The 60948-nt window shown below is 47.0% G+C and overlaps 1 pseudogene; it reads right to left on the reverse strand.

Moving 5' to 3' along the window:
- Positions 1–6888: 6888 nt before the first annotated feature.
- Positions 6889–60407, reverse strand: LOC115308676 (annotated as a pseudogene).
- Positions 60408–60948: the final 541 nt, after the last annotated feature.

A 60948-nucleotide genomic window follows, 5' to 3' on the forward strand; every position in this document is an offset into this window, starting at 1 on the left:
CACACCAGCAACCACACTCTCTTCCATAGTCATTCTTCAAAGTGAAACCTGCGAAGCCCTTGCCTGTGTCAACTCCTCTCAACGCCCTGGACAAGACAGCCTCCACCCTACATTGCTTAAATCCTTGCTGGCCGTATCTCCCCCGTCCTCACTTGCCTCTTCAATGATTTTCTCTCCCACAGCTCTGTTCCTAAATCCTGGAAAGTTGCGTCAGTAACGCCTCTCAAAAAGGGACACGGTGCCCCTCAAGTCTAACATACACTCATACTGACCAATCTTTATAACCTCCATCTTATGCCAAACAACGGAGCCCCACCAATATGGTTTCCGCCCGGCAGGAGCTGCGAATTGGCTTTGGCAGTTTTTACCCATGCACTTAGCACCAGCCCCGACAACCGAACTCAGTGCGAAATCGTCCAGTTAGACTTCAGAAAGGCTTTTAACAGCGCAGACCACAGCTTGCTCCCATCCAAACTCCAAAATATGAGAATCTCTGGAATGAGAAATTAAAAATTTACTTTTTCACAACACTACCTTATGCTTCAAGGGCTCTTTTCGTGATTTAGCACGAACTGGAAACACTACTAACAGGTAGGGTGTCCAGTGAGATAGGTTATCTGTGCCATTGCGAGTCAAATGGGCTTCGAGAAAACTAATTGAAGAACACTTTGTCCAAGCTCAAGAGAAAAAATATTGTCCTTGACCACTGGCTAACACAACATGATGGCAGCAACTGGTTACTGTTGTTTTCTTCCGGTGACTTCAGAACGAGGTCTACAGGCACGACAACCAGCTGTGGTTGTGCTGATGGGAACAGTTCCAGTAGTCAGGAGCTTGAAGTTCCAATTGCCAGAACTGCTCCACAGCTTGCATGCCAAATGCTGAGACCACTCGTACAAAGCAGGACTTGATCTAAGTCGTCCTCACAGTTTGCAACCTGGTTCGCAACTTGCAACTCCATAAGGTTTTCCTTCTCAAGTGTCTCGTAGATGCCGGAAACTACTATGCGTCAGCGGTATCCCAGAAACTCCCCTTTCAGACTAATGACTTGAAAGGGGTTTTCAAGACAGCCCTCCCTAAGACAGATCGTGATGAGAAGAGCTAGAGCCCTCCCAGCCACTGTTTTTTCCCAGATATGCAGAACTGCCATTACTGCACTTACCCAACCATTTACGCAGTTTGTAATATGACGAGTTGCAGATTATTGTCAAGTGATCACTTGTGGCTGCGACATTCATAACTGCATAAGAGATCACAGAATAGATGCCAGAACCCTCATGAGGAATGTTATGCCGCAATGTCAATTTCGGTGGCCACATTACAGCTATAATCTGCTTCAGCCTAATTTTACAAAGAAAAAACACTGCCGCCCTTTGGAGCTAATCAGAACAACGAAGCAAGTTTTGTGAGAGCTTTCCATAGGAGGAGTATACTCCCACAATATGTTGTCCCGTCCCTCAGCGAAATGTTCCGGTTGTCTCCTTGGTGCCGTAGCTTTGATAACCCCTGTAAGCTGCAGAAGGATGAGTCAACCTAGTTCCAGTAACAGTTCACCTCAAGTACGAATATGAACAGAAAATGTTCATGCCACCCAAGGACGAGGGTCGACAAATTTCCCAGCGTACGGCCTCCGACTTTCTTCTTATGGCCCAGATGATGAGCTGCCTCTTGAGTTTTCTCACTTCATCCCCCTGGTTACTGATGGTCCTTGTCTCTGGTGTCCGGCCCCTGCAGCTTGCCTCCACACGTTTGTCGCCCTCGTGGTATTCTCTTTGATTCTCCGAGAAACCATCGTACTGGAACAAGAAAGTAACAGCACAGTGAATGGACGAAGTGAGACACACCTTATACTCAGGAGCAGATCCAGAACTCCGTTTGGGGGGGAGGGGGGGGGGGGCAGAAACTTTGTAAGGATACTATTCTTTCCTTCTTTCGTGTGCACCGGGGGGTCCAACCATGTCAAATTGCCCTCCGAGAAGGGGGAGGGGGGGGGGGGGTCGACTTTGTTTGGGGGGGCGGCCGCCCCCGTCGCCCCCCTTGGATCTCCCCCTTGGATCCGTCCCTGCTTATACTTCTAAATTAGATAAGCACTGTGGGTCTTACTGCATGACGTACCGAGCGGAGATAAATGATGTCTGGAGCTTGACGGGGGGAGGGGGTCTTGACGCATGCTGAACGGCAGGTGCCAGATGCTGCCATACCCACAGGGTATCCTGAGGAGAGAGAGAAGACGGGTGTGAGTCCAGGAAATTTGCATGTTTGAGCAACACTTTTTAGAGGTGCCTTCCCGTTAATTCCCTTCAAGGGACATCCATCTGACTAGTTAATTCAGAATTATGTTCAATGTACCCCGTCAACTTGCTTAGCCTGTTTGCAAATATATAACAACTGGTAAATTCACTTTTTATAATGTTGCGTGTTTTTTTTTTCTTTTTATATCTTATGCTATGATGCCAACTTCTTTTTTATGATTTTACAGATTAGAAAATCCCAGGTTCGGTCCTGATCCGCGTCATTTGCCACGATATTTATATTTTTCCAGTAAAGTGGTGTGAAAGTTTCGATACGTGGAGGTTGCGCGTGAACAAGCAATTCATTACGTTCGACCGTTTTACAAGTCACGTCCGACGGACATACGACTAAGAAATTAACCGAGTCACATACACTGGAGAAAAGACGGGCCTGACGCGAAGGACAGCACGAGCACTTTAAAATGTTTGCACTCACCAGCAACGAACTTGAAGCGGAATCCCGGAATCTCGACCGGCGAAGTGAGTCCCCGGCTTTTTGGCTTCTTGCCTGAGCAGGCCCATTTAGAACACATTCATAGCGTGATTCGGTAACTCACGTGACATTAAAACGCCAAGCGAGGATCCAACCGAAAGGGAAATGTACTAGGAAGGAGAAATTCGCAGAACAGCAACACCGACAACGCGACCGGCGACGTTTAATAACATGGCTTCGGCAGGCTTCGGTAGGGCAATGAACTTTTTAAAGCTAACGGTAACTGCTCGATTTTTTCTTTCCATATTGGTTTATCATTATCACCTAGCTTATGATGTTCTCTAAAAATATTAACATTAAACCACTCACTTTAGTTAATTGCGATTCTTTTTGACCCTGTTTTTTTGTTTGTTTTTGCTTTACACCTTCAGTTGTCGCCATCCGGCTTGAGGAGCGCTGTGTATGCGCGATTACCGGAAGTGGCCTTGAGTGGGACCACTGGTTATGATTTCACTGTGCTGGCAACAACGGGCAACAACGCACGTTAATCATGGCGCCGGGTATTGTTTTGGTTTGGTGGTGCACGAGAAGCTGGGAGGTTTACGAGCACATAGTGAAGACGTGACCGGAGAGGTGCCCCTGTGATGTTCCCGGAAGACAAAAAGTATCATTCATAATCGTCGTGTGTGCTTTGAAAGCGAAGAGAGTCACAGGTTCCACGAGTGTGCAACCACAAGCCAACGTTCACGACACTACGTTGACTTCTGCGATCTCGTTCTGTGTGGTGCAACACGGTGATGCGACGAAGAACTGAAACGTCCGTGGTGTGTGTGGTGCAGCGCTTGGAAGTAGACTGACACGGAGCGCAAATTGGCTGTTGTGAGGTTGCGGTCATGGCGGATTCAGTCAAACTGGTCCGAGAGGACGCAGCGCGCGTTTTTAAAAGTAAATCTTCCTTTGTTCCGTTTCAAAATGTGGAAGATTCCCGACGCATACCGTGAGTAAAAAGCTGCGGGCGTTTTCAACAAAATTACGTCGTTTTAATTGAACAATGAACTCCGAATTGTTGTCCTAAATATGCCGTTTTTATGCTTCGTGTTGGACTGCGTTTGCAGAGCGACGTGTTGCGCTCATCGTGCGGTGTGAATAAATTTGTGCAAGATTTCCTACCTGCCCACAGATGCATGAACTGAGACCATTTTTTACGTAGTGAACATAGTGCTTCTTTTTTTTTTTTGGGGGGGGGGGGGGGGGTGGGGGAGGGGAAGAGGAGTTGTGCATTTATTACGGTATAATCACTTGAAACTTCAGAAATTGGGGAGGGCGAACAAGCTTTCCAAACTTTGTCTCTTTGCTCTCTGGCACTGCCCCTAGTTTCAAGTTTCAGTTAACATACCTACTAGCAGGTACAAACCCCTCTAAAGCAAGTAAAAGACTGGGAAGTCGGGATGGTGCGGACTCCGTGTTTCGCAAGGTGACTGGGGAAGTGCTTTTGCAAGGTATGCGGAATATGCAACCGATTTTGTTATGCCCGTCGTTTGCGTCTCTCCAGCAAGACGAATAAGATAATCTACAAAGCCGCGATCACAAGCCAAGATTTACGATAACAGTACACATTCATTCAAATAACTTTACGTAAAATGGTTCGAAAGCCGAGAGAAAAAAAATCTCTCGGCTAACGCAGAAGTCGGACGTCCGAGGGCTTCTGCGGACAGCTATTACGTATAATCACCTGGCTGTGCCAGGTTTTTTACGCAACAGCTGTGTCTGGTCGCGGACGTTCGATGCACCCGGTGCGAATCTCGACGGCCTCCGTAGCGATATGACAAGAACGTAACTGGACACGTTTGTCGCTACGCGAACGCCCGATTACCTCCGGCCAAATAGCATTCCTTTCAGGGCGACATGGCTGCTAGAAGGCTCACTGTCGGGATCGCGTATTTGACATCTCCGAAAAGTCAGCAATTTCACGCGAAAAAAAAAAAAAAAAGAAAAAAAAAAGCACGCTAAGCAAGCAAAGAGGAAAACTAAAGAACCGCGCTATGAAAGCCAAAACCCCGCGTCGCTTCCCATCACATAACACCTGCGACAGCTGCTAAACACACACTACTTCACTTCAAGAAGTCTCACTCAAGCACCTGGGTCAGCACGAAACACTGATCACTTCGCCGAAACGATTAGTCGAGAGGCGGGAGCCACTGGCGGGAGTAGATCACTATATAGCTCCTACGGAGCAGAGTAGCGCAATCCTTTGAACCCCGTGTTTTGCCGACAAAATGGCCGACAGAGCGGCTCGGCGCGAGTCACGTGGTACTCAGGGTTCCAGGAGGCGGCCCGCCCTATGGGAGAATACATGGAGATCGACATAACACGGCTGATTAAAAAACTAACGGCGAGTTCACATTTTTCAAAACTAGCCTGTCGTGAAGTTAGTAAAGCGCTAAACACTTTATCAAAGTTTTAATAATATCGGATGCGTGTGCAAATTTTGGGAAGGCAATTTCTAAGGCAATGACTTTTGAAGCAGACGATTTTTGCTCGCAGCGGAGATGGGCTTTTCGGGTTGGCCGGAGCGGGTCACGTGAATGGTGTGACGTCGCCGTGTCGTCTGCTGCATGATGCCGCTCAGGCAATTTTTTAAAAAAAAGTTACGTCCTTGTGTGGCACAAAACTTATCGCATATTATTCTAAAATGTTTCAATATTATGTCAAAAATGATTTCCATTCCGCACATCCCCACAAAACTGAAGAAACAACGATTTTCTCACGTTCTTCATGCATTTCTGACCGCAGTTGGAACCTCCGGGCGTTCGCCGCCAGTCGCCGACAGACGGCGTTCTAGAATGCGCTACTCTGCTCCGAAGGAGCTATATAGTGCTCTAGGCGGGAGCAGAGACTTCGGCGGCCATGAAAGAATGGCGAAGCTTTTGTTTGTTATGGTATGAATCCAAACGGAAGTGCCCGTCTTGTAAACCTTTTGTAAAGAATAATTACTCTCATCACATGGGTTATTCTTTAAACTTAAAAACATGCTAATCTTTGTTATATCTTGCTAATTGCAAGATATAACAAAGGTTTAACAACCAAGATCTAAGCTGTCAATCAAACTCTTAGCCAATGAGAGCCGATTGGGATTGACGTCACGGAATCCCAACTTCGTGGCGCGCGATTTAAAACGGGCGAAATAGCCGCAAACTAAAATCAGTTTCGCGCAATAAATATTGCTGTAAAAAAAAAAAAAAACTTTTTCTCGCGGAAAAAAATTTTTTTTGACATGCTTGTCCCAGTTAGGCTGTTTAAAAAAAAGCTTCTTTTTAAACGAGCAAATAGTTATTGCCGCATTTCTGCTGGTGCACTTTAAAATTTCCTTTTAAAAACTGTTCAATATTTTTACGCGCAGTCTCGTTCACGCTAGAACTTAAGCTGTCGCATATATATCGAAAAAAAAAAAGAAAATCTAAAGACCCGCTCGCCCAGTTTGGTCAAATTCGAATGAAAACTCCCCAAAATATATTCAACTCCAAATGCGGCAAGTGGAAGCCGTATAACGTGACACCTGTTGAATAAAGAATTTCCTTGTCCGGTTGCCACAAAGCTGAATCTTAGTTAGTTTGGATCGCCTTCACGATTTGGGGAGCTTGCGCATTTCTGTAGAACAAGGGTGCACAACATGCGGCCCGCCTGCACTTGTGTGCAGGCCCGCGCACATGACACTGCGAGATGTGCTCAGGACGGCAACCAGTATGGTGATGCCAGATATTGAAAACCTATCCGCTAAATATTCAAAACTCGCGCAGTTTCCAATAAACATTTTTTTTTTACCCACGTCATTTTTGAGTTGTGCGCCATTGTAGAACATGGCTCAACAGTACGTAGTCTTCTTACCAATACCATTCAAGAGGTTCTCAACACTGATTCAAGCTCAATCAAAGACGGCCATCCGGTACGTCCCAGTGAAAGACTAAGGATTAATTTCGACCGCCTGAGGATCTTCTGATACGCAACCGAAATCTAGGCCTTCCCCGCAATAAGCCTCCACCACATTCCGGGTCACCTCGGCCAGGATTCGAACCCGCCCCACGGGGGTCCGTAGGCCGGTGCCTTGCCCCAGAGCCACCAAGGCGGCTGTTTTCAACGGCGAAAGGAAGCGACAGTGCACGCAAGAACAGTTGTATAAGGCAAACTTTTAATAAGGTTCATAAGGCACGGCAGAAGACAATCAATGCATGCATGCAATTCTTATCGCAATCTCATCAAGGTGAAAAATACAATGAGTGAACTAGAACAAGAGGAGAGACTTAACATGAAGGTCACAACGGTAAATCCTGGTTCACACATTTGCGACGGTTGCGTTCACAACCAAAACAACCGTGACTTGCTTCCCGATGCTACCTCTTGCACCGCTTGCCACGTAGCTACGACCAACACATCTCCCGGTGAACTTGTCGTTGGTGTCGTTTCGGTTGCTGCGGACGCAACAGACACAACTGCGTAAACCGGCCTTGTGACTCAAAAATACTTAATTGGATTACAATCTGAGCCGATCACACATTACCTTTAGAAATTTGGTATGTTGAGTATCAAAATACGATTTAGCGAAAAGGCGAACGATCATATTGAAAAAGTTCAGAGATGAGGGAACAAACTTGTCCTTTCATTTGAAATAGTGTCGTGATTATTCTAGGGTTACTTTGAACTTTTCAATGATGTTTCGGCATTAAAAAACACGGACAAAGACCGTCTGCTTCCAGTGTCCGTGCTCTTCGCCGGATTTGTTCAGCATGATGTCAAGTGCATTTTTTTCGCCCCGTCTTTTGAAAAAGCAAAGTCGCTTCAACTTTGAGACGACAACGCGCATCCTTTTGAAGAATGTGAAAATACGAAAATGTTGTTCAGGTCGCTCCTTCCTTTAGCGGTACAGGCTCGCAAGGTGCAAAAGTTGCTTTATACAAAATTATGTTGCACGCATTTAGGGGAATGGAGAGAGAGCTGGTAGCGGGACAGAACCCCAAAGAAAGCCTGGCCAGTGCCCTGCGGGGAGCTTCTTCAGCAACACTGCGCCCGTCAACTCCACAGGCTTTGTCAGTGCCGCGTCATCATTGCAGAAGGCACCGCCAAGCCACTTGTTGTCTGCTCCGCTCCCAGCGAAAAGGCGGGAAATGAACCGACGCGCCAACCACCCACTTGCACTCGAAGGTTCACCTGTATGTCCCAGGTAACACCGTAATAATATAACCGGTCTATGCGGTGGCCTGTGTGTGCGAAGCAATTTTTACCTACACCCGCTGAATAAGGCCTCTCTGTACAAACTGTCAAAAAAGAAACTCCACAAGTGTGACTAAACGGATGTTGGGGAGATTCCAATATATACTCGAGTCCACATCAAGAAACGTAGTAAAAAAAGTTTTGCATCACGCAGAGCAGTACTCATTTCTCCCTCTATGTGGTGAATTGAAATACCCTAAACGTCTAAAATCAGTTATTCGTTCAAAACATAGATGTCTCAAACATAAATAGCATTGTTTCTGTTTCTAACATCAATCTGCTTTGCACAGCAGATGAACTATGCCCAAAACTTGGCTATTCTCCCTGAAATTATGAGTATATGCAGCGGCAGACATGACGTTACACTTCAATTTCAAGAAATGGTTTACCAACACCATTTGGCAGACAACAAAATTGCAGCGAAAATTAAACATGGAGGTGGGGTCAAGTTGCTTTAGTGCGCAAGACCTTTTGTCCTGATGATTGGTAACTGATCTGGAATATGGTATGAAAAAAAGCCAAGTTAACTAGATAGTATAATGCCTTCATGCAGTAGCTAATCTTCATCCCATCTTTTTTTGTACCATATAGGCCGGGTGTTTCAGCAAAGGCTTTCCAAAATTCATACCAACAAAGCGGTTAAGAAAAAAAATTTTTTTTTCGTGAATAAATTATCAGCCCTGGCGGACATCAATGACTGCAAAAAGAATCATAAAAGATAGCACGATTCGATCAAAAACTTAAAAATCCTTAAATTTTATTATTTATTTGGGAATAGTACTACCAACTCCCTTCAATGAGCACTTGTAGGAGTGGTTAATAGCAAAAAGGAGTGGGGCACCAACAAAAGAATCAGTCCATGTTTGGAATAAGTAAGGGGCAGTGCAACGATTTTCTGGCTTTTGCTACTAAGCTGCGGGGATTATTTTTTTGTTTTGTTTTTATTTTAAAAAGTACAGCTGACTATAAACCTCCACTCGTTCCCAAACCATATAAGCGTATCTGGAAGACCTTTATAAAGACAAACAAAAGTCGGTAGCGTCTCTGCCTCGCAACCGAAGAGTCGTGGATTCGATCCCGCTCCGCCTAAAATTCTTCGCATTTTTTTCTTTAAGGCAAATGAATTACTCATAGACCAATCAGAATTTTCCCGTCCCACCGACGCCGGCTTTCCTGTGAGCTCCTTAAAGCTCTGGTGGTTTTAAAAGCGCAAAGGACTCAGGAGAGAAGGAGGGGACAGGACAGAGCGCTTGAGCTCTGTCCTGTCCCCTGCTTCTCTTCTTAGTCCTTTGCGCTTTTAAAACCACCGTCTAGATGTTCAACCAACTAGCCCCCCAATTAATTATGATGCAATTTCCTTTTCCTTAAAGCTCTCGCTTTAAAAATGATACAAATCGAAGGTGAAAGTGCACCTCAACTCTCTCGCCGCCTGTCGAGGGACATGTCAGGGGGACCGCCTGGGTTTCCCATTGGGTTCTGTCTTCGGGGACCCCGGCCGCTTCCTCCACAATCGTCGACCTTTTAAAGGATTAGCATCGCCGAAGGTCGCGGCGAGCGATCGACACAAACGACGATTCGCTACGGGGCTGATGGCCAGTGTAGCAGCGAAGGGGGACAGGTTTTGTTGCCTTCCACGTGTACCCCAGTGACGTGCCACCGTGGTTCCCGTAACCGCCACACGCGTTTACAGGTCGGCACATAACGGGAGAAGGTGCGCGTTTCCCCCCTCCCCCCCCCCCCCCTTTGTGCCTTACATAAATATAAAAATACAAACTGCGAAATCTTCCAACGTTGAAATCGTCGCACTGCCCCTTTAAAGCACGCCTGAAGCGCGGGGGTACGCTAAAGTTACCATTTGTGCAGCAGCACAAATGGTAACTTTAGCACTTTAGCAGCACAAATGGTAATGAAGAAACGCGGATGATAAAAATATAATCTGCGCTTTCTCACTGCTAGCCTTGTGCTTGCTGCCAGAGTGATAAAGCATGCGCCACGCACTAGCCACCACATTCTGAATGAGTGAAACTTGGCAAAATAGCAAAGTATAGGTTTAGTTTACCACATCTTTGAAATCGTGAACCTCCTTTCTGAGAAGCAGAACTTTAAAAGTGGGTCAATCTTGACCGGTCCATTGAGTTCCAGGTGACCTTATTTCTAGGAACGCGCACACGTTTAGTACCCTAGGGTATGCAGAGAACAGAATACTTCAACCCAGAAAGGAGATTTCAACTGACAAGGAGTTTAAAAGTATAACCTACACAGGCACACATATCACATAATCTAATTTATGGGACAGATCTGGAACATGTCATGAAATGACTTACACGGCACAATGCTTGAACTCTCATCGTGCCTTATTGGACAGCAGTACGCACATTTGAGATTCACAGTGAAAACATTTTTATACATTGCTACAATATAGATACTGCACATAATTTTAAATGGTTGATAGTCCTCATTCCCCTGCTTTCTAAGCAAAAGTTAATTGTCATCTTTGACATAACCATCCATCTCACCTAAACACCAGTGCGTCTTCATTTGCATCATCGTCTCGGCCAATCCGAAGATTGTTAGCATCTACGTCGATCGGTCTATCCAGTGAATCCCTAACGGATCCCTCCCCCACAACTGTCAAAACCTACCTCCTGATCTGTATTTTATGCACCAGATTACAGAGGTAGGGAGTTTAAGATGGACATTCTTGAAGAAAATCCTACCACGCACCCAAAGTGAACTTATGATTCTGAGGACATTCAGAGGATGCCTAAGGGGCAGAATACGGTGATCTCCTACGAGTTTGTTCTGGAACAGAAGTTACTTCTATTCCCCCGCAACAAAAGGGACTCCAAAACAAACAAGTGCAGGATGGCAGGCTTTGGTAGACTGCAAACCAGGCGTAGAGTTACAAACAAAAGAAACTGGAACATATGAGACTGGGTGTTTGTGTGTAAAACAAATTTTTCAAATAAACAAAAATAGCTCCTAAAACTATCAGGTGGGACAAGCGCGTCGGCACATTCCACTTCGTTAGCAGCGGTACATCCGTCACTGGTTTACGGCACCGAGGGGTCACTCAATAGACCCTTTTCGAAACTCAGTGCCACCTGATAGCTCAGAAAACAGTTTCACTTTCTACAACTAATGATGGTCATAACTGTTATTTTATCGGGCACCCTCACTTTCGAACCTCAATGGCAGATAAGAATTGGTTCCTGGATTACCTCATAAATCTTTTTCGATTTGCTTCAGTTTCGGTGTTGTGAACACAAGAACTGACCAGTACAAAGCGGCGACCCATAAGCGCCTCAATTAAATTTCCGCCATCAAGAGGTTTAGAGCCAAACTTGTGCCAAGAAATTGATAGGACCATACTCAAAAATAAACACTCAGGGAGTATCTAATTCGTGCGTCATGTCGTACCAATATCTCAAACGTACAGGCCTCAGTATCCTCCGCTTGGTAGTATGTCTTCAACTTCTTCCTTCATCTGCCTCAAGAATGCCGCCATTAGTTTGGCACAGATGCCATTCACCGAGATCATCGTGATCACAGTTGCCAGACTAAATTTTGAAAAGGGTCCATTCGCGCATCGAAGAAATCATCATTCAAAGGTATGTTTTCGAAAGCCCCGGTATGCCACAAGTACAGCACCTAAAGCAAAGCGGATGGAAGCTAGATAGCGCCTGCAGCTGTAGAGCCTAGCTGGGGTCCCGCAAAGGCTGCAGAGGGCGGTGGTGGCCGCTACACGAGGCTGCACCAGTAGCGGAGTCCCACCGGCTTGGGCGTCTGGTCCAGGGCCGGACCGTCTTCACCTCCGGTCGAAGCCCCGTCTGAAGCGAAAGGAGCTTGATTCGTCGGATACTCGTTGTAAACAGCAGAGGCCGAGAAAGAAGCGGCGGAGCAGTAACCAGCGAAGCGACAGAGATAGCCAAAAACATGTCGACAACAGCAGCAGACGGCGGAACAGGGTCCTCGTGACTATAGCCCGAACAAAGGTCTGTCCAAACAGTATATTGTAGAAATTGTGAGGCGACACGACTCCGACATAAGTCAAACGGCAGTCCGCTTCCGTCCGTATACTTTTTTTGACGGAGGGAAATATGTTTTGGCGAATTTCGCCCGAGTTTTCTACTGGGGCCTTGACCAGGCTCATCGCGTGCGTCCGGACAGCCACTTACAAGTTCTGTTGGTTGTCGGTCAATCGCTCAAGGCCTCCGCTGCTCTCCAGGTCCCGAAAACGGGAAAGGGAAGGGCTGTGCTCGAAATCTTACCCAAAGAGATCAGAGCTACTCCGGCAGGTCGTGTCATGTGATAACGCAGATAGAGCGACGCTGGACGCGGGTAGGTTTTCGAACGCAACGGTACAGAACCCTTACCCTGGACTGGAGTAACATAGAGTAAATTTTGGAACACGGCAAGGATACGAAGGCCCGGAAGAACAGATGGACAGCATTGGCAGGTGGCGCGTGACGTCACGTCTGACGAGTTAAGATGTCACAGAAAAGCGGAGGAAGCGATGAAGTCGTGATGTTTGCTTGGTGGTGTTGACAAACAGACATCGGACTGCCAGACAGCCGAAAGCTTCAAGTTCCACTATTTTTGATGGAGTCGTGTCGCCTCACGATTTCTGAAGTGTCCTGTTTGGACATGCCTTGAGCCGTCGGCAGTCGCTCGCATTCCGCTTTGCAGCACTTCTAATTTCACCCGTGGTCATCTGCTGGTAGAAACACGTTTCGTGGCAACTCCAGTTATGCAAGGCAAGGCCGTTTGCAAGGAACTGACTTGACACGGTCCGAAGGAAACAAACGACTATCAACGATGTCACGTAAGTTGAACTAGAGAGACTAGTCTCCGGACACTACTCACATGCGGGCGTCCTGTAGACTACAAAAAAAAATACTACCGGCTCTGCTGCGACTTCGAAGCACTCCTCTAGTCTGAAAACTTTGTGGGTGACGTTGAGGTCGTTTATAAAAAGATAGGACAACCGGCCTGCAGAGAAAATAATTTACCAACCTTGTTCGGTGCAGCACTTCAGCATCTTCTATATTTCGGCATTTCACACTCTGCACGCCACAGAGCCTTTCTACATTTCAAACTCCACAAGCCACAAAGCACGCACCTGCGGACGCAGGCGCGTGCTCTGCGGCCTATTTGCTGGGACTAGGGCACGGGACTAGGGCCGGCCGCGCCAGGGAGGCACGCACGGCTAGACCGAGCACGTTACGAGCAGAGAGTTTGGTCAATGGGAGGAGAGGGTAGAGCCAGGGCGTGCACTAGACGCAGATAGAAGGCTTGACGTGCTCTCTTAGCCAACCAGAAGCCGAAAAAAATCCCCTAGCGGTGGCAGTGAGAAATACTTTTAATAAGCGCGTAAGAGTTAAATGGAGAAACTCTTCATGGTTGAAAATATGGTGCGTGATGCTTCGGTTATAATCATGTAAGAATCTAATGTGCCGCTCGAACTCTGTTTTGCTCGGTCAGAGTCTGACCGCTCGGACGGCATCTTCCCGGCCCTCGGCGCCTGGCGTACAGATCACGTCTACCGTTCTCCTAGATTTTGATTTTGCATGACCGTGATAAAAAAAATCAGGTGCACCATATTTTCGGTCACCGAGAGTTATTCTGAGGCACTTATTAATTCTATTTCTCGCGACCACCGCCAGGGTATTACTAGCGGCTTCTGGCTGGCCACATTCGAATCTGTAAAGACGCCTTGGAATACGCCCAGCCCGCTCTCGGCCAATGGCACCTCCTCATTTGCCGTCTATACTTTTCAAGTGTGGGGGACAATGAGCCGCACAGCACGTGAAGGGACGGCGCCGTGAGCCGAGAAAAAAAAAAGGAGGCTCCTGGCGGGCGAGGTGCATGAGGCAGTTCCAAGGCGGAGGCAGACAGAAGAACCGGTGCCGGGCAGCCACTCCAACGAGAGACTCGGACCACACAGCAGCCTTGGCCCTCCTCACCATCGGACTCTAACCTTGAGTATAGATAAAACCTTTCTTGATGATAGCGCTCCCTCGTGTGACTTCCTCGGGGCGAATGGAACTCGGCTTGATCGAGCGATACTGACAGGCGACCCACATAATGAATGGCCACACTCTCTATAAGACCCTTCCAGGCAACATTTCATGGGCGCCGCCATCTTGACGTCACGTGACCCTGCCGCCATAGCCGCCCTTCAGTTACTCGCCGTTCCTCCGCGTTGTGTGCTGCGCCGGCCACTACCGGAGCGTTGTTTTTGCGTTCTTTCACGTTCCGCGTTGAAATAGTGTGTTTTCTTTAGGTATTTTAGATATTTCGGGCTTTCATTTAATCATTTGATATCTATATTTCAACAGAGCTCTTGCATTTTCTTATTTATAAAATGGAATCGGACAGCGAATGGTTCGACGATACAAGATTATGGCTGCAGAGACCATTTAAGTTCATCCCACTCTAACGTTCTTCTCGCTAATAAATGGCAGTCAACACCATTGCGACATTAGCGAATTTCAACTGAGGCAGCAATTAGCCTCTCACAGTCGTGCTTCTCGCTGCATGTGCGCGCTCGTTTCCGTAAAGCCGACCCGCATGCAAGCGATATAGCGTTCGACAAGACGAGCGACGGCGACAACGACGAGAGTCAGCAATGAAGATTTCTCACTGTCGCCTGTTACATCGCTCGGTTTTTTGGATTTCTAGAAAACGTCGCTCAACGTCTTGGTCGCTTGCTCCCGTCGCTTCCATGCGGTTTGCCTCGTCGCGCGACTGCCCGAGCGACAGCGAAGCGGGCCACCGTCGCTTGTCTCGTTGCTCGCCGAATCGCTTGCATGCGGTTTATACTTAATATCGAGGCGCCAATGGTTCAATGGTGTGTGCATGGAAATTAATTGAGCATAAACCGCATGTAAGCGATTTAGCGAGCGACCAGATAAGCGACGGCGACCCGCTTCGCTGTCGCAGTCAGTCGCGCGACGAGGCGCACCGCATGGAAGCGACGGAGCAAGCGACCAAGACAGTGAGCGACGTTTTCTAGAAATCCCAAAACCGAGCGATGCGACGGGCGACAGTGAGAAATCGCCGTCGCTCGTCTAGTCGCACGCTAAATCGCTTACATGCGGGTCGGCTTTAAGGAAACGAGCACGCACATGCAGCGAGAAGCAAGACTGTGATAGCCTTACTGCGTCAGTTGAAATTTACATATGTCGCAATAGTGGTGACTGCCCTTTATTAGCTACAAAAACGTAAGAATGGGATAAACTTACGCGGTCATTGAAGCCTCATAATCTTGTATCGTCGACCCATTCGCTGTCCATTTCCATTCCATAAATAAGAAAATGCAAGAGCTATGTCGAAATATAAATATCAAATGATTAAATGAAAGTCCTAAATATCGAAAAGACCTAAAGAAAATACAATATTTCAACGCGCAACGTAAAAGAACACGAAAACCTCCGGTAGTGGCCTGTGCAGCACACAACGCGGAGCACCGGCGAGAAACTGAAGGTCGGCTATGGCGGCCCGGGGAGCGCGCGAAGGGCGCGCCGACTGGTGGCAGTTCGAGTAACTGACTCGCTGAAAGCGTCTATATACGGCTCTGGTTACGAGGACTCCTTTGTTTCACCTGCTTCCGTGTTGGGCACGAGGCGCAGGGACTCGGAGGATATTCAGAAGCGGGACTTGTCGTTGGGGCCTTGCTTCGGGAACTCGTGCCCCAGACCCTGATTGCACTTGCCGCAGTACACCTGCATGCGCGCGCAGAGGAACAGTAGGCCATTAGTTCTAAATTTGTTGAGCACTGAAATGTGTCGTATGGATGGCCCCTAGCGGCTTATTGTAAGACAATGCGGAAAAACGTCGTCTGCTTCTAGCACAGGAGTTGCGGTGACGTCAGGACGACGCCGAGCTCTGATTGGCTTTGATTGAAAGGGTAGTGGGTAGACTTCAATGCTAGACGCCTCGAGGTCTACCCACTACTTTTTTTTTTTCAATAGCCAATAAGAGCTCGGCATCGTTCTGACGTCACCGCAACCCTTGCAAAGAAGCAGACGAACTGGCGCTCCGCATTCCTGTAACGGAAGACCATCGCAGAAAAATTTATTAGACACAAGTGCGGCATGGCTTGGGGCCAACACATCCACCGTGCCATTACATCCATCGCGCAGATACGTCCAATTCCGTGCCCTTACATCCATCGTGCCCGTACATCCATAGTGCCAGCATATTCATCGTGCCTTTACATCCACTTTTGGCCAGTTCATCCAACGTGCCATTACATTCGTCATGCCGTTACATCCATCGTGTCATTACATCCATCGTGCCGTTACATCCATCGCGTCTCATCCGTTTCATCGAGCGGCTTCGTCCAAAAACGTGCCATCACATCCACCAATCACGCAGGCTTCTTTCTTCGTTTAACTATGCGGTATAATAGTTAACGTTATTTTGAAGAGTTATACGCTATATTGAATGTACAAAAGCGAGTAAAAGGACCCTTTGTGCGTCATACACTTTCTGCGGCCCTCCGCGTCTCCAAAGTCGAGCGTGCAGCGTCGGCTTGTTGTTTGTTGTTTCCACAGTGATCAAAATTTAGTTACGGCTTTTTTATCCCTCAAAATTAACTAAACATAAACTTTATTATGGAATTAGGACGGTACAGAGAATCACACCTTTTATTTCGCTTTGAGAAAAAAAAAATCTTAATGTCTTATAGAATTTAATTGTGATATACTAACGTTCGGGGGCTTAGCGTTTGTTCCCTGTGGGCCCCGAACCAGTGCGGAGATCAAGTCGTCTGCATTTTGCGCAGAGGTTGTGGTGACGTCAGAAAGACGCCGAACTATGACTGGCTCTGAATAAAGGATAGTATGTAGACCTCAAAGCAAGCTGCCTTGAGGTCTACCCACTATTCTTCATTCAGAACCAGTGAGAGCTCGGCCTTGTGACGTCCCCACAACCCCTGAAAAAGAAGCAGGCGAATTTGCTCCCCGTATAAGAATATGAATAACCCAAGAAGCCCAATGGCGGCCATCTTGGATTCTATGGATGCGCTAGCACGATGGATGTAATGGCACGCTAGGAATCGTGACAGGAAAGATGAGCAATTACGTCCATCGAGCAATTACATCCAACGAGCAACTACATCCAACGAGCAAGTACATCCATCGAGCAGCTACATCCATACACATGTCAACACATCCAACGAGCTAGTATATCCACCATGCCATTACATCCTTCGATGGATGTAATGGCTCGGTGTATCTGCTGGCTCGATGGATGTGTTAACGCATCCATCGTGTCAACGCATCCATCGTGCCATTGCATCGAGTGCACCCACATGTATGGTGGGAGAATGCGCGGAAGGCGAGGGGAAGGTGTAGAAGCGCACGCTTCAAAGGAAACGAGGGGATGCAAAATAGCAGGGCCAAGGATTTTATGTGTGACATATAATATTGAATTTGTATGCAAGAAAAAGAACCAAGTTTGAGCTTTCACATTGAGTTCGTTAATATATCTTAGAAAGGCCACACGTAAAACATTGCCAAAATTTGCCCAAAATTACTAAGAAAAAAGATTTCCAATTTTTTTTTATTACATTTTCAAATACAAGTGTTTTTTTTTTCAATAAGCACAATTAGCTCTACTTAGAGGTGTCACAGAAGAGTCCTAGCGCAGTAGTTTGAGAAGTGACAAAACAGGAAGTGACCAAACGTACGAATATTGACAGGTGGAAAAAACGCAAACTTTTCGTCTTTGTTGCTTCGATAATCAATAACTTGAAAAAAAGAAATTTTTTTTTTGCTAAGTTTTCTATTTTTACATTTATTCAGTTGAAAATTATCTCCAAACATATTTTTGTCAAATTGAAAATTCGACTTTAAAACCGTGCATAAGTTAAGTAAAAACACCAATATATATATATATATATATTAAATTTTCAAGTTTTCAGAACATGCTTTTAACCCTTGGGAGTTCAGCCAAATGACCGGAAAATGCATGCCTTAACACGTATGCATTTGTACATGGAAACCTTCCCTTGGTTGTGACAACTTACATGCCCGCACATATTTAGAGACATTCCAATGTTGAGCGTCACGTGCTTTAAAAAAAAAAAGATAGGATGCTATGTATGGAACTAAAGACATTATTATTGAGGCGTTTTTTTTTTTAATCATAAAGACAGATGACAATTGTGTTAGCACAACATTTTTTTTTAATTAAGGAAGAAGTGATGGTTCCGGATCGTAGTTTTAGGAGTGGCGATTGGTTGTGATGCGGGTCAGACAGAAGAGTGTGTATACATATGCGATGTTGACTTCAAATAAAAATCAGCAGAGAGTTAGCACCTGTCTTGTTGTCTTCGTGTCTTTATTGTCCTTGTTTTGTTCGCGCTTTTTATACTTTTTTTAATTTTTGTGGGCCAACTAGTTCAAACACAAGTTATAATGCAAACAAGGACGCTTAAACCATGAATCAAAGGCATGCTTACAATAAAAAAAAATAAAAAAAGCTTTCGACGCGCTATGACGGGGAAAGATGACATGTCCTTAAAGTCGACGTCCGCTTTAGCCGAAGAATAAATACAGGTACCTTATGTGAAAGTGACAAGTGCTCTACCATTTCTGATGATGAGTTGTACCACCTTTCTGATGACTCGTAAGCTTTTAAAATGAGCGATTTGCACAAAATTAAAGGAATCATTCACTTGGCCTCTAGGTGTCATATGTTCCTCACCACCTTCCTTAATGTTTCTAAGAGTACCACACAGTAACAACCTGGACACATCAGAGGCCATTGGCAATATTCACGAAACGATCTTACAGCAAAAAAGGTGCGTACAACAAAACGTAACAAACAAATCCGTATTCACGAACCGAAATTATTGCAAGTTTTGCGTAAGTTACGATAAAATCCTACAACAGCTCCAGGGGTGTCTTAACCCTAGTTACACTAGCGCTCTTAATTGTCATTCAGTCAACGATCGTTGACACCTCCCAACAGTCATTGAGCTCAGCTACAGCGTGGGCGAAATGGATTGAACGCACTTTAAACTAACCGTATAAATCGGTTTCTTACCTAATCGAGCTGGGATTTACTACAGAGGTGCCTGAAGTAGGTGGAAGCTTTCCGTGGAAATATTGGCTTGCCTGAGTAGATCAAGAAAAATCAAAAACTATGTTTTCTCCATACTTTGTATGTACACTAAAACTATTGTGTTACTGTGGCACGTATTTGGGCCAAATGAAGTGAAGAATAGGTAAGCATTCTATTTTCTTCCCATTTCACAAATTTTTCAATCGTAGTAGACGCCAGAATAGCCCACAATTTTCTGGTGATTTTGAGATAAAAGGCTTAGCGATAATTTTTCGATAAACAATACCAGTTTATTCTTATTTTCTTTCTTTTGATTCCGGATGTTTCATGTATTCACACTCTTAGTTAATGAATTCACCAGCTTTGAGCCCCTTCGTAGTAAATCCAGGGGTGGAACTCATGAAATGCACTTGGGAGCAGCCACGGGAGCAGCTGAAACAGCTGTTTTAGAGCAGGTTGGGAGCAGCTAAAACTACATTCTGGAGCAGGCTAGGAGCAGCTCAGATCAGTTTGCATTGCACTTCAGCTTGTGTCTTAGACAAGCACGGGAGCAATTTCAATTGTGCTTAGGAGCAGAGATGAACATCAGTGGTTAGGGACCCAGGTAGATGGGATAACAGTGTAATAGATGCGAAAACTTGAAACTTTGCGAGCCTTAATGAGAATCAAAAAGCTAGTACCTGATGTTTCTGAAGATAGTGTCCTTAATATTTTCTTAGTGGCTTTCGGCTGCTCAAAATGCAAACCAGCACTACTTATCGCACAACCCGCACGTGATTGACATAGTAATTATATGTGCGAACCACGTGACGAGCGTAAACAACGGACATGCAGTCGCACGGAGGAGCAGGGCAACAAATTTCGAGTTTATCCTATTGTGCAACTCGATATCGAAGCAGCAGGCTACGATTAACGAAGTTATCGTATTTGAAGCGATAAGCAGGAGCAAGGTTAAAGTACGCCGAGCAGATAAGTAGAGCTGCTGGCCGGCAAGGTTCCGGATCGGACCGCGTTTCAGTTCTATCGAATCACGATTTATCTTGCCAGAATGCGGTTCCAACTCCTAAGGATGAAGTACTAAAAGGAATCTCTTGCTCATTTGCTTTCGACTGGATGACGTCCGGATCCCGGGCCGCAGAGCCTCATGCAATCTGATGCTTAACGACTCGACCTCACCTCGGCCGACTTGCCCTACCGCTTATGGTTGAAGAATAACAATCCAGTCGCAGGTGGTGTAGCGCTTAGAATCCGAGTTTTTTTCCCGCGCTTCCGACTCGGGATAGACAGGGGGAATAAACACAACAAAGGATTACAAGGCCGACCAGGCTAAACGCCCTCATTGTAGCCAATCGAGTCGATGGAAACCGAAACTAAGACGAAATAAAAAGTTTTTTGGCGCACGTTTTGCGATTTGGCGCATAATGGCGCGAGGTATTGGCTTTGGCGCAGTTTCTGCAACATGGCGCAGGATGGCGCAGACACATGCGTCTGGCGCGAAATGGCGCAAATGGCGCAGCCGTTCCACCCCTGTAAATCCCAGCGCGATAACTTATGGAACCGATTTATGCGGTCAGTTTATAGGGCGTTCAATCCATATCTTCCACGCTGCAGGTAGTCCGGTGTCGCACGGTACATACCCGTTGGCACTCTTGGCGGAAGTAGCCAGCACACTTCTTTAAAAAGCTAGCGGGGTGGAGAGGACGAAGGCGCAAAGGCAAAAGAAGCGCATGGTGGTGATCTCCTACCTACATCGTGTGTCCCATAACTTGAAACAAGTAAGTGGTAGATATGGAATACCGGTAGTATTTTCTGTGCCCCCGAAAAAAGGACAGATATGTTCCAGGGTTGGTGCAGGGCAGGTGGTCGTTCGAATGCAAAGTGTACCAAGGCGCAAAGAAAACCTTCTGTAACTTGTTTCGTGTGTGGTGTATAAGATCCCTTTGTCGTGTAACAGGCGTTATGTGGGACAAACAAGAAGATGTTTGAATAACAGATTAACAGAGCAAAAAGAGATATCCTTCCGGCGTGAAAAAATAAGTCACGTAGTGAACCGGTATAAATGTAATTACCGACTCACTTCACGGTTGCCGAGTGTGGCCCATTATGTGTGTGCAATCTTTTAAGACACTGTGTATGTTTTAATGCGAAATCGTTAACTGTCTCACGGAGCGAACCGGCGTTAATAGCTTTTGAAGCTACGCCAAATGGCACCTAAACTCCCCTGTCTGATGGAGCAAAGCTGCTACAGACGGTAACGTCTGTAGCAGCGAATTGATGGATACCGATTCCCATTGGCTGGCGCGCATCATAGTTTCAAGGAATGCCACCCACGGCGCTACGGCCCCGCGCCGGTGGAAGGAACACGGTTAACACTGTGGCAGGGGGGTAAAGGTGGGTGAGGTGGAGTAGCAAATCCCGTGCGCCGACATCCTGGGTCCCGAGTGAAAGATCGCGAAAGAGAGCGACAGAACACGAGAGGAAGAAACAAATGTTGCCAGCTGAAGGACGACCGTCGCAATGGTAATCGCGAAGACAGAGATAATTTAACGTTGTAAACTTAATTCTGAGCTATTGTAACGCTTATAAAAAAGTGAAAGCCGCTTACAACTCCATGTAACGCCGAATTAGAGCGCAGCTCTTGAGGAGGAGGAGGGAAGGGTACTGGGGGGGGGGGGTTTCAACTAACCAGGGGGGTCACGTGACCTTGGGGGGTCACGTGACCCCCCCAATGCCGAAGATGTCATCACTGACGTCACTGATGACGTCATCAGTGACGATGACGATGCGGATACCGATGACGTCATTAGTGACGTCACTGATGACTTCACCAGTGATGATGACGATGACGATGCGAATGTCGGTGACGTCATCAGTGGCGTCACTGATGACGTCATCAGTGATAATGACGATGACGATGCGGATGCCAGTGACGACATCAGTGACGTCACTGATGACGTCATCAGTGATGATGACGATGACGATGCGGATGTCGGTAACGGCATCAGTGATCATGACGATGACGATGCGGATGCCGGTGACGTCATCAGTGATGATGACAATGACAATGTGGATGCCGGTGACGTCATCAGTGATGAAGATGACGATGTGGATGCCGGTGACGTCATCAGTGACGTCACTAATGACGTCATCAGTGACGATGACGTCATCAGTGATGATGACGATGAAGATGTGGATGCCGGTGACGTCATCAGTGACGATGACGTCATCGGGGGTCACGCGACATCGGCGGGGGTCACGTGACCTCTGGGGGTCACGTGACCTCGGGGGGGGGGGTCACGTGCCCCCCACGAGGTCACGTGACCCCGGTGGGGGGCTCGCGCGGTGCATTATGGGACATTTCCCATAATGCACCGCGCGGTTACGCCGACGGCGACGGCGACGCCGACGCCGCTCAAGCCGGAAACGGGCCCCTAAGAGCTGCGCTCTAAAAGCAGTATACTCATTACGCTGCATTAATTTCACTTCTGTCGAAATCTCGGAAATCTGGTGGTTGCGCGGTTTCGCATTCCCGGGGCGCGGCGGCGCGGCCACCCGCGAAGCCGGTTATCGGGTTTAGTTTGGTGTTGACGGGAGGCCGTACATCTGCGCGCTATGCAAAAAGAAAGCTTCGAAAGGAACGCGAATATCTTTCCACCGGTAAGTTCGTGGATTGTTGAAGTTCATGAAACTGTTCTGATGATATAATTATATTCGTGAAATCGTAGGCAGGTCGGTAACCATGTGTGGGACCCCGAAGGTCTGCCTGCAAGCTCCGCCGCTTGCGGCACCCAGAATGCATGGGGAAATGGCGGAACTTTTCCTCTAGAGTTAGTATGTATGATCTCTATGCACTGTGGCGCGCACTCGACGGAGGCCCTGAGGACCGAGGAAGGGGGGGGGAGCGAGTGCTAAGCCGCCCTTGCACCGCCAAACTCGAAGGAGCATTCTACGGTGTTCAATTCGACATTCATGCTTTTGCATTCACCACTCACAAGTGCTAAGGCGCCCTCGGTTTTTTTTTTTTAGAGCGCAGCTCTAAAGCGCGATCCAAACCAACGCTCCTTTTTGCGCCTGTAGGTCGTGCGGCTGCGGATGTGACGCATTTCCTGACGTTTTTGCTGTTTCCGGGCGCGCTTTCTGAGTCAGAACCGTGCGCTTTGGTTTGGACGGGCCAGCTTCGGGCGGGCGCGCACGCAGGCACGAGCGCACAAGCAAAGTGCAGCTGCGACAGACTGGCCCGCCAGACGGCGAGAGAAAGAGAGAGAGAGAGAGATCGCGTTGTCATGTTGGAAGAGAATAAAAGGGGGGGAGGAGAGGGCAGCCAGACGGCGAGAAACGCGGAGCCGGAACTAGCTTGCCCTCCACCGATTGGCCGGGACACAGGAGCGCCCTACTACGTCACCGCGCGTTTTTGTGCGCGTTGAGAAGAAGTTGAAATTATCCAACTTTCTTGTGCGCGCCCGGAAGGAGCGAAGAAGCGGCGCGACGTCACGAAAATGCGTCACATCCGCAGCCGCACGACCTACAGGCGCAAAAAGAAGCGTTGGTTTGGATCTCGCTTTAGGGGCCCGTTCCCGGCTTGAGCGGCGTCGGCGTCGGCGTCGGCGTAACCAAGGTCACCCCAAGGTCACGCGGCCCCCCAAGGTCATCCCAAGGTCACGTGACCCCCAGAGGTCACGTGACCCCTCCCCAGGTCACGTGACCCCTCCCCAAGGTCACGTGACCCCCCTACCGAAGTCACGTGACACCTCCCCGATGTCACGTGACCACCCCCAGGGTCAGGTGACCCCCCGCCGAGGTCACGTGACCTCCCGATGACGTCATCGTCACTGATGACGTCACCGGCATCCGCATCATCACTGATGACGTCATCAGTGACGTCACTGATGACCTTACCGGCATCCGCATCGTCATCATCACTGATGACGCCATCAGTGACGTCACTGATGACGTCACCGACATCCACATCGTCATCATCACTGATGACGTCATCGGAGTCCGCATCGTCATCGTCACTGATGACGTCATCAGTGACGTCACTGATGACATCATCGGCATCGTCACGTGACCCCCCAAGGTCACGTGACCCCCCCCCCCTTCAGTACCCTTCCCTCTTCCTCCTCAAGAGCTGCGCTGTAATTCGGTGTTACAGGGAGTTGTAAACGGCTTTTCTGCCTTTGTTTCCTTGAATAAAATTCTTCAGTTGCGAGTACAGCATTGTCCTGTCGTGTTTGTTCGTCTTCGTAATCTGCGTTTTCTGAGCTGTTTCCCCATCATGTACAATCAAAATACAGATAAGTAATTTCAGTTGTGCAAGCCATTTTATTTCGAGTAAACCAGTTGATAGAATGGTCTCTATGAGATTATATTCAATGAAATGGCGTTTGATGTCGGGCAGAAGTAAACTCCGGCGGCACTTACCTGAGACAAAGTGCCCTAAACATACTCTACAATTGCCAAGATCTTTCCCGTTGATGCACGTAAGTCACAGAGAGCGGCGGAGAGGCCGAACCGGTAGTTTTCAACCATTCTCTCTTTCTCTCTTTTTATTGCGTATTACTACATCGGTTGATCATCACGCAAGATAACTTACTCGCACTGCAAAGGGAGATGTCATCTCAACCATAAATGCTGCGAGAGCGACCCGTGTGGGCGCAGCTGTCTGTTGTCACGGATGCAAAGATGCCAATCTATCCAGAATGCATCGCTCGTGGGTCGAATGTGAAGGGCAACAAACAACATCTGAAGGAAAATTTTCCTTTAGTTTTTGTGCATACTGCATATTAAAAAAAAGGAAATTTTGAGGTGCGTTTTATGGAAGAAAAAAATAAACATTGATAAGCCACAGATTAAAGCAGGGGTCAGCAACCTATTGCAGCGGCGGGCCAAGTCGTCATGAAGCCGACAAGGGGGGGGGGGAGGGAGGGGCACACGCCAAGTTTCGAAGGTGGGAGGAAGGGGGGCAGGCGAAGAATAGGCAAGAAGCTATAGTGGAGGCGTTCTCTTGCCAAGTTGAGGATGCCCGACAATGCCAATTGGAAGTGCTCCTTGTTCCTGTCTAGGTAAAAACTGCCGTGTGGTCTTTGAGTCTGCGTGACGAAGCAGCAGGGGCGATGCTTTTCTGGTGTCGTGCCAGAGGCCGCATGAAACTGCCACGCAGGCCGCAGGTTGCCGACCCCTGGGTTAAAGGACAGAGAAGAAGTCAGGTCCGTACCTTGAGTGCGCCAGGCCGACTTGGGTCGGGGTGCTTGGCGACGCTGTCCGCGTGCATGGTCTCCGTGAAGGCCGGCCACGGGGAGTCGTGGGCGTACTTGGAACGGCTCGAGAAGAGCTCGTACCCACACTGCGAGCACAAGTAGGTCCCTGCGAGGAGGTGGCCTTTTTTCACTCCCGTGGATTCACAACTCGGAACACTGGACGCGCTTGTCATAATAAACCCTTTTGAAAAGCGAAGTGTGCGATTGGATCAGAGTTGGCACCGAGCACCGTCGCAGCGCTTAAACATGTTTAAAGTCGAGCCTACGCGCCGAAGGGTGGTTATCATTTGAGCCCGTTCTCGTTTCGACCTTCTCACTTGGCCCTCCTCAAAACAAGCATTCTCAAAAAAAAAAAAGATTCTTCTCTCTTGGACCTGTCGCATTTGGCCCTTTCCCGTTTCGTCTTTCGCATTCCAACCCTCCTCATTTGGTCCCGTTCTCGTTTCGCCCTTCTCACCTGGCCCTTTTCAAAACAGCCATTCTTAAAAATATCTCGCTTTGACTCGTCGCACCTGACTCGTTCCATACCAAAATCTTTTTTTTTTTTTTTTGGTGGAAGGGGGGGGGGGGGGGTAATATTAATAAATACGCACCAGTGTTGCGCCGAGCATTCGGCGCAACACTGGTGTCCGGTGCGGCGGTGCATGCTCAGAACACATGCTCAAGATGATGAATGCAGAAGTTACAGGAAGGCCTCGTTTGAAACGGGTCTAAATGCGGGCTAGTATGACCAGGTATAGACGGTAAGGGACACTTTATGACCGCGCAGAAGAACAAGTACAGGGTGGCCTCAATACTCAGGCTAGTTCCAAGATTACCCGTACGAACCGCTGCCTGCACATCGTCAACTCTAATTGTCATCGAAGGTGTATAAAGCACAAAATGCTTTTCCCCCAAATCCCGAAATTTTGTCTGTCTATTCGTTCGTGCATTTTCCGCGAAAAAGTGTCGTGGTGCTGAGTTCGATACTGCTTTTGGCTGGTGATATTGAATCTAATCCCGGACCCATGTCAAAACTGCAGGAATAGCAACTCGCGTCAGTTCTTGCTATAGTAAAAGAAATAGAAACTGGCCAAACAACAATTCAGAACAGTATTAAGAAACTAGAAGCGAATCAGAAACAAACTTAAGCAACGATCAAATCTTTGGAAGAGCGAGTATCACGGTGACAGAATAATCAAGTGCCTGCCACAAGTTCGAACTCTGTCCCGCTTGAGACCGAGGTGCACCGGGACATTCTTCTGTCTCATCTTCAATCGAAGGTTGATTAATTAGAAAATCAGTCACGTAGTAATAATCTGATCCTTTTTTTAATAAAAGAAACAAGCGAACGTGAAAGCTGGCTGGATTCCGAGAAGTTGATTATGGAACTGTGTGAATCGAAGCTTGGTGTAAAAGTGGAAAGCAGAGCACATCGACTAGGCCGTTTATCAAGTAATAAGCACACGCCAATAATAGCCAAATTCTTGATTGAAAAAGAAATGGGAAGAGTTCTTTCAAACGGATTTAAACTAAAAGGTACTGAATTTAGTGATAGCAACGACAACTCGGAGGCAGAGTCAAGCGTAGAAATCTGCTTCAATTTTCTAAAACTGTCGGGAAGGCTGGAGACAAAGTACGCTTGCGTTTTGAAAAAAAGACAGCGCCCTTGAATCTGCAGTCCCACTAGTAAACGCCACCGACGTAAACGAATGACATGTAAACTATTCATCATCGCAAACTCTTTTGCCCAGTTCCCCTGCATCTGTCAATACGCCGCGTTGTTATCTTAATGTAACCGCGTCTATTTCGCATCCTGCTAAAATAAATTTCCCTAAATGCTTTGTACACCAACATTCGGAGTGTCTTATCAAAGCGAGACGACATCTCATCTTTGATTGAATCATGCTCTGCTGATATCGTTGCTCTCACGGAAACCTGGTTAATTGATGAAGTGGATGACTCGATTATTTTTGAGGGCGTGTCATCTTTTACTATATTTCGTCAGGATAGACAACAATGCAGGGGTGGCGGGGTTACGTTTGCTGTCAGGAAAAGTATAGTTTATACACGTACTTGCACGGACACGTGTTTAGAAAGGGATACGGCCCATCCGTCGCATGTCGATTCGTCATAGGGCAACTGGTAACAGGGCCGTTCGTCACAGTGGAACTTTCGTCATAGGATTATTCGTCACGCTGGCAGTTCGTCACATAATGACCCCAAGATCGTTAAACTTTTTTTTTCTATTTTGTTTTCTTAGGAAAGCCACGAAAGGTGGTCACCCAACCAAATCCGTACAAGGTCAGTAAGGTTGACAACTGTACGAATGGGAACAAAAGCATGCCCCAATGACCCCAAGATGAGGAAACATGCAGCCTTTAGCCTGCATGTTGTCTTATCTGGGTCGCCTTACTAGAAAAAGAACTTCGCGAACATAAAGTTCACAATGGAGGAAAAAAAACACTGAACCGGATACTTTTGCTTTCTATCTCACTCTCGATTTCTAAATGGAAGTAGTTACTACTAAGAGAGGTGGCGATATGCTTCTTCACGACGGAAATTCCTACACTTGCATTAAAGTTAACGAAAGTTAAAGTCACAAAAAACGTGATCGGTGACTAAAATAGTCACCGATCACGCGAAGACTCGTTTAATCTCTTATTCCAGTAACCATGCGCATGCCGGTGACCCCACCGAGATAAAGGTGCCTTGGGTTCGCCATCAGATGAAAGAAAAGGCTGGTATGTGCCAAAATCCGTTCCTGCTCTTATATTCCCAAAACAAGTTCACTAACGCCCTTCTTTATTCCAGTGGAAGGCCGTCTAGCATTGCACCGAATACTTCTGGATGCGGCTGCCTGTGTCAGTGACGACACTGCATGGCAGATTCCCGCACCGTCAACACTTCGGCGCACAATTCGCAAACAAAGGCAGCGGGCGAATTTCGAGTACAGCGTACCATCTTCCAGAGCCGACGTACGAATGCCCAGAGTTTAAGGTAAAGTGTATTGCAGCGCAAAATAGCAGTGCGCGACATATTATGATAATGACTGATTACCTGCATGCAGACCACAGCGAAAGGAGATTCCTTTCTCCTCCACGACAGCGAAAGAATCCTGATCTTTGCTGCCGAGCTCAACTTGAGCTGTCTGGCTCAGGCGACTACGTGGTTCGCGAACTGGATCTTCAAAGTCACCCCGGCAGAGTTTTACCGACTGTACATGGTGCATGACACAGTCAATGGCGTGGTAGTGTGAATGGTTTACGGCTTGCTCCCCAACAAATCTGAAGCTACCTACAGAAGGTAAGCATTCAAGAGCTCTGATAAACGTATAAAGCGAAACGCTCGGTGGCCCTATTATTGGATATGTGTTCAAACACTTCAAAATATGTTCGCTATTTTTAAGGTTTTTCGACGTCGTGCTGAGTAACATGGGGGCCAACTGCCTTGAGGTGGCTTACACGGACTTCGAGATAGCGGCCATCAACGCGATACAAGCCATGATTCGCGGCGCTAGGGTACAGGGATGATTATTTCACTTATCCCAGTCGGTGTACAGGAAGGTGTGCTCCAGTGGTCACCAGTGTCGCTACAATTCAGATGAAGAGTTTGCGGTTCTGGTATGCGGCATTCCATTTATGTCTTATCGTTGTCTTCAGTTAAGCCAATTGGCTAATTTATTTCTTGTGGAATTTCAGATGAGAATGCTTCCAGAATTGGCCTTCTTGCCAATCGCCGACATTCCCGAGGCTTTCCAGGACCTTCTCGGGATTTTCCCCACCGATGCCTTACTCGTGGCGGACTACTTCGAGGACGTGTATATCGGGAGACTCAGTCGAAACGGCTTGTCGTCAGCCACCTTGGTCGAGCAGAAATGCTAAGGACGAACAACAGCAGCATCGAAGCGTGGCACCGGGGACTGCAGGTAAGAACTTACCTAATCCTCTGAGAACGTGGAAGTTTTTTTTGCATTTGTGGCGCAAAATTTCAGTACGGTGCCCACTCAAAAAGCTCTCTTTCTTTTAATACCAGAGCAACGTGGGCTACAGTTCTCCCAATATCTGGGTGTTCCTGGGCTGCATCAAGAGAGAGCAGTCCTTGACAGAGATGAAGCTGGCTCAAGCAGAGGGCGGCACGACATCTTCGAGGGTGTCGAAGACGCACGCCGACTGCAACCGGCGTCTTCAGATCATTGGGAGCCGCTACGATGGTCGCAATCGTCTCAAAACCTTGAGTGCTGCAGCTCGGAATATCGCTTCTTAATTTGTTTTTATTTCGCTCAATAAACCTGTTGTTCTCTAAGTACAACAATTGCTTGTTTGGATGTTTCCTCTCTTCAGTAAAAATGAAATATAACGTACTAATCTTTACTGCATGCAAAGCCAAGTGAATATAAGTTGGGCAAATTCGAATATCCGGTTCGCACAGTGACAAAGTTTCCTAGTGACAAATTCCTCTATGACGAATGTTCAGCTGTGACGAAAGGCCTATTACCAGTTGGCCTATGACGAATGCGCACATGACAATTAAACGGGCCTAGACCTGTTTAGAAGGTGCCTGCTTTTAACAAAAAAACAAAATATGCTACTGTTGTGTTTGGGGGCTATTACAGACCTCCTGATCATAAATTGGGCTTTGTTGGAGCTTTTCATGATACACTTTTTGATTTGTCATTACGGTTTCCTGCCTGTTTCATCATAACCGTGTGTGATTTTAATTATCCTCCTATAGATTGGTCTACAAGTCATCCTTTTTATTCAAGTAACATTGCAGAGTGTGGAAGTTTCATCGAGGCTTGCCTTGACTTCAAGCTCTCGCAGCAATTGTAACGCTACCAACACGCTCCACTACTTCAACGTAAAATATTGTTGGCCTCATCTTGACTACACAACCCAACTTGTTTAATCCAATTACTACCCTTCCAGGGCTACTGATCACAACGTCCTGTTTGCGCAAATCATTCTGCCAGTGACAAGAAAGGAAACTATTCGTAAACCCATTAGAAGCTATGGCCCGCCTAACTACGATGCAATATACAGCGAATTAGCACTTTTTTATGACGAGGTTTTCTTGCGTAACTTTGAAAGCCGCACAGTTGAGCAAAATTGGGAGCTATATAAAAATAAAAATAAAAATCTGATTGATAAGCGTATTCCTGTTATTTTCATTAAGACGTTAAATGTCTCGGTGGTATGACGCAAGTCTGAGACGCCTAGGGAATAAGAAAAACGTCTATTCAGGCATGCCAGGTACCGTGACAGTCCCTCCGACTGACATGCATACCATGAGTGCGAAACAGAATATAACCAAAAGGTTGCTATAACTAGAAATTCTTACTACCAAATCACTCACCCCAGTATGTTGCGTACAAACCCCAAAAACTTTGAGACAGTAACAAATCCTAAATCAGCTGATGCATTAAATCTTATTCACATATCAGGAAATTTACTAACTTTAAAAGTGCTCGTGTTTTGAATTCTGCTTTTTCTGCAGTATTTTCATGTGAAAATACGGCCCCGCCTATTTTGGAAACGTTTTTTGGACATGATCAAATGGGTTTAACGATTCAATCATCTGGTGGTGTAAAACTGAATGATAACTTGAAGCTTTCTTTTTTGAGTGATGAAGACGAAATTAATTTCAAGGTTTTAATGGATACTAAAACAATTTTCAGTGTCCTATTGTCCGCAATTTTTTTTCACAATCTTTGCTTTATTATTCTGATCCTAGTGACTGGAAGGTCGGTAAAATTTTGACATTGTGAAAACAAAACATTTTGAACATATATTAAATTTGCACATCATTCAGTTTTTAGAAGAAAAATATTTAATTTTTAGTTAATACCAGCATGAGTTCCGAAAGGGTCATTCCTGCGAGACTGAACTCGCAGGGTTCATTCATGATGTCCATCGTTATATTGACTTCGGTACCTGAATTTATGTTATTTTTCTTTATTTCGCCAAAGCGTTCAACCTGTTCCTCATAAGCGTCTGTATCAAAAACTTACCCATCTAAAATTAGATAGTAGCATCACTTTGTGGATCACTGGCTTTCTGACCTAAGTCAGTAGTAGTACACAGTCGTGAGCTCTCATAGTTTAACTTCTATTCCTGCGTCTTCGGGTGTACCTCAAGGCTCCGTCCTTGGATTCGTGCTTTTCTTAATATGTATCAATGACAATTACCTTCATCTATTTCCTCCCGCATCCAAATTTTTGCAGACGACTGCGTTGTATACAGACACATTTCTAACGAAGAAGATAGCATTCAACTACAACATGACTTCACTAACCTATCATTGTGGTGCTCGACTTGGCTCATGAAGCTAAACCCTTCTAAATGCAAACTCATCTCATTTGTTAAAAAAGAAACCTTTTCTTCTCGTGACTATTTTATTGATTCTAACGTTTGTTGGGTCTGTTTCCTCTTATAAATACTTAAATGTTCACATGCATCTCTCCTGGAAGGTGCATATTCGGTCACTGTTATCATCCTGCAATCGTTCTTTGGGCTACCTAGAACATACACTTCATTGTGCTCTTCCTCACTTAAACAAAACCGCATACCTTTCATTAATTCGGCCGAAACTTGAGTGCGCATCGAGCCTCTGGGATCCTCACCAAGCATATTTGATCACTGAAATAGAAGCTTCTCAAAACCGAATCGCGCGCTTTATTTATTTTTTCTGAGTAATCTCGACATTCCAGCGTCACCTAATGAAAACATAAAGCCGACCTTCCAGAACTGGCCTTAATGCGCAAGCTTTTTTCTTGCTTACGCCTATTTCATCGTATTTACAATGCACCATCTCTCAACCAAGGCACCCTTATACCCTTGCCAGACGGGCACTTAGAAAGACCTTTACGTCAAAGGACCTTTAGTGTGTGTCATTTAGGTAGTGCCACACGGCAACTAAAAGGTCCTTTTCGTGAACCTGAGTTCCCGCAACTTCTTTACGGCTGCTAAAGGCCTACTCTCGTCAGCAACGATCGAGAAGCGAATTAAAATAAAAGATCGTACCGACATCTAAAATCAATGCTTTTGTATTTTTAGATTTGAAAAAGAGCGTGTTTCACAACCTCGCCCTAGTAATAGTTGTCTGTACTCACGGCCCCAGCTATCTAAAAGGCCTCGTCGTCAAATGCTCGCGTCGTCCGCTTCGTCACTTTGGTTTTCCATCTCTCGATTTTCCTTACAACCATAGACATCTAGCTTTTATTTCTCTACTTTCTATTTTATCATCCCTTGATGGTGCATCACTAGCAGTACTGTATATCTTTTTTTTTCTACGTGTCTATTTCTGTATCTCACTCTCGCGTCGTGCGAATGTGCGATGCGCCAAATGCCGGAGGAGCGTCCACGAGTAGGAAAGAGTCGTGCGCTTCCATTGGAGCGTTGAGCCGACCTGGGCGCTGATACGACTTTGGGAGGATCGGTTGGAAGACCTCCGACGCGTGCGACGCCGAACCGAACACAGCAAAAGCGTAGCAGAAGCACGGAAAGAAGTGGGAGCACCGAGCAACGTTAGGACTAGGGGTGTCGCGAACCGGTCGAGGTTCGAGTTTGACCAGGTTCGACTTTTTCAAACTTCTTGTGAAAAGTTCGTCAAAGGTTCGACTCAGGTTCGACTGCTATGCGCATGCGCGACAGGCTGGCCAGTTGGCTTTGGATTGGATGGTGATGGCTAAGAGATGAATTAAAGGGATACTTCAACGAAATTTGAAATATACCCGTCGTGTTCAAAAATAGGTTGAATATGATCCACAATATCCGTAAATGACGATGGCACGTGTGTATTTTGAGCCTGGCGGCTGTATTCTTCGTTATAAACGGCCCACTCTGGCAAGCGCTCGGATAGCAGCCAGCGGAGAGCACGTGACATCTGACGCAATCGTGACGTAGTTCGTCTCGGGACAAGCAAAGCTGCGGCGAGGCTGACGTCGAGAGCATGGCCTAGTCGTTCCAGCCACCAAATCGTCTGCTTTTGTACGAACTTTGGGTGACGGGTTAATCTTCTATAATCTTGTAGAGGGACAATAGCGACTTCTGGCCGGAGGCGAGACAGTTACCGTCACTACCTGTCAAGGTTCCTAGACAGGCATTACAAACGAGGCGTTAGCGACATCCACCAGGGCCCGTTTGCTCGAAGCCGGTTAACTTTAACCGCGGTTAAAAGTTAACCACCTTTCCTTACTAAGTACCTACAAGTACCTAGCCAAGTTCAACGAGGGCTGGATGAGCGGTAGCTCCGTTTTTTATTATAGGGTGATAGCTGATGTCACCTACTGGTGTAGCGAATATAAGTGGCTTCCTTGGAAAAAGTTCCCGAAAAGGGGGGACCCAACAAAGCGCGCTACCGGGTTCTCGCGACGCAGTGCGGCATACATTTCAGCAGACAAATTTTTTGTTGCTCGTGGTACAGATATTGGGTTATGTAAAACTAAATTCACCCTTGTTTCGAAAATTTTTAAATACTTGGCTGTCTGAATTGAGATTTCCTTCCAAGTTCGAAGGAGGACGACGAAGTTCAGTCCCAGAAACGATAAAAAAGTGAGCAGTGAAAGGCGCGAGGTACACCGACAGCATGGTTGGCCAGCATGTAAGCACTCTATATAAAACCATCATGAATTGAAAAACCTGTAATTTATTCCGTAAGCAATAACGTCACAACATGGCGTCTGGGTCCAAACAAACCGTTGCTAGGGGCGTTGCTATGGGCTAATGCATGGAGACTCCACATAAGGCTAGACGTCTGCTTACAGGTAAATAATCTTTTGTAAGCAACCTAACTTCTTGATATCTAATTACGAAGATGTTCTTGTCGTGTCAGTATCGTATTGTAACGACGAAAGCCATATCGGAAGTATTGCACTCCGCTTTGCTTTGGTAGCAGGCGATACGAGAGATTCGCTGGCCTCTGTTGCAGCGGGCGACTTCATTGAATTAACTCGGTAAACGAGCGATAAAAACAAGTGCATCGCAATGGCCGTAGAGGCCTCCGCAATGTGCGTTTTTTTCTGTGGAGAACCGAGCTTAGTTCAGAGGGATGAAAATGCCGTAAAATCAAACCACGCCATGCAGATCAGTTACGACGACGACCTGAAGTGCATTACCGGCGTAGTGCAGGCCGGCATGAGAAACAAATCGTACGCCGTCGAGGTAAATCGTTTGTTATTATTATTATTGAGGTTGTCAGGTCATTAAAGAATTGCATGTCTATCGCCATTTCGCAGTATAATTTTTCCTCGGTGTACATCAAATTTCCTGGATGTGCTCTTTTGGTGAAGATCTCTATCGAACCCGCGATTCGAGTACAATCTGTAATAAAGTTACCTTATGTTTTTTTATCCAGTTCTTTCGTGCTTTGAGGGTCTTCCAAAAATCTGAAGAAACTGCGAGAATCTTTCCCCACGCGATGGGTACAACAAGGTACGAAGCACCCTCCCATAGCGCGAGTCCGCAAACAAAATTTGGGAGCTAAACCGATCGAATGAAGAGGCTAAAGTTGAGGCTTGGGCGAGTTGGTACATACTTCGGAATTAAAAAACAGCGCGGAAAGACAAGGACTAGACAAAGAAGTGACACGGACGTAGCGTTGACTTACAACCGAGTTTATTGAACGCACAATCGCAAGATATATTCGCGGTGTCACGAACAAAAGAGAAGGGTTCAGCCCATGTGATGCATCGCCAATAAAAATAAAACAATGATAAAAAAATACATATATAAAAATAAAAAAGCGCCATGACACAGCCGTACAGAGTACGTGCTAAAAAAACTAGCAAGTCAGGGAACCAGAAAATTCATCTCTTTGCCTGATAGTGCCACAGAAGGACTGCTTACACATGCTGCACCCAACCTCGCTACCTCGCGACGCGACTGGCGCGCCTCCGCGCGGCATGTACCGAAGGTAGGCAGTGAGCACCCCATAGAAAACGAAACCGAAACCACGCCGCGTACGTTGGTACGCGTTGAAGTCGGAGTGGTGCTGTTGCGCTGGGTTCTTAGCATGAAGTGCTGCCTGTGCTGCGTCATTAAAGTGCTTCAATAGTTATGCGTCGTATCTCGTGGAGACAAAGTTTCACAGTTTTTCACCTCGCCGATGTTTTGTGGGACAGCGACGACGATGGAGCCGTGCCGTACGACGCGAGAAATTTGGTGTCCCGATCACGTCTGCCACTGTGTCGGCACGGCTGACATATTCTACACTGCCGCTTTGCGCTCTGCGTTTGTTTTCGTACCAGTAACCCCTACATGTGTCAGCGCCGATGGGACGAACTGAAATGCCATCCCACACTCGCGGGTATGCAGTGCCAATTTCGTTGGAGGGATGCCCTCTAAAGAAGTTTCGTCCCCATCGTACGTGTTGATGATATTTCCGGACAAATATGGCACGCAATCTGTACTTCATGAAGAAAGATTCGAACGGTAAAAAAGTGACAAACATAAATCTAAAGAAAACAACCATGAAACTCGGAATCACTGGAGAATCGGCGTTTAAGTATGGAAGTTTATGTGATGTGCTTTCTTTCTTGATCAGCCTCCTTTTGGAAGTGGAAACACTGACACCCCAAGTTCTGTAGACAACAATTTTTTTTTTCTCGGCTTTAGAGCCACCTATCGCAAAGTGGTTCGAACTGGAAGTGCCGTCCACTGGTCCCTTCCTACCTGTAAAGTGTGCACCTCCCACGATGAGTGGTATTTTCTGACAGCCTTTGACGGTCAAAGCCAGTTCCCATTTAGTTACGCCGCCCAAACTAAATTTCCACCTGGTTTCGCTATGCCAACTATTTTTGTTATAATAAGTGTTGTGCCAAGTGACGGTCATGTCAAAGTACCTGTGGGCCGAAAATCAGCACCTCGCACAACAGGTTATTACACAACAGCTGACCGCAAAAGCCCTTGGCGGCCAAACCGTGTGTTGGCCGACAACTTCGTTTTCTCGGCTTTGGAACCACCTTTCGTAAAGTTGTTTCAATTGGAAGTACAGTCCACTAGTCCCTTCCTACCTCTAAAGTCTCCACCTCCCCCGACCAATGGTATTCTCTTGACAGCCTTTTCATGGTCAAAACCGGTTCCCATTGAGTTACGCCGCCCAAACCAAATTTTCACCTGGTTTCCCTATGCCACCTATTTTTTTTGTATAATAAGTGCTGTGTCATGTTACTATCAAGTCCAAGCACCTGTGTGCTCAAATCTGCACTTTGCACAGCCCGCTATAACACAACATTTTGGGTCCAATATTGGATATACCGTACAGCTTTACTCTTTATTCGTTAGAAACAACTTTCACACCTGCTGTCTTAATGAAACTTGGCACACTTCGTGCAGAAACTTAGTGGACATCTCACTCGCCTCCAATATCAACGTTCCAGCAGTCCTACGTTTACAGCGACGAGCGAAATAAATTTCCCACTCAAAGCAATTATGGTGGCGGCCGTCTTGCTTTTAGGAAAATTTCTCCAACTCCTTTTTTGGCCGGAACTAGAGAAATTCCCCCGAATAACGACTAAAACTCACTATATAAGAAGAGGAGAACAGCTAAATGCCCTTCTTAGGTCTGCCCCAGCATTCATGCAACGTCACCCTCAACGTATCGGCTCAAAAAGCAAAAGTTTCGTCCGTGCGCGCTTCCGCCGCCACAGCTTGGCATGCGAAAAGGCGCCGCAGGCTGCTGAACGCGCCTCACGGTCGAACGCCAGCTCCTCCGCTAGCGGCGCTGCGCGCGTTTTTCTAAGCGCCCCCTATAGTTCCCGCACAGAGTGTATAGTCAGTTACAGGTTAAACCCATGAAACGAATTTTGGGCTGGAGTAAATCAATTTATATTGGGATTTTTCTAATAGCACATCGTTCAGTGGGCCAAAAGAACAAAGGTAGAAAGTCAGAAGCCTGACTTTCGCTACGAAAATTTGCAAAACATAGCGGACTATTTCGTACCTCCTTCCCTTCGTAAACTCTCCGCCTTTTCACTGTGATACATCCGCGGACCCCGCAGCGCGTCATCGGGCTACTATACTTCGTTTCAGCTTCCGTCCGAGCGCAGCCAAAGGCTGAGGGACGGTTCGCAACTTCGAGAAGAGCATTCCTACGCACCACAAAGTAGTCCGCAAAAGTATTTTTTTTTTAAATAACTGTTTTGTGCGTAAACAGTGCACAATATTCCAGATATCTACTGCTGATATTTATTTGCAACTAAAGGAACTAAATATCTGAAGTTTATGGTTTTATTAATATATGTAAATGCATGTGGTTTGGTGAAAGCACATACATCCGCTGGCAACACAGCTGCAGCGCTCAGTTTTTCTGTGTGATTTCGTTCCCGTAATGGCCGAATAATGTGCTTCGCTGCTTTCCTCACCGAGTCGCTTCAAAACGTCCTTTCGCAAATGTACGTTTGGACGTCAGGCGCGAGAGGTCGTGATAAATGTCTGCTTTCAAATTCGGCAGGAGACTCCGGCCGCATCGTACCGCGAATGCGTTGTAAACAAGAAAAGCGTTCGGGCCACTACAATTCACTGATACGCGGCGAAATCAGGGCACCCCTATACCTGCCGATCACATGGAACGCCGAGAAGCTGGTGAAAAGGACTGCGCCTCGAGCCCTGGTATATTTAGACAATACAAGGAAACACCAACGGCCGGGTCATCGGGCACCTTGCAACCTGTACTTACATCTCGAAACAATGCCGAACAGGTGGAAAGCTCGGACACAGACGGCAGCGGCCAGCCTACGTACTGGTATCCCTTGTGACTAAATTTCAGAACGTGAAAGGGCATTTTTAAACCTGTAGCAGACGATACCACCCGTAGCAGACGAAATACTCGGCGAGCGCGGGCGGCGCGGACGACCAGCGGCGCAGCGGAGTGATACAAAGGTGCAGGCGAGATCGCGTGACCTATTGCCGGCGTCTGATTGGCTCCGGCCACACGTAGCTTTGGCGGCGCTCGGACGGAAGCTGAAACGAAGTATAGCCAGCATAACCGGGCCCCCGCACCGCGTCACCAGGGCCCAAGCGCACGTCACACGACACCGGACCTCACTTAATCCCTTTACCCCTAAGCTGACATTGCGGTGGAAGCTACGCGCTTGCCGGACCAATCAGCCGCCTCCCTTTCATCACCTGACCTCATTCTCTGCGGGTCGGTATGCGCGAGAGAGCGTGATCACGTGGAAAATGTGTGGCTGGCCCAACCAGCACATAGCTTCCACAGCACTGTCAGCTTCGGGGTGACCGGGGTGGGGAAAGCAACTAGTCGGAATTTTGAGCGACGGGCTAATCTTCTAGGGGGACAATGGCTGTGATCGGCTACACAAGCGAGATTCGGAGCAAGAGGGGACTCCCCCCTTTCCGACCTCTTGAACTGTTTGGTACAATGCGCGATTTATGAGTTGAGGAGGAAAGCTAAACAGAAAAAAGTTGAAAAAGCGTTTCATGACTCCTTTAAGAAGGTAGCGGCAAATGCCCCTCAAAGGGAATCAGATATCCCTCCGCCACCTCCGCATCCAATAGCGTCCCACCGTTTCCGTGACGTCGCGGCCAACGCGCGAGGAGGGTCTTGCCTTTCTTTACATATTTGCTTTATCTTTCGACTTTGACTTAGCATTGTGGAAGCCACGAGAGGGAGATTAGAGTTTTCCCCCACCGACGGAAACAAATACGACTTTCGGGGATTAGCTTCTTCCCTTCCCCCCCCCCCCCCCCCCCCCCCGATGGATACAAAGGCTGCTTTCAGGGGCTCGGTTCCCCCTTCAATGAATACAAAGATCGCTTTCTTAAAAAGTGGGATCGGAGACAAGTTGGAATCCATTGAAGCGGAACAAGGAGCGTTTCCAGTGAACTCTTCTTTCGACTGCGGAGAGATTTGAAACGGGCGCATCACCGCTTATGGGAGGAGCTTCTCCTACCTTCTTGACTTGTAACCGACTATAGAATTTCCCGAGTAAGCTGGTCCCTATGACGCTTAACAACCTCACACGAGCCAGTGCCAAACGCGCCAGATGCGCATCCCACTATTGGCCCTCTTTCCCGCCCCCCCCCCCCCCCCTATCTTATTCACAACAACCTCATGTCGTTGGAAGTCGGGTAGGCAACCACAGTCGCGGCAATGAATGCCCAGATGACCAGACACGGTTGTGGAGACACTGTAAAGGTCCGTTCACACTCTTGCAACCGAGTACGACTGAGAGAGACCAGACCGGTTTTTAAGCCTCTTGCGACTTCTTAGGACGGGATGCGGTGCAGCGGAGCTGGTCCTAAGAGATCGCAAAGGCTTAAAAACCGGTCTGGTCTCTCTCGGTCGTACTCGGTTGTAAGAGTGTGAACCGGCCTTAAGCGTGCTCTCTTAACCTGTCATTGAGACAGCGGCCCGTCTGGCCAACGTACGACTGAAGAGCTTTCCTGACGAGTGCAATGCGATCTTTTAGCAGGCGATCAACTCGATCGACTCACGGACTTTCGATAAACCATATTGTGCATCGCACCCCACTAAGAATTCTTATAAGTGTGTGAAACTCATTATATTTCAAACAGATGCAATATCAGAATGTCATCTTTATTCCCACGATTCAGACGCCGGCGCCGGTTTGCCGGCGGGCGTGTGGCAGACGGCATACTTCTTCCATTTGTCGTCTGCTGCAGGCATCGTGAGGACCGGAAGTTGCAGTCGTAAATATTTCAGAAACAAGCGATTACCGGCACACTTCTGTCGAAACATATATGACATTCAAGCTTTCTCTATCATTGATTTTTAGAAGTTTAAATCCTACTCCTGATTTTTGAACGGTCGGGTTTTCGTAGCGAAACCTAGCCACACGTATTTGTCCATAACAACGACCCTAGCAACGGTTTGTTTGGACCCATGACGTCAATTCGGCTCTAGTGAAAATAGACCTATTAGTAAATTACCCAAGCATCGAGGAGAATGCTGGAAGTGTAATTCTACGGGAGCGGGCCTTCGAAAACGATCTAAAACTCCCTAATAGGGAGTTTTTGTAGATAGTTTCCGCCGTCCCGTAATGCTCTCTGCAGCCAGCTACGATACCCGGAACTCTACAGCCAAGGCCATCGGCGCGCAGGCGCAGTAGCGGCTTCATCGTTGCAGAGGGCTTAGCGGAGGGGAAACGCGGTCTACGAAAACTCCCTAATAGGAAGTTTTCGTAAACCGCGTTTCCTCCTCTGCAACGAAGGAATTGCTACTGCGCCTGTGCGCCGACAGCCTTGACTGTAGAGTTCCGGGTATCGTAGCGGGTTGCGGAGGGCGTCGCGGGAGAGCGAAAACAATCTACGAAAACTCCCTAATGTCTCAAGCGGATCGGAAGGAAAAGTTTCGACTGCCTCCGATGGAGACCTTGCGAGGTAAGTCATTGTAAAACCCTGAATCGTATTACCTGCCTCTTTCGGTCTCGCCGATGTAGATCGCCTAGTACGATCATGAGACCAGTCTGTCTATGCTGGAAAAAGCGATGAAGAAACTTCATCGTGACGTCGCCGGTGGGAGGAGCCTAATCTCAATCGGCGGCGAACTCAACTGGCAGGGAACTTCATCGCGGCGCGTTGATGACGTCGACGGAGAGTGGCGATTGAGTTGAAACTTCATCGGGATTTGTCCCCAAAATATATCCCCAGAGGGAAATGCGCAACGCCGCATCGAAGGGTCTTGTAAAAGCCACATTTTTAACTTCTGAAAATGTATAATGCGGTACAATCTAAATATAATCACCGGTGTCAAGTCTAGGTCGCATGAATCATGTCTTTTTACGTAAGTGAAACAATTTAGATGATCGCAATGCGTGAGCTGCATCGCGATCGTGATGAATCGTCATGGCCGACGGTGGGTGTCGCACGTAAAGTGCTCGTGTGTCTGTACGAAGATTTGCCCCACTTTTGGAATTTTTGCTGTCAAGTCGGGCTTTTTCACGTCGCGATTACCACTCGGCAGTCTGGTGGGGGACGTGAACCAAGTGTCCTCGCTGAACTCGAGAAGTAGGACAGAATCTTGGCCCATATGAGAAAGGTTCCTCGCTAAGACACGGAAGAAGGCGCATGATTTCGAGGGCGGACGCGCCTCGTCCGTCGCCACACGGCATCTCGGCTGCAGTGTCGGTAAGTAAGTGCATGGCATATCAATGGGCGGTTTTAGCGTACCGTTGCCGTAAGCAGCGAAATTGCTACTGGGAGCTCGCGCTGTAACTTTGAAGCATGCTTTTCAGCGCGCTTAAAGCCTTACCAGCCGTACCGTGGCCACCGCAGAACACGGTAACGGTCTCCTAAAACTTGCTACTTGTAGTAAACAGACACTGTGTTGTTTTTGGTCTTATTGACTTTGCACGAGTGTGCTGCCTCGTGATGTTTCTTTGAAAAATCGTAGCGCTCATGCTAACGAGTTAATTTCTCTAGAGCTGTGCATGAGGCACTCCGATACCTGAATTCTTAAGTGTAGGCAATGGGCATTACATCAACGCGGAACCAGAAAGGCTGCCAATTTGTTGTGCGTTAACTTGTGTTTGATTGGATGATGCAGGACTCATCTGCTGTGGCTAAAGGTGCTAGTGAGGACCTAGCACAGATGGCAGCTCCACCACCACCAAATGGTAGGTATAAAAAACTGTCTGGATTCATGATCACAGTGCAGCTTTGCTACACTGTGATCATGGTGAACTGCGCTGGCTCCAGTGACCCACAGTGACAGCTTTTGTACCCATCTCAGCAATTGCACAAAAGTGTGAACATGACCTGCACTGTGCATAACTATGTAGAAGATGCTGTCATTGACCTATTGTGCCTGGTCGGTAGCTCCCAAGGTGACTGTAGGTCCAATCGTGTTGATGTTTTTAGCAAGGTGACACCTCAGCAAGACTTACAAAAACTTAAGTGTACACATGGTGCAAAGACAATCCACACATGGTTACTTGAGTTTTGTGTCGGACAAGACACAGATCCAATTAATGAGACTGTGTCAGGAAAAAGATGGTGCCTCCGGTCCTGTTTCCCGACAGCAACCTGCTTCCACCGAACATTCCCGGCAGCACCACATCTACCCACTGCCCTGAAATTGACAAGGGAATGACACTAAGACAAAACTGGCTCACCAATTTTAAAACCGGTGTCTGCTATTTATATAAAAGGTCCACTTCTAAAAATATTTGCTGCAAAGGGCTGTGGAAGCAGGACGCACCTGGCTGGGCATTGCCCGTCGAACTCGGCAAAATCATCGGCGTGCAGTTTTGTATACTTCTCTTCATTTTTTGCACTCAGGTATTCACGTCCTCCACCTTTGGCTAGATATCACAATCTGTCACAGTTGAGAGTAAGTAGCAGATGGTTCTCACCACCACACAGAGCAACATTTTCTGCGTACTGAACTGGACAAACACGGACAAACTTTGTCATCATCACTTGACGGTTTAAACTTCTGCCTAGGCTTAGCCCAAGTGCCTGCACTAGCACATATTTCCCCGCACGTCCCCGAGCAAGCGCGCCCGTGGCCGAATGGCCACGGGCGCGCTTGCTCAAGGTTTAAAATTAAGTCAAGGTCTAAAATTGGCTGGCAAGCATTTTTTGGAGAACCGTCGAAAGAAAACCTGTGTCATATGGCACTAATGAATTATTCCAGGCCAAGTTTCTTCATCCTTGCTTTATTGAGTTACACCCAGAGCAGCTTGGGCTCACAGTCTTTGTTGTTTGCTCAATGCAATGCGGAAGAGCTGGACTTCCACAGCACCAAACACATTGACGGGAACAACAGTTAACTTGTCATTGGGAATCAGTTATGACAGACAGTTATAGCATAAAGGAAAGTGAATGCAAGACTCTTCTGTTTTCGCTCCTTTTCATTTTCGGACCTTGTGTTGTGTTTCGAAGTGAGTGATTTCCAACTTTTCGCTTTCCATTTTTCATGTGATTTCGCTTTCCATTTTTCATGTGATGGACAGAGCAGGCCTGTCTGCTGCAAAGTAATTGGATCATGCTAGGTGCACATTGCTCAAGGCTGCTTGCTTCATAGGTTGCGTGTTGTACTGGAAGACCCACAGCATGAGTGTGCTGGTCTGAGCAGTTCCTTGGTTAGGAAGGTGCCCGCATAAACAAAATGTCTTTCAGGAGTCTCGCACTCTTGATATTTGCAGCACTGCATAAGAGTTCTAAAAGAAGATAAAAGCAGTGGTATGCCATACACTAGTGCTCACCACACCCCTGGGATTTTCTTGTTCTATGCAATTTCTGTAACATAGTCTTTAAAAATGCTTGTTTTTATAAACATTCACCCTTTTCGTGTACTTTGTTTGCAGGCTGTGGAGGGACAAGCAGCTGCAGATAGCCAGCAGTCATCTTCACTGACCACACTCGTGCTGCCCCTCATGGGGGTGCAGAATTTCCATGCACAATAAAACATGCTCCCTAGGCACCATTTTGCGTCTTTCATGATTTCAGTATAGCATGGGAAAAAGGTTTGCAGCACTACCTTGGTCATACCCGACAAAATTGTCATACATCGAATACAAATTTTGGGTCAGGAAATTTCGGTGCAATTGTTTATGTGCCAGGACTCGTATCTCGACTTCAGATGTCGATGTATATTTCATATACAGGGAACCAGAAATTTCACAATTAACGGTGACACGGCGGTGCAAGTTCAATCGTCCAGATGCCAGCAACCACAGTTAATTCTTCACCTTTTCTTCCTCTATGCTTGGAACAATATACTGTTAGAGCCAGAATGCTTATGCAGTCAATGGGAAACAAGATGCCACCCATGAGGAGGCCCTCTTTTATTCTCTATTCTAATGGCTCGACGTTTCGCTTATGCGGTTTGCATTTTTTCAAGGTTACCCTGCCAAAAACATTGTGTTAAAAGCTTTTTCAGAAACATCAACTTGTTACAAACTTCCATTTTTAGGTGCCATACCAAAACTCCGGTTAAACTATCTTTTAGGTAGACCACTCTGCAGCCAAAGGGACTTATCATGTCTACTTGATTTGGCAAGTTACAAAGTATGACAAAACATTGCAAGCGGATACACACAAGTATATTTCGCAGATGTGACGAGAGACAAAGCTCGTAGTAGCCTCAACAGCTGCCAGGCTTCAAGTTTGAGCAGGGAGACCCTGGTAGGCAGCACATACTTGCAGAGGTGGTCACCTCTCAGATTTTCAGCACTGCACAGCGTGTCCTCTGTTGTCAAAGCTTACACCGTCCTCGGGGTCAGACTCTTGGGGCTCAAGGAAGAGGCCCCAAAATAGAGCTATACAAGCCCGCATTGCGCAGAAAGTCAAATGATGTTGCTGTGCCTAGCACCTTTGCAACCACCGAAACCTGCTTTTCAGTATCCTATTCACTGCTCTACGACAGAATCCTAAGCATTGGTTTTTGTTAAGCTTGGCCTCAGAACAGCAGAGCATCCATTCGGGTTGCGAGGAATGGGTGTGCAAGCATGGCTTCAGGGTTTTGTCGCTGTCACCTGCACACAACAGTGAGGCGGTATCTGACATGAATGTTTCATAACCTTTTCAGTTGTCCAAAAGCACATCAAGACTAGATAGAAATTCTATATGCTAATGCAGCCTCTACTTGGAGATAGTAGTTGCATAGCATCCCAAAAAGGCTGAAAATGTAATAACAAAAAAGTTGAAAAAAAAAAAGTGGAGATATTCCACTTGTCTTGCACAATACCCAAAATTATGCCTTCAGAGCAAAGAGGTGTCAATTGAGTTTATAATCTTTTTATTTTCCTTTATATACAAAGGTGGGAGATGGGGCATATAATGACGAGGCGCCCTACCCGGTGTGGCAGAAAAGCAGCAGAAACGTTTCAGACAACACAAGCAAAGAACAAGATACTGTACCAGCTTGAACCTGCAATCGTAAAATGAAAACGTACACAACGTGCTGCAGCAGAACAATTTCCACATGTTGAGGCCCGAGACATTTGGATGATACACATGCAATCACGAGTAAGCTTGAATCCGTGCGACTATCTCACACGACACTCATCACGGTGAACGAGGCACCCGTTTTCTGCCGAGAGCTCTCGTGCAAGCGCATTGAGAAAATGTGTATTGAGCACTTACCGACAACACCGCTGAATTCGCATCGCTGAACTTCTTGGCCGTCGTCTTTCCGTCTTCACTTGGCGCGCGAAGCCCACCCACCTTCAGCTCCGGGTTATCGATTATCGCCTCTGTAGCATCCAAAGAATGCGAATCGCAGCACACCGACGCGCGGTGACGTCTTCGTCGCAGCAGAATGTGCCGCCAGCAACGCTCAAAGAGAGCACTTGCTGCTCGGCGGTCACCATATGGGGCCCCTCGCGACGCCGCCAAAGCTTCCACGGCAAATGTCAGCACCAGCCAGTGTCAGGCAGTATTCCCCGATTACGACCCTGACGAACCTTGAACGGCGAACACATAAAAACGTAGCGATAGTCCGCTTTGGTCCGCCCCGTCCGCGAGCTTGAACGTCGCCATCTTCATTGACTTTGGCAACTTTTGCTGCCCGACTACTACAAAGTTATCTCCATCGCCAAACTCAATCGTGACGACATTTTGACGTCACCGCGAACTTCATTATTTCACCAGCATAGCTCGAACTCCATCGGAATCCGTAGGGAAAAACTCAACCGCAACGTCACATCACGTGACCAAAAGGGCAGCCAATCAGCGACCGATTGAGTTAACTTCATCGTTGAGTTTGCGATCTAGCATAGACAGACTGACAAACACGGAGCTACATTACCGGCACGAAGAACTTTGACACGTCTTTTCGCGCGTATCTGATCATAAAAATTGAATCGCTCGCTTTTATATATAGTATACTGTGCACTACACAAAGGGCGTCACAGCTGTTTGTGGGCACTAAAGAAAATAAAAAATTATTATTATTATTATTAGCTTGCTTGCATTGACTCGGCTGAGTTGAGAACGATTCGTGAGACCGGGGTACCAGTAAAATAGAGAGGGTTGTAGTGTTACCGCGAGCAGATTGCGTCAGTAAAAGGAGAGTCACCAACGGTCGAGCAGCCCGCGCCTTTGTTTGTGCAACACATTTCCGCGATTGATGCTTCACAAATGGCAACTAAAATTTTGCGATGCTGCATTTATTTTTCAGGATCAGTTCACGAACGATCAATTTGAGCCAGTGATCTTGGCCAAGAATGGCCCTACGAAATTCAAACCATATGCAGCTCCTTCCATTTTTTCACACCGACCTCTTCCGAAGGAGAGGAAACCCCCAAAATAGGACAAAGAGGACCTCTCATGGTAAGACATCTCCGATTTATTATGAGCTGTTGTGTTATTTGCGCTTATTTTTTATTAAAGCTTGGAGCATAGGCTTTAGAGCATCGTGTACCTAATAGCTTGGGCGCTACACACTGAATATTTTTTTTCTCTACAAATCATGCTATAGTCGGTTACAAGTCCAAGAAGGTAGGAAAATCTCCTCCCGCAAGTGTGATGCGCCCATTTCAAATCTCTCCGCAGTCAAGAGAAGAGTTCACTGGAAATGCTCCTTGTTCCGCTTCAATTGATTCCCACTTGTCTCCGATCCCACTTTTTAAGAAAGCGACCTTTGTATTCATCGGAGGGGGAACCGAGCCCCTGAAAGCAGTTTTTGTGTCCATCGGGGGGGAAGCTAATCCCCGAAAGTCGTATTTGTTTCCGTCGGTGGGAGAGAACTCTAATCTCCCTCTCGTGGCTTCCACAATGCTAAGTCAAAGTCGAAAGATAAAGCAAATATGTACAGAAAGGCAAGACCCTCCTCGCGCGTTGGCCACGACGTCACGAAAACGATGGGACGCTATTGGATGCGGAGGTGGCGGAGGGATATATGAGTCCCTTTGATGGGCATTTTCCGCTACCTTCTTAACCTGTAACTTACTATAGTTGAGTGACCTGGTTCTACTTTAATTCATCAAAAATATTAGCTGAACACGTCATGTACAGCATCGAAAAAAAGATTGTTTCGGATTCTCAGCCACAGCAAAACAAAATAATCTTTAACGACCACGAAAAAAAAAAAAAAAATTGTTCTGCTGTGTTTGAGTTTTTTTTTGTGTGTTTTTGTAGGATGCTGTATATGGTGAGAAATGCGCAGTAGCTATTTTGTTGCGGATTGCTTTGTAGTTGGACAGGAGTGTTTCTTAGTAAAGGGGACTAATCTATATAGTGACAATTTGACAAATTTGCAATATTTTGCCTTGTAGCAATAAATATTCTATTGTCTTCATCTTTGTATGTGATTTGTCTTCTGTGATTAATAAAACATAATTTATTGCCAATAATGTCTTGTATTTTGAAGGCTTTGCTGAATGACCTCTCTCTGTCCTCATATGTAACTCACGCAGTAAGCTTATACGCCTTGCAAGTGAACTCAAGGGCACATCTTGCGCGTGAGAACGTCCAAACAACATCTGCAAACAGAGTAAGGGTGAAAAAGGGCTTCGCTAATAAATGGGATAAATGAGAAACCCGCTAACAAGGCAACCGAGCACGGGCTATTTCTTTTTTTTAACTGAGGAGATACAAGTGAGTGCATTTGATGTTATATGCACGAGGCGCGTAAATAGTAGACGTCGCATGTGCATGGTCGCAGGTAGTAGTCGACGTTTATAAAAGGTGTACTATCGGGGAAAAATGAAATGCGAACAGAGGAGCGCGTGGCTCACGGTACAGGCTGCGCCGCCTGGAAGTGAGCCTTGAAGCGAGGGTGCGTGGCCTACTCCGACGTGTTCACGCCCCTCCCTCTGCGCTCCCCAAGCTTCAGCAGTGCGCCTCTTAGTGCGCTGAAAGCTGTCAACGCTATCTTTGCTGGCTCAGCGCGTGCGGTGCAAAGAAGCTCGCCGCACTCTCCGAGCAGGCAAAGATTGCGGTGACAGCTTTTAGCGCACTGAGAGGCGCACTGCCGAAGCTAGAGGAGCACCAATCGAGGGGCGTGAACTCATCGAAGTAGGCCACGCACCCTCGCCCCTAGGCTCACTTCTAGGCGGCGCAGCCTGTACCGCGAGCCACGCGCTCCTCTGTTCGCATTTCATTTTTCCCCGATAGTACGAACTAAACCAAGCGGCTGGTTTGACAAAACGATCGGTAATGCTAAAGATTACCGAAAATTCCGGGTTTGGCACGCGTTGTGGTCTTTTATTTGCCTAACTCGAGCGATGCCGGCTCATTGTGGTGTGACGGCCATTAGGAAACCACTTACGTTGCCAGCATAGGTTTTGCAGCGAAGTTGCTGCCATATACGGCAGACTGAGTGTTACTTTCTTTTCGTTTGGGAAAGAGAATGTATTGTTGTGTTACATAAGTCCTCCTGCATACAAACAACATAGTTTAATTATATTTGTCTTGTCTACTAGGTTCGAAACCCTAAAAACGGGCTTTTGACAACTTATCGCTTCCGTCATTTCGGAGTATGCAAGGCAGTTTATCTTGCTGATCTGGTTTCGGTTTCAGAGAATAAGATCTTCGTGAGCTCAGCACAAACCGTGAATGTTCCAGCTCTTCGCCATGACACTGTGTTGCAGAGAGCAGGGTAAAATACAACCACACGGCCCACCGGAGCAAACACACTGTTATCGCAAATCTGGGCTTGTGATTGCGCCTTTGTAGATTATCTTATTCCCCCCCCCCCCCCCCCCCCTTTCTTTTTCTTTATTAGTTTGGGTGCTGCAGGCCATCCGGCATGGGCCTTCGGCCTTCTGCCGCACTCCCGTCTCTCCTGAGCCGAAATAAATCAAATGAATGAAATAAAATGCTGGAGACGGAAACGACGGGCATAACAAAATTGTCTGCATATTCCACATACCTCGCAAATGCACTTCCCCAGTCAACTTGCGAAAAGTGTGAAACACGGAGTCCGCACCGTCCTGACTTCCCAGACACTCACCTGCTTTAGAGCAGTTTGTACCTGCTAGTTGGTATGGGGCAATGCCAGAGAAAAACTAGGCGCAATGCCAGAGAGAAAAGAGACAAAGTTGGGAAAGCTTGCTCGCTCTCCCCTATTTCTGAACACTCAAGCGATTGTACCATAATAAATGCACCAACGCCTCTTCCAAAATAAAGAAAAGGCACTATGTTCATTACGTCAAAAATGGTTTCCCTTCATGCATCTGTGGGCAGGTAGGAAATCTTGCCCAAATTTATTCACACCACATGATGAGCGCAACAAACTCAGACAAAATTTACAAGAAAATATCGGTGGTGACTTAAGTTTCCCTGAAATTATGTATAACCAGTCGTTTACAAGACCAAATCATCTATTCGAGCAGTGTGGGTCATTGTGCAAACAGGTCGCTGTGGAAACGCAGTCCGACAACACGAAGCATAGAAACGGCAGATTTGGGACAACAATCCGGAGTCAATTGTTCAAACAAAACGACGTAATTTTGTTGAAAACGCCCGCAGCTTTTTACTCACGGTATGCGTCGGGAATCTTCCACATTTTGAAACGGAACGAAGGAAGATTTACTTTTAAAGAAACTTGCCCCAGCTGGACTGGATCAGCTGACGACGGGACTGAACCTGTTGAACCTCAACCACCCAACAGTCAATTTGCGCTTTATGTTAGTGTAGCTTTCTACCTCCAAGCACCGCACCACACACCACGAACGTTTCAGCTCTTTGTCGCATCGCGGTGTTGCATCAGACAGAACGAGATCACCAAAGTCAATGCAGCGCTGTCATGAACCTTGGCTTGTGGTTGCGTACTCGTGGACCCTGCGACTCCCTTCACTTTCAAAGCACACACGACGATTACCAATGCTACTTTCCGTCTTCCAGGAACATCACAGGGGCACTTCTTCGGTCACGTCTTCGTTACATGTGATTGCAAACAGCGGAGCTTCTCGTCGAACCAAAACGATACCAGCGCCATGTTGAACGTGCGTTGTTGCCAGATTTTCTCCGACCATACAAAAACAACGAAAGCAAACCGGCTCTAGCTTCAAGCGTACATCGGCTCTTTAAATAATTAAAAGCGCCGAAAAGACAAGGACAAAGAAGTGGAACGACACAAGTGAACGACACAAGTGAATGACCGCGAGCATGCGGCTGCCACGCGAGCCAGCCCGTCTGGCCATCTCGCCATTCATTGTAATAGATGCACGTGTACGCCAGTGCTACATGACATTAAGATTTTGGCTCGTTATCGCGACCGAACAAGCAGAGAGGTGCACGAGGCAAATGCAATTAGGGATAAGGGCGTTGAGTGTGTAAGTGAAGCGTCACTCGCCCTGTCAAAGAGTGAGTTTGATTATTTGAAAGAAGCGTTGCGAGGGACACGCTGATGACTGACAGGGTTCTGGGGCCTATAAATGCATGTACTTTCGAAATAAACAACAGTTGCGAGAGCGCCTTGTGTCGTTCCACTTCTTTGTCCTTGTCTTTTTCGGCGCTTTTAATTATTTAAAAAAAACCATGGGGGGGGATCGGTGGCCGAGTGGGCTGAAGCGCACACCCAGCTCGACGCGCGTGGAGCGAAAGCTCGCGCTGCAGAACCCAGGGATCCTGGGTTCGAGCCCCACCCCTGCCCGTTTCGATCTGGATGAGCATCGTACCGGCGTGCGGTCGTGTATTACTACTGCGTGGTGCACGTTAAAGACCCCAGGCTAGCGGTTGTACCGCACTGGCTAAATTGCTCATCTACAGTGTAAACCAGTGTCGCCCCTACTGGCAGACCAACCTTACGCTGTATAAATCATTCAAACGTCCAATTTGACTTTTGACTTTTTGAAAAAACCATGAACCAACTGGCTCAACTTTCCACTTTGCCGTACATCGGCGTTGCGCCGTGGCCAGATTTTCTCCATCAGCTTTAACTTATAGATGACCTACAGATGCAGCAACACTGGTACCAAGTTTTCTCATGGCGGCCAGCATCGAGAGCCGTCAATTCTGAGGTTGCACGGGAAGCGGCGGCACCTTCACCCCCCCGGCTGGGAGAGCGCACTCTTAGAAAAAAGGGTCAGTATAGTCCTCCCTAAAGGGAGGAACGCTCTTGACACATATGTTCCTTCAGAAAGGGAGAAACTTTCGTCCCTTAAGCAGGGGAGGAAAAGTTCCTCCGTCGACTGCATCTCATCATGGCGGCCACGCATCGAGCAAATCGAGCTCGGTAAGGCTTAACGAGAACACTAAGTCTATTGCACGAAGCGAGAGGAGCAGGAAATAAAAACGTAACACGAGCTTTCCGCGAACTGTATTTATTTCCGAAGTTTCTTTACCCCTGCAGGTAAAGAAACTTGCGTTTCGAAAGCATGCAGTCACTCAGTCTTCTCATCGTCAGCACTGCGATGTTCAACGGAGACAACCGGCCCTCAGTTCGCGCACTTTATGTCCTACCTTTGCTATTCCTCGAGCCACAATTCCTTCGTCAACCGTTGCGTCAACCGCACATCACGGAGGAGTGAAAATCATTCGCCCGCAAAACCAAAAGCCGCTCTCAAAAAAAAAAGCAAATCCGAAGCAACCTCTTGGCTTATCTCAGCACGGTAACACGAAATTATGGCGTAGCCGCGTAGCGTAAAAGGATGTTAAATCGCTTGCCACCAGATGGCAGGGTCAAGCAGAGTAATCGCACGTAGCTAGGCTAGGTGGCGCTAGGTACCGCCCAATTCATGTTTTACAAAAAAATATTTTTATTTCCTCACGCCCCAATTGCGTTTCCTTTTCTTCGGAATCTCTAACACATGTGACACTTGCGCACACTACAAATATCAGGTCAACATATATTGAACGCATACACAGGCATCGCACATACAAACATCAATACAACAGCACACTACCCCGATCCGAGCCTTGCGTTTCCGTCATTTATAGTGGTCGTTTTGAACGTACGGAATTTTTCGGTGACTCCCTAAGCAAAAAAAAATATTCCGAACATGTTCATTTTTTTCCAGCAATGTGATACATCTGAGGCTATTTTTAATGGCTCAGAGGATGAATCTCTTATTAAAAAGAAGACGCTCGATCATGCCATAATTATTTGAAAGCCAATAAATCGAGCCGCTCCAATGTGGTTCCAAGCCATGAGTTTGTTTTCCCGCATGGCCCTTCGTAGCCAGTATTTATATTGTAGTGTTCGTTTTTCTATTTGTGCTGTTCGCGCAAAGCTGCAATTGCAGTCTTGAATTAATCTCTGTAGAGCGGATATCCACTCAGCTGGAAGTGATGCTTCACGGGCACAGAAATCGCTTTTCGATCAACTTGAATGCAGTCAAAGCCGCGACTTGCGACAACTGTTAAGTGTACGGAGCTGCGCCGTTGCGAGCTCGAAAACTTATAGCGCTCATCCCAGCGCGCCACTTAGAGGGCAGTTTTTACAGGAACCGTAATATATTTAAACAGTAAAATAAAGGATAGCGTTTTTTGTTTTTTTGTTTTCGATTTTGCCTGACTTTTTTTTTATGCTAAACTTCCATTATAAATTTACGTACTTTCCGTCATACTTTCGTAGTGTTGTGTGTTGTCAGTGTTGTCTTTTCCCCAGAGCGCAATCGCTCTCGGGGACCGACAGTCACATTGGCCACTGTACGATAGGAGCTTACCGTTCAGACCAGCGTTTAAACATGACTATCCACACGTCGATCGACTGCACCTAATCCCTCAAGTGGTTTTAAACTCTTTAATGTAAAGCGGAATGTCATCCTGCGACACCCCGGCCCCTCCGATAACGGCCCGACCAGCGGCATCAATGCCCGACAGTTTACGTCATCTCATCTTGTTGTTACACCACTGATACGCGAACACACGGTCACATCGGCGATAATTCCAGTCTTCTGTTCACAACCCACAACACCGCCATCACGATGTCGCTGACACGAAGAAATACAGAACCACGTTGACGATGTTGCTGACACACAGAAGAATCACGTTGAACGCCGGTTGGCACTCGGCACGGGACAACGGAACCGAACTCAGCACGGAAGGCACCCAGGCAGCCGCCAGGAAAACCTGCTTTCCTTGAACGCAGTTCCCGCGATTTCCATAACGTCGAAAACGTCGACACAGTTCCAAGACAGTTCCTCGTGGTTTCGCTGCTGTAGTTCCGCGTGTGTCCCGCAAATTGGAGACGGCTAGAGCACTATATAGCTCCTACGGAGCAGAGTAGCGCAATCCTTTGAACCCCGTGTTTTGCCGACAACATGGCCGACAGAGCGGTTCGTCGCGAGTCACGTGGTACTCAGGGTTCCAGGAGGCGGCCCGCCCTATGGGAGAATACATGGAGATCGACATAACACCGCTGATTAAAAAACTAATGGCGAGTTCACATTTTTCAAAACTAGCCTGTCGTGAAGTTAGTAAAGCGCTAAACACTTTATCAAAGTTTTAATAATATCGGATGCCTGTGCAAATTTTGAGAAGGCAATTTCCAAGGCAATGGCGTTTGAAGCAGACGATTTTTGCTCGCAGCGGAGATGGGCTTTTCGGGTTGGCCGGAGCGGGTCACGTGAATGGTGTGACGTCGCCGTGTCGTCTGCTGCATGATGCCGCTCAGGCAATTTTTTAAAAAAAGTTACGTCCTTGTATGGCACAAAACTTATCGCATATTATTCTAAAATGTTTCATTATTATGTCAAAAATAATTTCCATTCCGCACATCCCCACAAAACTGAAGAAACAACGATTTTCTCACGTTCTCCATGCATTTCTGACCGCAGTTGGAACCTCCGGGCGTTCGCCGCTAGTCGCCGAGAGAAGGCGTTCTAGATTGCGCTACTCTGCTCCGAACAGGGGGGTAAAGGTTTAAATGTAAACATTTCGGCGGAACTCCGCCTGGTTAGGTAAGTAATAAGAAAAAGTACAACGTAGACTCTAACCAATTTCTTCAATGTGCCCGACGTTTCGAAGCCAGCTCGGCTCCTTGTTCACGGGTGACTGTTTATGGGCCCAAGGGTAGCAACCTGTCGTCGTTTTCTTCTCTCCTAGCTTTGTTTTCTTCTTCTGTTCCTGTGTGTGGCGCATTTTAGCCCGTGTATATAGCTGCTTGGAAGCGTTCCGGTGGATCGGTTCAGGTTGTTGCTTGTATTTTGTATGTGCCAAGATTCTATTAAGATTCTGTTTTGTATGTGCCAAGATTCTTAATAGAATCTTGGCACATACAAAATACAAGCAACAACCTGAACCGATCCACCGGAACGCTTCCAAGCAGCTATATACACGGGCTAAAATGCGCCACACACAGGAACAGAAGAAGAAAACAAAGCTAGGAGAGAAGAGAAGAAAACGACGACAGGTTGCTACCCTTGGGCCCATAAACAGTCACCCGTGAACAAGGAGCCGAGCTGGCTTCGAAACGTCGGGCACATTGAAGAAATTGGTTAGAGTCTACGTTGTACTTTTTCTTAGGGGGGTAAAGGTGGGTGAGGAGGAGTGGCAAATCAACACCTCCTAGAGAAGAAGGCCAGAGCGCTCTGAGAGGTTACGTCACAATGGCGGAGGAAGGAAGTCCATGGCGCAACTACGTGAGAATACGCTATCGACGTGAAAACAATGTCCCTTGACAAGCAGCGCGGTGGTGTTCGTTCATGCGCGTTTATCCGACATTAATATACGTTTTAAAGGCGCAGTCTTGTACAATTTATTATATATATAATATAAACGTATTATATAACGCGCTACCAAGGTTGAGAGTACCAAAATTATATTTATGAGTATTCCCGTAACCGCGGGACTACGTGCAGTTCCGCAGCACCCCACACTTTTCGAAAGGACCGGCTGCGATGCTATGGTGTAGCGATGCTGCTGATGCCACATGGCTTCGATTCTGGTAAATTTACGTTGTGTGTGAGCTGCTGACTGTCTGAAAAGGAACGCTGAGACATCTCAGAAGGGAAGCAAACCGAAAAGAAATCCAGTCGTTGTCGCAGGGAGCCCACACCAGCAAGAGATGGGTCGACAACGTTAAGCCTTCCGTCGCCGCTGCTCTCGTCGCCGTTGCTCTCGTCGCCGCTGCTTTCGTCGCCGTTGCTCTCATGTGTGGTACTTTTGAGACTTGTTTCCCGTCGTATTTCTGTCATCACCGTAGTCTCGGGTAGTTTTTTTGTGTGTTCGCTTGATACTACGGCATTTTGCGTGCATTTGTGAAACAAGTCCTGCTACGGTTTGAGTGACGTGTGACAACTAGCCAACGAAGGCTCTGGTCGACTAATCGATAGACCTCTCTCTCGACTGAGAGAGGCTTCTTGGAGTTCGTGTTCAAATGTGTTCGTCACGGATATTGTGGGACGTATGGATACGATCGACAGGTGAGAAACAACTGATTTACGGGCTTTCTTGTTCATGTAGGACGCAAGTAAGATGCTGCAGTCGTTTTTTTTTAATCGCATGATAAATTGCAATTTTGTTCCTTGTCATTATTCGTATGCAGTTGCGTCGACATTTGTAAATATGCGCGCTAATCTAGTTTTCACTGGAAGATGAAAATCAAGTTTGTGTGATTATTGAAAGTGAGTTGTTTGTGATTCTGTGTTTATTTATACTAAAGTTATGTTATTGCCTTTTCCGCGTTTATACTAGAATCTTAACTGTATTAAGGTGATAGTATTATTATATACAAAACAAGTTATGTTTTGTTCTAAGGCAGCTCGAGCCCATAGGGAGAAGTAAATTAGTAGACTTAGTAGTAAGTTTAGTACCCCTGCCACAGGGAAACGTTAATATATTTTCATTCAGTGATATAGGATTTAATCAGCTCGCGGTCTTGAGTGATTATACGAGCGCCGCAAGCGGATTTGTCGAACCTATAATGTCATTCGATCGAAATTACATTAATTTTGCCATGTGGCCGGGGTATGATGCAAGATTTCAGTGACTGCACGCGATAACGTCGCTTACATGATCGTGAGAAACGCTTGTCTTGCCTTGTCCGCGTTGACTATGTCTACCTGATTTTTAACTTCTGTTTTGCTGTTTCAAAATCACTGCGTGTCTCGCCATTTTGTCAAAGTATTTCTGTATAAAATATGCATTCCTACAACAATAATTGCATGACTCAATGTTTTCGACTTAAGACAATCACATTTTTCGATAGACGTCTTGTACGCATACCTCGTGCCATTTCGTACCGATTATTTAGCGGTGTAATATTTTGCTCGTGTAATAAAATGTTTTCTAGACCCGTTGCTATCTGCAGCTTTCATTTTAGCTAATATGACACGCGTATGTGACTAAAAACGCGTTACGACGGTCGATCTACGCGCGTTGCATTCGCTTCGACGCGCGCCCCCGATGGCCTTCCTTTGCGACGTCACGAGAAGAGCACTACGGCCTTGTCTTCTAGGAGGTGTTGGGCAAATCCCGTGCGCCGACATCCTGGGTCCCGAGTGAACGATCGCAAAAGAGAGCGACAGAACACGAGAGAAAGAAAGCAACGTTGCCATGGTAAACACGGAGAGTGAAAACTCTCAGCAATATAAACAGTGATAATTTAACGTTGTAAACTAAATTCTGAGCTATTCTAACGCTTATAAAAAGCAATAAAGTCATTACGCTGCATTAACTTCCCTTCTGTCGAAATCTCGGAAATCTGGTGGTTGCGCAGTTTCGTATTCCTCAACCGCGCCCAGCCGCGCCCCACCAGCGAAGCCGGGTATATGGTTTAGTTTAGCGTTAACGCGAGGCCGTACATCTGCGCGCTATGCAAAAAGAAACCTTCGAAAAGAACGCGAGTATCTTTCCACCGGTAAGTTCGTGGATTGTTGAAGTTCACGAAACTGCTCTGATGATGTAACCGTGTTTGGGACCCAGAGTGTCTGCCTGCAAGGTCCGCCGCTTGCGGCAGCCAGAATGTATGGGAAAATGGCGGACCTTTTCCTCTAGATTTAGTATATGATCTCTATGGCTCCGAAGGAGCTATATAGTGCTCTAGAGACGGCCGTCTTACCCAGTGTATGTAGCGCTGCTGGCACTGCTCCGGAACTTCGCTGTTTCTAGCGGCTTCGTTAGCTCGTTTGATAAAATTAGTGGTCAAAACGTCAATGCAACCGAAATGTTCAGCACGTTTGGACTAGAAGACGGAATTACAGGCGGCCTTCGCTGCCGCTGAAGCTCAATCAACTCAACATTAATTTATTAAACAACGTGCGCGATGTGCTCGAAAAACGAAACCGAAAGAAGATGGGTCCGGAGGGCGAAAGCTTTCTCCGGTCTGCCTGGAGGAGGAAAACGTCTCGGAGAATAATAAGGACTTTAATTTTCCTTTCATCGGTCTGGGTTTGTTTATGTGTGTTTTGGTAAACAAAAAAAAAAAAAAAAAACTTTTCTGGGGATCGAACCGTCGACCACTTGTCAGTAGCGCGATGTTCTACCCCTGCGCCAACTGAACAAGGAGGAACTCGCCCTCCTCCTTTCATCTGAACTGCCGTTCCTCCCTTCTCTGGGCAACTTGTCCGCAACAAGGAGGAACAGTCGCTTTTGCTGCCTTTCTCCTCCCTTTTTTCTTAGAGTGCGGCTATGCGCCATCCAACCCCTTATAATAGGCAACCTGCAATGCAGTTTGGCGCTACACGTTGCGCCATCTAGCGGCTGCAAAATAATGAAACTGGGTAGGCCAGGACTACGCGGGTCGCGGGTGGGCGCATCCAGAAACCACGTGTGAATGTTGCATTTCGGATCGGCGTAAGCTTTTTTGGAACCGTTTTTTTTTTTTTTTTAAAGTGAGTTCCAACTTCACGTCTCTATAACCTCACCAGGTTCCTGCGACATATCGCCTACTCCTAGAGTACCCCCAAAAAATAAACGTTGCTACTGCTGCATGAAAGACGGCCACAGTCGCGAAGGTGACTCAAGCGTTGAACTTCTCATTTTCCTCCTTTCTTATCAGCTCAACATGACCACATCACGTTACCATAGCTAGCCTTCGTCTAGCATTCGATCTGATAAAACCTACCGGACGGAGCGGTACAATCAACCATCCATCTCGCACGTGACATGTCACGCGCACCAATCGCCAGAGGCTGTGTTCCAAATCTTACCCAAATGAACCCGAGTTACACCGACAGGTCGTGGCACGTGACAACACAGGTTGAAGAACGCTTGACGCGGGTAGGCTTTGGAACGCCAAGGTACAAAACTCTTACCCTGGATTAAGATCGAATAAATTTTGGAACACGGTTAGAGATTTGCGGTCATGTTGGGCACAACATTGTTTAAACTTTTTATGACTAGGCTTCACCAATATTGCAACGTGCCCCCTCCTAGTACTTATAACCTCCTTGCCGGGGTGCGTCTCGCAAGTTGGGACCGGACATTTCATCGAACGCCGTTTCACTGAATGCCGTTTCATGGAATGCCGTTTTATCGAACACCGTTTCATAGAAGCCGTTTCATCGAACGCCATTTTATCGAACGCCGTCTTATCGAACGCCAGGGTGGCATTCCTGCTTCTTGAAGCTGGCCAGAGGTGCCCATCTCGGGTTCTGGAAGTTTTTGACTTGCATCACCGCAGAACATCAACTGACGGAAGACAAGCTGGAGGCGATGCTGAGTTCCCAAGAGCCTCCTCACCAGAAGAAGGCCATAGGCTCGTAGCTCTCAAGTTTTGAGCAGCGCTCCAGGCGAGCAAAATATAATACTTGGCTCGCGTTTCGAACATGCATCAATACACTTCCTCACTAGAGTTTCTTCTACTCCGTTCCATTTTAAGTGCCAGCGTAGCAGAGGCTAAAGGATCGACCCGCGAGCTTTCAGCCTCCCAGCCAGGCACGCGCGCTCGAGCAGTGCGAGCATCATTCAGGAGGACGCGCTTTTGCGAGTAGCTTCGGCTTCGCTATCACGTTAAGTGAAATATACGTGCTCGAGGAAACTATGAAAGAAAGCGAAGATGAAAGGAATGTTTAATGGAACGCTGCGGCCGCGAGCTGCAGAATTCCGGTCTTTTTTTCTTTTTAACTTTCTTTAGGCGTTTTGTTACCGCGCATCTACAGATGCTGACAGCTGCTTGTATTCGAACGAGGCACGTGCAAAATCGAAAGCTACAGCGCCACATGGATGATGCAGCCAGCATAACCTGGTCGAGTCTTGCATAAGTCTTCCGGGCGCGCTCGCGCCCCCTGCCCCAGAGCGACGGATCTATAGCTGCAAGAAATTAGAAGGTCCGCCCCGCCTTTTTTATTAGAACCGACGGAGCATGGCTGCGGGGGACTTTTTGAGAGCAATTGCTCATCATTTGAAACGGTGAATGGCTGTCGCACGAACACATGAACCCCCGAAAGTTTTCAATTAAAATTTGAAGGACATACTTACTTTTGACTCCACTGAGTCTTAGAACTAAAAAAAAAAAAAAAAAACAATGTTTCATTGTAGTTTTATAAATAGCACCTCAGCTTTAGCTGCTGCAAGCTTCGGGCAGTAAAAAAGTATCAATAGAAAGACAGGAGAGGCTAGGAGGCTCACATGGCTAAAGTTGTTGCGCCTGCGCAAAACCTAAGTCGCCTTCTGGCCTCCATGAGTTGGAGTGCGCTCTCACCGGGAGTGCGACTTTTTATTTATTTAATAGAATACCCTCGAGGCCCATCAGGTAATACAGAGGGGGTGAACAGATAAGCACAATAGCGAAACAAACATAAAAATCGGTACAAATATCCTCATGGGTTACTTGCATCAAAATAAATTGTAACAGCTACAAGTTTGGAAATTTAAAAAAAAAAAAAAAAAAACCTGACGATGAAATGGGTGAATGACACGAAAATGCACTCGATCCGTGCATAAAAGAGCATCTTTCACACTTTTTATATAAAATACATTCGATGAAACGGCCGTCAGCGATTCGATGAAACGGCGTTCGATGAAACGTCCATTTTTTCGATGAAACGTCCATTTTTTCGATGAAACGGCGTTCGACGAAACGGCATTCAATGAAATGTCCGGGAACCCTCGCAAGTAGCTTCCAACGCATGGCGCCTTACCTGTAACGAATGTGTCTCTGTACTTCTCTGATCCAAACCACGTGCAGTAAGCCATGCTTTCGCTGCCTGGCAAGCCACAGAAAGCGAGCGACAGTTTGACCGATCGCGGTCAACAGCGATATGCCGATGTGTTACGTGACAGCTGTCACAAGCGGTCAACGTGGTTGGTGGGGGGTGGGTCGCACGTGGTCGATCGCGTCGCGCGGTGGTAGGGTGTACTAGACCTACACCCTAGCGGTGGCAAGCAAAGAGGATCGGACCGAGGCTAATGAAACAAATTGCAAAAAACTAGAGTAAAACGAGTTATAAATACCTGTAATAACGATACCAGAGTTTTATATGCGTATAGATATTTATAGGTGCGTTTTTAAATCTTTCAGTTAAAAAAGTAACATTTTATTATCACACGATTCGTTGATTCGCAGTCAATCCAGACCGATGGCGTCCGGTGTCAAGAACGCGCGGCGATGTGTGAGTATTTTCCCGGTTTATTGGTCTTCCGTCGCGGTTTTAGGAATGTAGTGACTACAAACTACGTGCAACGGAAACTGATACCACAGATTGCGGACACGTCAAATTCGCATTCCACGTTCCTTTAAGTACGCGAGAGTTCGTTGTACTTTGTTCAGTTTTCCCCGGCTAGTTTCTACTCGAACTTTCTCTTCGTTACTTCTCCCCTTTTATAATCCACCCTTCTCCAGCAACACCGGGATCCACCGGTACGTTTGTCGCCTGTTCGAGAAGGGCAGG

The sequence above is a fragment of the Ixodes scapularis genome, unplaced genomic scaffold, assembly GCF_016920785.2.
Source record: "Ixodes scapularis isolate PalLabHiFi unplaced genomic scaffold, ASM1692078v2 PGA_scaffold6__148_contigs__length_123643588, whole genome shotgun sequence".
NCBI lineage: Eukaryota > Metazoa > Arthropoda > Arachnida > Ixodida > Ixodidae > Ixodes > Ixodes scapularis.